Below are 72,089 nucleotides of genomic sequence, written 5' to 3' on the forward strand. Positions count from 1 at the left end.
TAAATATCCCAGAAGTATCTTCTAGAATAGAGACTATAAATTAGGAAGGAAATTACCTCATTTTAATTCTAAATAGATAATGTTATTGCCTAATTTAATATTTGGTAACCTGATTAGAGAATCATGACCATTCTAAAAATCATAAAAGGAACCTTTTTAACAAACCAGAAAAGAAATGAAGTCAAATAACATATAATGTAGTAGCTTGAACACTGGAGGAATGGGAGAATAACAGTTCCTTGCTATAGTCAGTCACCAGGTTCTTTTTTTCAGATGAGATCCTAAAATGGTATGTTCTTAAAGTTATCTTCTCATTCTATTCTAGGAATCAGATATCATTCAGATAAAACTTTTTCCCTTAACAAGAGCCATATTTAGTTATCATATAACAGGCTAATCTGCTGTTAAAAAAATTCCTTTGAGTCAATGTATTAGAGCCACAATTTCAATTCTTGTATGATCTCAAACCTATTTCTTGAACTCACCTGGAAATAACAGTGAAAAAACTCATCAGCCTGTATTTACACCTAACTACATCATTTTTATACCCAACCAGACAGTATATTTTACAACTAACTTTATCGTAAAATTTTTTTAAAAGGAAAAAAATGAGAAAAATGTGAAAGAAAGCAAGACTTTAAAAAATATTTGCTTATTTAAACATCCTATTTTATTTTTACTAATTTTAGAACTAAGATAATATGTGAAAGGAAATCATGTTTGTAAATGTTAATTCTTAAACAAAACTATACTGTTTATTAAAGCTGCCATTGTATGTGTATGTGTTTTCACATAAAAGATGCGCAATGTGAAAAATGGAAAGTATTTCACAGTGTTGCTAGCAAGATGGATGCGTTAATAATCCGGGTCAGTACACATGCCCCCATTCGGCAGCTCTGGGTGTACTGTGATGTTTAGGAATGCTATTTTGAAAGCTAGAGCAAGAGGTCCGCCCTTACATACACAAAAGTACAGTCCTAAGCAACTAGATGATAATTATCTATTCCATTACCATACTTTATAAAAGAATAAGCTATTAGTTATAGAAAAATTATATACAAGCATAAAGCGAACTGAAAAAAATGACCACAGACTATAAATCTTACTAAGTACTCAGACTACCCTAGTGTCATAAAATTATAGATAAATACAGTGAAAGCTTAACATCTGAAATCAGCTCTGCCCATATAAGGCACATAATAGTTTTTATTATGTATTTATATCTTATTACCTACATATTAGGTATGAGCTGAAGTCCACAGATTCTAAGTGATTTGAGAGGGGGTCAGTATGGAGAGCAGGACCAGTAACATTCTATGGTAGAGCTCACGCCCGTACCTTCCTGGCATCCTTATTCTTTTCTCTGACAAGTTATTCATGTCCTCATGTCCCCTTGTTTCCTATTTCTTTTCTTTCCCTATCCTGGTTCTGAATCTCAGACAGAAACTGACGTTTGTTATCTGGGAAATTAAAATATTTAAGGGACTCTGAATAAATATGTGTATAATTTTAAAAATGCATTAATGAATTAAGTTTTACCCTTGTGAAATGTTTGTTTTAAAAAATAAATTTGGAATAAATAAACTTGGGGGAAGAAAAAGGGGGTTTCAAGCTGTTTAGATGTTCTAAAAAGACTCTCTAAGCTCAATATTGACAACGCAGTGCACACTGTCATTATTTTCTTTTATCTTACTCTATCATGTTAAGGGGGCACATTTTTCTTTTCTTCTTTTAAAGACGTTTGAAAGCAGTGTTCCAGTTTCACAGCTAGTATCCTCACACCATTCAAAAGACATACAGTCAAAGATAACCCCAAACAGGAAGGAGAAGGTTAGTTTTCACTTAAGTAAAGTTTAGTGAAAAGCCAACAGATCAGTGTGATTATAGCTAGATCAATGATGCAGAGTTCTGAAAGGTTTTACACAAGCAGCAGTCTTAGGATGTAGCTCTATGGAGCAGGTAGGTCAGAAAAACATAAATGCAATGCCCAGCATATGTACCTCCCTTTGGGTCCATAAAGAATCTAACCAGATTGTCTAAAGGGAAGCCATTCTTGCCACAGGGGCAGGGCTGAAGTGTTTCCATTTCTGCAGACTGCACTTTAGCCTCAAGTATGTCAGCTAAGGTTTTCTGCTGGTCAAAGTCACAAAAATTCTGGTCGATGTCTTTTATGAGGAATGACAAATATAAAAAGATAAACCCTACTGTATCGGATAAACTATATGTGCTTTTACTAGATCCCAAGCAAAGTTTTAACAATGTGTAGTCAATTTCAAAGTCTTCTGCTAATTCAAGAAAACAAAAGACTCTTACTAAAAAGATTTCTACACCAAGCTGGAGACTGTTACATTCAAGCTATGGAAGCCTTTAGAGCTGCCTTCTTTAGATGTGAACTGTTATAAAGAACTTTTAAAAAGAAGTTTTTGTGACTTATCAGATAAATGAGAACGACATCAAAACATTCCTCAGTAAAAGTTGATTTTGCATAATCTACCTGTGGCAGAAAACTTTTAGAGCTTGCACAATCTCACCTTTTCAAAAACCCCACAAGGACTTTTATTTGTAATATAGAAACAATATTGCTAAATGGGTAAACATCCCATGCCTCTACTCTAAACTGTAGACAGATTAGTTCTTCACTTTACCTAGGTGTGTTCTATACTACCTCTGTATAATCTCTAAAAACAGGGACAGGGGAATTTAATCTAACAAAAATTTGAATTAGAACCTACTTACGTTTTTGAGCATTAGAAAAAATTACAAACTCCTTATCCTTGTTAGCATAAACATTATTTTCGCTTATGTCTCAAGCAAGAATCTTACTTGTTTTTTCATTTGAAATCTGTAGGGCTGAGCCAAGAGTGCTTTCATCTTTTTCTTTTCTTCTCCTTCCTCTTCCTCTCTTGCAGTTCCTTCTCCTCCCAAATATGAATATGGAATTCCAATATTTCTGTTACAATAAAATCATAAATAATTATAATTTATTATATCTCACCAACCACGTTTTAAAATAATTTCCATTAGAAAGTCACAGACAGACACCAAATAGATTAGGAAAGGGTCTGTAGTATGTGCTGCATGAACTGTAATCATAGCACATGTGACCTTGTAACCTTGACACAGCCACTTTCTATCCAGTATAATCATGTCTAAAATATCTCATTCACCAGCATGCACAGAATTAAAAACATGCATTCAGTACCACCAAGCAACAAATTCTAGTTAAACATTTTCGTTAACTGTAACATTAAAAATATTAGTATTTGCAAACAATTATTTTTATCCTGTTTTGCATACACAAAGGAAATTGGTACTGTATTATATCAGCTAAAAAAAAATTGTCCACAGTTATCCCCAAGTGCCAAAGTAAATTCCAAGGTTCTCATGTACATACAATACACCTGCGAAATAAAAGTGACCTCCATACAAATGTCCTTAGTAAAAAAGGGAATATATGATACATAACCAAAATCATTTTTAAATAGAATGTTTTTCATAGTTTTCCAAGCTTCTGTAGCTTTCAAAGAAAGATTTCAGGGGCTACATATCCTATAGAAAGCATCAAATCAGAAGGATTGACCATTAAGTTTAGCAGCATGATTCATTTTATCAACATCTTTCAGTCTTCTAAGACTCCTTTTCAAAAATTGTGCAAACTGTGTGATACTGTGCATGTATTAAATTACACCATTATATCCTTAGAGGAAATATTTTCTGTTACTCAGACAAGGAATGATCTTTGCTCAACCATAACAGATTCACAGCTAGCTGATCTAGAATTCTTGGTGTTGAACATAGGCAGTCAAAACCTTTAATGAGGGAAACAATTATTTATAAAGAATTTTACTGGTGCAATATCTTTGATCCAAAACACTATGAAACCTGAGGGAGAGAAAAAAGACCTTGTAGTTACTTACATTGCTTCCTAAAATAAAATAATTCCAGTTATGTAAGCACAGAAACTATTTAAATTTAAAATTAAATATTACTTTCTCATTTATGGCTAAAATGTTTAAATTTAATTCCAGTTCCATGAATTGAATTGATTTATCTGTCGATAATACATGTTCTCCTTCTAAAGTAGATCTACAAAGCAGCTGTCAAACCATTGTCAATAGTGTGGGCACATGCAATGGATCAGAAGATAATTAGCTTAAGATGTCTTATAAAATATCTTATTCTTCTCTTTGTGTTCATATGTATTACTACACTCTCTCCCTAAGCTTTTGCTTTCTTCTAACTTGAGAAATTTATTTAACTATAATTTCTCTTTTTCCCAAAAAGTATGTCATAAATTCTAAAATGTCCTTTTATTATGACTCCTAATAATGTAGAAAATGTAACATCTGTAAATCAGTGATCAAACCAAAGAATTTTAGATAAATCATGTATTGTCCTAATGTAGACAAATCAATTGCAGAACAATCATTGTTGCTCTTTCAAAAAGATTTTGAGATCAGGAAAAAATTCGTGTTTAGAACTGATATATTAGTCACAGCACTGCGATCTCTTATCTTAAATGATAAAATATAGAATCAGAATCGACAGTACATACTCATATCTGATCATGGCTACTAGTTATTGATCAAAGGATAAAAAAAGTACTTTGCAGGGGAAAAAAAAAAAAAAAAAACATTGCTCTGAATTACAAACATCCATTCTTCGGAGACTCAGCAACTCTCTGCATGTCTCCCTTTGCAACTGGAAGCAAGAAGTGAGTTCAGCCAGTATTTAATATCAAGTGAATGTGGTGTTTAATCAATAGTCTTCTGCTTTGTTCCTCAATGTGGAAAGCAGTGTCTATTCATCAGCAAAGGTTAATGCCAAGGGTCAAGTGATTTCACACTCTCGATAGGATCCACAACATTGTAGTAGTTCAGATGCCTTAGACAATGATGACCCAGTTGGACTGATTTATTGCCACTTGAAGGCTCTGCTTAATACTAAAGTGCTCTCTTATGATAATACCTCAGAAAATAGCACTGATAAAAGAGGAGGCAATAATTACCTACATTTTGAGGTAATGTCTTCATTTCTAACATCCTATAAAGATGTAAGGTTCATTTTAAATGATCTGCTGCATGTATTAGCAAGCCATTTAAACAAGATATTAGCAACTTCTCTCAAGAAATGTACCACAGAAGAATTCAGTAAACCTCTGATACATGTCTCCCTAAGTAATAAATGATTTAACATGTTTTAGATAATACTTTTTTAATATTTACTTATTGTAATATTTTTCATATTGTGTAAACAAAAGAAAAATATTTGCAGATAGAAAAAAATATGATAATATAGCCAACTCTATTAAACAAGGAGGACGGTTTGCAATTTGATTTCTTTCTTTTTGAGCAATTCTAGCACAAGACAGGAAGGCCGAAAAGACATGCCTGTATATTCTTTCTAAATGTGGTTCACTTAAAGCAGCAAAGTCAAGGTCATTGTTTTAAACCAGAACACATTTGACTATGTCAAGGGTCTAATCTTTAATGTGTTAGCATCTATGATTATTATTCTGCAATGCCTCATTCCAGATGTGTTTTATATAATGAAAGAAGTTCAAATGTCACCAGGAAAACAGTGTGAGAAGAATTAATTGGAAAGCTTATCATAGGGAAGTCATTTAGAATCCAGCTTTCACTAATATATCTATGGATGATGAATACACCAATCAATTAGTAAAATAAAATAAATTCTGCAAATTTATCTAAAGACATACGATCATCACAAGCAGACATATTTGAAACAGTTTATTTTATTCCATTCTGGATGATTAGTATGTCAAGCATGCTAATATAAATTTTCTGCCCTCTATTCCCTTTTTACAGGAGATATAGTATTTAAGATCCTGAATCCAAACTATTTAAAATAATAATTCAGAAATTTTATTTCAAATTACTTTAAACGATTACTTAAAAGTATATGTAAAATGTTATAGATGAGTTAAAAATAATTTTTTGTATTTGTATAATTCAAGAAAAATTATTTTTAATCCTAATGATAGAGTTTGCCTTAAAAACAAACAAAATTCATAACAAATTCAGTAATTTTGATATGAACAATAATTTTGTTGTGCAGCAATTACCTGTATGATGTCCAGAGACCTGAATTTACCTTTTAATCAAACTTATCTCCAATGGAAATTAATAGGCCAAATATTTCATGATCTATAACAGAAAAAGAGGAAGATAATTAACAACCAAGATTTTGAAAAAAAAGAAGAGCAACTAAACAAACTAAATACATTAGCTTATTCTTAGCAAAAATAACAGTGGCCTAAACACCTTAAAGAAAAGATTGAGAGTAGACAAGATTAGATGTTTCAAGAATCTTTGAAAAGTATATTTTCACAGTAACTTTCCTATACTCTGTCCTTCAGGATAAAGATATTTACTGAAAAATGCAATTCAATTAATTCAGACATGAATAAAATAAGCAACCTAGAAAGAAAGTATGTATATGTCTGATTTTGCATTTCAAATACTAATAAATTAATTACAAATAATGTGGCCATTTTGAATGACTAATAAAATATTTGTATACTCTGACTTTTGAAATTGAATTTAACACAGATATACATGATAGACAAAATAACAAAAACAAATTGTTATTTTGTCTAGTCACAAGTATGCAATATAAACAATTGTTCATGATTTAGTATGACTGAGAAAAAACATTTTCAAGAGTTCATTTGTATTCCAATATTAATTATTACTTTAAATTCCGCCAAATTATATAAAAAAAAAACCAATATGTGTAGTCATTGTATTTTCTACTCTTCTCTTGTGTGTTCATATGTGTTAAAAAGTGAAGATATGTAAGAATCTCTGTTAATGCAGTTCTTAGAAATTTAAACACTATTTAGAACTTAAAAAAAGATCTCTTTTCAGCCTTGCACATCCATCAGCTGTAATTCAAACTCTTTAATGTATATTTCAGTGATTTATGTGGGAATTATCTCGAGTACTACATTTTTCTCAATAAAAACTTCACTCATTTAGGATAGCAAGCTTATGGGCTGATTTTTTAAATAATTGCTATAGAATATGTCTGCAGCTAACTCCCTCCAACATACCATTTTCAAATTACCTAAATAGGAAAAAGGGAAAATAAACATTTCCTTCACATTTTCAAAAACATTAGTCAAAGTTTTTGCGAAAACTTTATTCCAAGGGTCAAATTATTATTGCAATAAAGTTGCAAAATATTCCAATTAAATATTTTTTTCTACAATAATGTTCACTAACAGGTTACAAAGCGATAATAAAGTATATTGTCTTTTACTCATCACAAAGATGACACATTCATTTTAAAAAATTAATTTGGTACAGTACTCTGACTATAGTAAGTAATGTTGTAGTATATATTTGAAAGTTGCTAAAGAGAATAGATCTTAAATGTTTCACCACAAAAAAAGTGGTAAGTATGTGAAGTGACAGAAGTGTTAATTAATATGTTATATAAGTGTTAATTATTATAAGTTTATTTAATTATCACATTGTACATCTAAAACTTACAAAATGTTATTTCTATTACATCTCATTAAAGCAGAAAGAATATTTTTAATTTTGAAAAAATTCAAATAAGCCAAAAATAAAATTTAAAAGAACTTTTGATCTTATCTCCTATTAATCCATGTATCCAGCCTTTTGTATATGATACAAATATAGACATATACATACTACATGTAAGTAGATATTTAAAAAAATCTAACATATAATGTGTTCATACTAGAGTCAGAGTAGTACATACCATTTTTTAACATTTTTTTTTACCTAGAAATATAATGAGTGCCTTCGCCTATCATATCTTATGTATTCTGTACCATATTAACGATTATATCATTTCACTTTATTGTTCTACTATAGTAATCTAGCTAGCCATTTTCCTCATCTTAAGTATTAAAATTGTTGCTCTTTTTATTACTATTATTGATGAGGCTGTAATAAACATATTTCAACAAAATTTATTTAGAAAAAATAGATCAGAAAAAGCAGAGGCTCAAAAAATACAAAAAGTCATAAAACTTTGAGAGAATGAAGAGGGAATCAAAAGACTGCTAAGGAAAAGGATTGAATCAGTGATTTAGAGGATGAGGTAGCAGAGGACATCCAGTCCGAATAGCAACACACACACACACACACACACACACACACACACACACACACACACACACACACAACAAAAAAATGTCCATAGTTTAAGGGGCCTCTGAGACAACATCAGAAGTAACAACATTTGGATCATAGGAGTACCAGTAGGAGAAGAGAGCAAGAAACAGAAAACTTCCCTAACCTGAAGAAAGAACTAGACATACAACCCCAGAAAGCTCAGAGAGTCCCAAACAAGATGAATCCAAAGAGGCCCACACAAAGACACATCATAATCAAAATGTCAAAGGTTAAAGACAAAGAATCTTAAAAGCATGCCAACTGTGTTAAAAGATATTTTTTCCTTCTTAAAGAAATCTCTCCAACATTTCTAACAATACAGGCTTGGGTGTGATGATGAGCTGCTTTAGCTTTTTCTTGTCTGAGATGCTCTTTATCTGTCCTTCAATTCTAAATGGTAGCTTTGCTTGGTAGAGCAATCTTGTTTATAGGTCCTTGATTTTCATCACTTAGACTATTATGTGTCAAGCCCTTCTGTTCTGCAGAGTTTCTGTTGAGAAATTAGCTGACAATCTTATGGGAGCTGCCTTGTAGACAGCCAATTGTTTTTCTCTTGCTGTTTTTAAGATTCTTTGTCTTTAACCTTTGATGTTTTGATTATGATGTGTCTTGGTGTGGACCTCTTTGGGTTCATCTTGTTTGGGACTGTCTGAACTTTCTGGGGTTGTACGTCTAGTTTCTTCTTCAGGTTTGGGAACTTTTCTGTCATTATTTCTTTAATAGGTTTTCAATTTCTTGCTCTCTCTCTTCTTCTGGTACCCCTATGATATGAATGTTGTTGTACTTGATGTTGTTCCAGAGGCCCCTTAAAATATGGTCATTTTGTTGGTATCTTTTTCTTGTAGCTGTTCTGATTGAGCATCAGCCACAACCCCATCCTTTAAATCGCTGATTCTATCCTCCACCTTATCCAATCTGTTGATTCCCTCTAATGTACTCTTGATCTCAAATATTGTATTCTGCATTTCTTTCTGTTTCCCTTTAAAATTTTTCATCTTCATTTTTATATTTTTTACCTCTTTGTTAAAGTTCTCACTGAGTTACATACATTAAAACTTTCTTTATTAAATATATACACACATAACACACATAATTAACTTCTTTGATATTTAACAAGGACAAATTTCACTAATTTAAATGTGACTGACACTGGCAAATAAAATATTTTATCCACATGGCAAATGACCCTCATCAACTGTTAAAACAAATTATCCCACTCTTGAAGTAATTTCGCATTTAGATTTTTGGTTTTCCTATCTGTATTAACCTAAAAAAAAAAGCATTTAATGTTTTCATTTCTGTATGTGAAATGTAATGATATTTATTCTAAAGAACATATTTGTTAATCACCTCATAAGTACCAATAACCAGTTCACAAAACAGTGTGAACCATCCTTAATCATGTTTTAGAAAAAAACATTAGTTTAGGGGGTATTTAAAACATCAATACTTTGCATCATTCTTAGACCACGGGTAAGACAGTGTGCCCTTCCAGATATCTTGGCAGGGCAGTTGAAATCTTATCCCGTATATTTTATGAGGCTCCTTCCAACTTTACAATTCCATGATACTATACTAAATACCACAAAGATGAAGTTGTTCTCTGGCTTTGGCAATTACAAGAAGGAATTATATGAAATAGAAAGTAAAGAAAAAATGCTGCAAACATAATGCAATATTTAATATTAGGGGAGGGGGACTAGTTGAACTTTAAAACATATAAAGATATATATGAAAATCTATTTCTGAGGCCGTTCTGAAACTATCAGTTTAAATCCATATGCATGTTTGAATCAGGATCAAATTCAGAATGAAGTTATTATTGATTCTATGGAACATGACTTCAAATCTGAGCAAATACTGAACTAACTATGAGGCTCTCTTAAACTCTGGACATATGTACCCAGACATCTCAATTTAAAAACCAGACATACATTAAACAGCATTAATAGCCAGGCACTTAATGGATCAATTCCCACTGTTTGTGTAATGTAGAAATAAAAAAGGCTTATTAAATGACAAGCTTTCCCTAGTTTGTGCTAATTAATTATACACCGTATCTGACTGCTAATTTAGTGGGAAAATGCAGCCCCAACCCACGGTTTCAGCTTGAACTTTGCCTCTGCATCACCCAGTTCAGCACAGTGCCACTGCAGCTTGCCTCTGAACGACACCAGTATTAAATTAAGAGCACAAGGCCATCAATTTAATAAGTGCTGGAGCAGGTAATTTGAATAAGGACATATTAGTATTCTACCAGTGCACAACTAAAAGCAGCTGACCTTTCAGACCAAAGAAGATCCTTGAACACATGCAGCTGAGAACACATGAATCTGAGAACACAGTAATACTCCAACAGTGGTAAGACTGCTAAAAGGGACGTTTACAGTCCTGGACCCATTACTACACATCAGGCTATCTACAGTAATATGCGAATAGTTTATATACCTCTGTCTCTCAATTTGCTCTCACCTCCAGGCAGGAAAGAAAAGAAATAGTAATAAAGCTTTTTAAATCATATTTTCAATGACATGTTTTGAAACTCTTATTATTGAATTTATGGTACAGAGGACACAAAACTAATCAATTCACATGTAACTTAGATCTGAGAATCCATATAAGAAATCATCAATTTCATAAATTTTAAGGCAAATTTAACATTAACAAAAATAATCTTGCATCTAGCAGAGCAACGACTACCATGAAACAATTAGGAAACATAACACATTATAGTGGATAAGAGGTTGGACCCAGGAGTAGGAATAGAATTGGGCTTGAATTCCTGCTCTGTCACATGTACACCATGAAACTCGCAGGAACCAAATTCACTGAATTTAGTTTAATAGACATTTATCGAGTTCCATCACATACAGTGCTGTAAGCCCTAAGGTTACAAAGATGAAAAAGATTTGATCCCTGCTTTCAAGGAGATCAAAATCTAACAATGGTGACAGAAACATATACTATTAATCACAATACAGAGTGAGAAGCACTTTCAAGCACAGGGAACGGTGATTAATTTTGCCTGGTGGTTTCCAGGAAAGGTTCTCAGACATGGCAATACTTGTTCTGGGTGTTGTGCACATGTCAACAGCAGAGAGTATGGAATGCTATCTGATGGGAAGTATTAATCAAATGGAAAAATTATTGTACCGGAAGAGGAGGATACACTGGGTTTGTTAATAAATTCAGTAGATGTATTTGGTTGAGAGGTATGTGAAGTTATAATTATGTGATATTGTATGCTTGACAATTGTTTCTGTATAAGTAGAAATAGAACGTATTATTGGTTTTAAGAACAAGATGTCTTAGTAAAATTAGGACCCTGGATTTGAAGGAAGAGGCTAGTATATTTATTTTCTTGGCCCCACGAGAAGGATGTAAGCCAAAAATACACCTGTAGTTCTACCCAATGGAGGGGAATGTGCAACTAACTAAGCCTAAATAAAGCACACTTTGGTTATGAGGGTCCCCTCCCTAGGCTGACTACTATGCCATCCTCTATTCTTAGGTAGCATATTGAGTGTGAGAGAATAGGAAAGACATTATTAAAGACCTTGAATCCACTTTACTTTTTAAAAAATATCTAAATTTTGACACATTACCTACTATACTTACAAAATACTTATTCCACATCCCACAACTAGCACCGATATTTACACAGCATATACTGGTGCTGCCTTACTGAAAGTTTAAAGCTACATCTGTTCTAATTAGTTGTTGCCCATGTCTTACAAGCTATTGAATATTTTGAGTATCACCTACATTAGTCACAGTCCCAGAAGAAAACAGATGACATACTCAAAGGGAATAATTGAAGAAAAGAACTATTTAGAAAATACAGGTATAAGTGAGAGAAACCATCAGCTATTGTGCAGTGCCTCAGGGCTAGTGATTGTGGGGGGCAACAAGCCTTAAGACAAAAGGGGCAAGGATAGGGACCATAGGAGACAGACATAGCCAATGCTTTGGTAGCAATGTGGTAGGACAAAATCTAGGGAATAAATACCCTGATGGCACTGAGCAATCGCCCTTTGATCTTTTACCAGTGTCTCTCAGTGGCCATGACCAACCAGAAGCAAAAATCTGAGAAAATCCACTGATGTAGAACTAAAGGTTTTTTGCACCTACAGGGCACACAAAGCAGAGAAAAAAAGAATGGAGAATAGCTCTGTAATGACAAAGGAAAAATATCTAGCACTTTATGCCTACTCATATTGACTGTTATATCGGCATATTGAAATTCACACTGGAGGACTTTCTCCCAAGTCCAAGTCAGTCTCCTAGGTTTCTATGGTCCCAAACAGTTTATGCCCCAGGAAACCTATTTCTAATCTTTTCTTGCCTAGAATTTGTCCCTTGCCATCAGTTTTCTGACAATCTGAGTTGCCTATTAAAAACATACTATCCATCTAGGCTACTCTCTTTGTAAAGCTAAAGCTAAAAGTGGTTTTGTATCAATAGCTGCTGATAAATTCATGTGAGCTCTTTTCAGTTAACTTTTAAAAATTGCCTTCTTAGTGATGCAAAGATGAACCAAAAGAAATTTCAGTAATGAGAATCTTTTTTAAAGCTACAAAATCATATAGCAGCCTTCTATTGCAGCCAATAAAAGTAAAATGAGAAGCAATAAAGACCTGGATTAGGGTAGTGAGTGGTATGGAGAGGTGATGAGGAAAAGATGATGTACTCACAAGATTGGACCTCAGGACAATTGAATTTAGAGGATAAGGTAGGAGTCATGAATAAAGGGTTTGAGTGACTGACTCACTATATAAAAATTCAATTAATCAAAATGAAGAATAAAGGGAAGTGTGTAGGTTTCAGAAATTTCACGAACCATTCAAGAGAAATTCTAGATTTTACCACCTTATTTTTTTCCTTACTTACTGAAATGCAACAATAAGAGAACAATTAAATTTTCAAAAATTACATTTTAGCAGAATTATAAGAAGTAAGCAAGTGATATTTGGGCACCCCTCAAGAAAACTCTACATCAAAACTTTTGAGCAGTGTAAGAGCAGAATAAATCTATACCAAAAAATGTGAACAAATCCCCCTTACAACATTCTGAATGAGGTATCATGACACATATTTTGTATATTTAAGATATACAAAATCGGTATATCTTAAATACTGCCATTATCATCCTTAGTGATAAGCTACAAGGTGAGGAAAGAAAACACCTCACTAGAGCATTAATTTTCAGTAATACATAAGGAAATGAAAGATGAAACATTAACTACATATCAATCAACAGGCCCTTCAAATAAAAAAGAGTTAAATGTTCCAATTAAATGATACGGTGGCGGAATGGATAAGAAAACAAGACCCTTACATATGCTGCCTATAAGAGACTCACTTCAGGTTAAAAGACATACACAGACTAAAGGAATTCATCACCACCAAACCAATATTGCAGGAAATGTTGGAGTCATTTAAGAAGAAAAAAATATGTATCAAAAACACGAATAATAAAATGGCAATAACTACATATCTATCGATAAGTACCTCAAATAAAAAAGAATTAAATGCTCCAGTCAAAAGATAGGGTGGCTGAATGGATAAGAAAACAAGACCCTTACATATGCTTGCCTACAAAAGACTTACTTCAGATTAAAAGACACACAGAGAAAGAAAGTAAAGGGACAGAAAAAGTATTTCAGGATGGACCTAGAGGGTATTGCGCTGAGTAGAGTAAGTCAGAGAAAGACAAATACAATATGATTTCACATACGTGTGGAATCTAAAGAACAAAATAAACAAACAAAAAAAGAAAACAAACAAATTTATAGACACAGAGAACATTTTGAAGGTTACCACATGGCAGGGATGGTTGGGAGGCTGATGAAAAAGGGGGATGGGATTAAGAAGTATAAATTAGTAGTTACGAAAGAGTCATGGAGATATAAAGTATGGCATAAAGGATATAGTCAGTAACAGTAATAACTATGTGGTGTCCGAGGGGTACTAGATGTTGAGGTGATCACTTTGTGAATTATATAGATATCTAATCACTATGTTGTATATCTGAAACTAATATAATATCATATGCCAACTATAATTTTAAAAACATATATTAAAAAATTAAACCTAACAATAAGAAAACAAAAAATAGGCATAAGACCTAAATAGACACTTCACCAAGGAAGACATACAGATAGCAAATAAGTATATAAAAAGACACTCTACATCATATGTCATTAGAGAAGTAGAAATTAAAACAATGGATACCACTGCACACCTATGAGAATTGCCAAAATCCGAAACACTGACAACAACAAATGCTAGCAAGTATGTGGAGCAACAAAAACTCTCATTTATTGCTAAGTGGTTTGCAAAAGGGGACAGCCACTTTGGAAGACAATTTGTCGGTTTCTTACAAAACTAAACATACTCTTCCCATATGATCAAACAATTATGCTCCTTGATATTTACCAAAAGGAGTTGAAAACTTCTGTCCACACAATAATATCCACACAGATGTTTATAGTAGCTCTACTCATAACTACCAAGACTTGGAACCAACCAAAATATGCTTCAGTAGGTAAACAGATAAACTATAGTACATCAAGACAATAAAATCTTATTCGGCATTAAAAAGAAAGGAGCCACCAAATCATGAAATGCCATGGATAAAACTTAAATACATTTAACTATGTGAAAGAAGCCAATCCGAAAAGGCTACCTACTGTATGATTCCAATTATATGATATTCTGAAAAAGGCAAAACTATAGAGATGGTGAGGAGATCAGTTGTTGTCAGGGGTTGGGAGGAAGGAAGGCATAAATGAGTAGAGAAAAGGGTTTTTTAGAGCAGCAAAACTATTCTATAAGATACTGTAATGGTAGCTACATGTCTTTGTACATTTGTCAAAACACATAAACTGTATGGCATCAGGAGTGACCTCTGGTATAAACTATGGTCTTTAGTGATAATGATGTGTCAATGTAATCAACTGTAATTAATGTACCACTTGGTGTGGGAGGTTGATGGTGGGGGAAACTGAGGTATGGGATGGGGGGCTATGGGAACAATTCTTGTACTTTTGCTCAATTTTGCTGTGAACCTAAAACTGCTCTAAAAAAATAATAATCTACTTTAAAAATTAGAAAGACAATAGCTTTAAATATAATCATATAAGTAATCCTATTAAATGCAAATGGTCTAAAAGTCTAAAATAAAAGGCAGAGTTGTCAAATGACATTTTAAAAAAGCAAAATCCAACTATATACTACATACAAGAAATCCACTGTATGCATACACAAATAGGATGAAGAGATGAAAGATGGATCATAAAAAAGCTAGGGTGGCTATATTAGAGTCAAGGTCATTTTCAGAACAAGGGATATTACCAAATTAAAGAAGAATATTTTGTAATGACAAAAAGGTTAATTCACCAAGAGGACATGATAATCCTAAACACGTATTATCTAATAGCGCTTCAAAGTATATGCAGGAAAAACTGATAGAACTGAAAAGAGAAACAGAAAATGCTACATTTTAGCTAAAAATTTCGATGCTTCTCTCTCGATAATTAATAAATGAAAAATATAATCTACTTGACTTAATCAATACATTGATACTCTACCTCAAGATAGCAGAAAACGTGTTATTTTCAAATATACATGGAGGGAGTGTATTTCACAAGATTTACCATATTCCTGACTACATAAAAAATCTCAAAAAAAAGACTAAAATTTTTTGAGTCTGGCAGATAGAAAAATAGACGCCCAAAGATGTTCATGTCCTAATCCCTTGAGCCTGCTAATATATTGTTATGTGAGAAATAGGAATTAAGGTCACCAATGGAATTAAGGTTGCTAATTAATTGGATTTTCCAGGTTGATCCAATGTTATCGACAAGGTCCTTAAAAGCGGAAGGAGGCAGAAGAGAAAGAACCAGAAAGATAGTAGCATAAGAAGGACTCCACTAAGCATTGTCGACTCTGAAGATAGGAGAAGAGGCCCATGAGCCAAGCATTAAGGGCAGCCTCTAGAATGTGGAAAGAGCAAGGAAATGGATTCTGCCCTAGTGCCTCCAGAAAGAAATACAGCTCTGCCGTCATCTTGATTTTAGCCTGGTGAGACCCACTTTGGGATTCTGAACTACTAAACTGAAAGACAATAAACGTCTGCTGTTTTAAGCCATTAAGTTTGTTGTTATTTGTTATAGCAGCCATAGAAAATGAATACAGCGATATGGCAAAAACTAAAAATCGATAACAGAAAGTTATCTAAAATTGTCACTAAACATGGAAATTAAACAACATACTTCTAAATAATGCAAGATCAAAGAAGAAAATTCTAGAAATTTTGGAAAATATTTTCAACAGAATATAACAAAAAAAATGGCATATTAAAATTTAGAGAAACAGATTTTAACCAGAAATTCTACTCCTCATTATTTACCCAAGATAAATGAAAATAAATGCTCACAGAAGAAAGCCACGAGAATGATTATGATGCCTCTAGTCAAAAACTGGAAATGAACCATCGACAAGAGAATGGTTAAATGGATCATAGCATATTTACACAATTAAATACCACTCAGCAACAGCAAGAAATGAACTACAGATATTCAAAGCATCCTGGAAAAATCTCAAAGTAAAAGAACCCAGACAAAATATGTACTTTACGATTCCATTTATATGAAGTCCATGACCAGGTAAAACTAATTTATGGTAGTAAAAATGAGAAATTGTTTTTCTTTAGTGGGAAGATAAGGTTTATTGACTGGAAAGAAACAGAGGATGATGTAAATATTCTATACTTTTGGGGGATTGTGGCCCACAGGTATGTATAATTACCAAAACTGATCAAACTAATCACTTTAGATGTGTGCAATTTAATGGGTACAAATTATATCTCAATTTTAGGTACCCATAGAATTTTGCAAGGGCTGCAGAACTAAGTCAAAAACTTTATAGTCAAGAACAATGCTCACCACTTCCATTTCACACATGTCACAGCTTAAACCCTCATTGGGCTATGAATGCAGACACTGGAGAAAGCATGAAGGCTGTAGAGACACATCTGTAATCATCTTCTCCTGAGTAGGTTCTACAATGTCTGTCCTTCATCCCTTCATCAGCTTTCTGCCAAAAATTCTGGTGAGGGATTTGATTGGCAGCACCTACATCCTATATCCACAGAGGGAAGTCTCAGGAAGCAAATATCAGACATTTTCAGAAAGCAAGCTCTAGCTCTTTTAAAGACTCTTTCATACATAGGAGGTGCCTTTGGACACCGAAAGGTCAAAACAAAGACTAACAAATATCCTCCAAACTTTCTTTTAACTGTGTAATATACCATGGTAAAGATACTATCTAAATTTAAAAAAAAGTTTTTAAATAATAATTGTTTTAGACACCCAGTGGTAAATGTGAACAACACTATTGCTGAGAGTTTCTGCATGGAACTTGCCTACAGCCCTGACTCCTGCTATTGTGCAGTTAAAGCTCTTTGATAGTGAAGAATACGGCTAAACTATTTTCCCTTTGTGCACTTTCTTCACATTCCATTCAAACCTACTTCAGGCTGTCAAACTATTCCAGCTCAGAGGCTGAATTCCTTGGTATGTCTTCTTTTTCATACTCTTTTAATAGCTCTTACCTCATTTCTAGAACCTCAAATATATTTAGTCCTGCCCAGTCCCTGTGATTAATTCTGAGGTGAAAATGTAAAAATTTACCTTGCCTGCTCTCTGATATTCAGCAATGGATCATGATTTCTGCTATGGACTTTTTTGAACCACACATCCCATATCTGCTACCTGCACTGAAGCCTTTTTAATGAAACTAAAGGCACTCTACCTCAAATGTAGTTCTGATAACTCAATCTCTTTTCTAGAGACTCGAGTTCAGCTTTTTCTTTGGACTGTTTGCTAAAACCCTTCTTCTGTTGACTATAACCATAAAATATCTATAGCTGTTGAGGTATTTATTGGTAACACATTGATGAGGATGAGGTGAGGGTGCTACTATCATTTAGAGACTGGATAAGATATCTTACCAGTCCTACAAAGCTCAACAAAGTTAAACAATGAACTGTCCTACCCCAAATGCCACGAATCACTGCAAAAGGTAAGGATATGGCATTTTTAATGAGAAAAATCTCAACTCAAGTCCAGCTTCCATCAAATTGAATTTTGGGAAGGATATTAAATCTCTCTCTCTCTCTCTCTCTCTCTCTCTCTCTCTCTCTCTCTCTCTCTCTCTCTCTTTCTCTTTCGGTCTTAGTTACTTTTTAACTCTGCTTAAGAATAAAATAATAGTATTTAACTTACAGGTTTGGGGAGAAAATTGAGCACCTATAAGTAAGTTACTTAGTGGAATGTTCACCATGTAGAAAATAGTAAATATTGGTCATCATTAATAGTGGTACTAGCAATAATGGTGGAAGACAGAGTGTTAAGCTTAAAGGGCAAATATGAAGTGTATCAAAAGAATATTACATCTAAGCTTCAGTTTAGAAAGACAGAAGGGATTCTGGATGTCAAACACCAAATGCATGTTGCTCCAATTTGAGAAAAATATAGTTGCTTTTTGAATCCAGAGTAAAGAAGATTGTAATCTGACTGCTATCCTTTAGCTTCAAAAGAATATTCTTTATTCAAATTACTAGTTATATTAATTAAGAAGAATTACCATCAGATCTTCTTTTGTCTTTCACAACATGTTCAAAATCATTAAGATCATCTCTGGAAAAGAAGAGCTGTAGCTTCCATTACACTCATCACCTTGCCTATCCAGATAAGAAAGCTATCACAATGATTCAAATACACAGGTGAACATCAGAATTCTGTTACATGCACCTGGGGATCTAAGAAAATGCTATATTGACTTAAAAAAAAAAAAGTTTACACTTTTTCCTCAACAAGGCAGCCAAGCGGCTTCCCCAGCAGAGAGATGTAAATTTCTGTGAATACTCTGACTGGCAAAGCCATCTCACTAAAGATTAAGCCCACCGACACCACAGAGAATGCCAAAGCTAAAATCCAAGACAAAGAGGGCATCCCACCTAACCAGTAGCATCTAATTTTTGTGGGTAAACAGCTGGAGGATGGCCACACTCTCTCAGACTATAATATCCAGAAAGAGTCCACACTGCACTTGGTTCTTCAGCTGCGGGACAGTGTCATCAAGTCCTCTCTCCACCGGCTGGCCCAGAAGTACAACTGAGACAAGATGATATGCCGCAAGTGTTATGCCTGCCTGCATCCCCATGCTGCCAACTAGAGCAAACAATAGTGTGGCCACACTGACAAACTACACCTCAAAAAAAGGTCAATTAAGGCCTTCCACCACCTCCTCGGCAAACAGGGCAGCCTCCTGCTAAAACCCCTTGGCCTTGGGGCCTCAGTACAAGTTTTCTTTTTATTGAAAAAAAAAATGAGTGTAAACTACAGTCTTTAGGTGCTCATGATGTGTCAGTGTAGGTTCATCAATGGTAGGTTCACTCTGGTGGGGGATGTTGATAAAGGGGAAGTCTACGCACATATAGAATCCAAGGATATAGGGAAATTTATAGAGATTTCTGTACTTTCCTCTCAATTTTCCTGTGAACTTGAAACTGCTCTAAATAATAAAGTCTATTTTAAAAAAACAAAGCAGTTATCGTAAAACAAATTGAATGTTGCTTTCATGGCATGGGAAAGAGCTTGAAAAAAAAATGTCATTATACTGATATATACACCACCTAGTTTTGGAGCATGACCTTTCCATATTGTATGTTCTTAAAAGAAAGAGGCACATTACTTGATCTTTCTATAAAACTGGCATGCATTACATGAAAAAGAAACATGAACAGGGCATGACTTATTCACGAATGGCACCCTTTGCCTGATATGGGGCAGCAAGCATGCTGTCACAGGTATAACTTATTGCTAGAAATGAATAAAATTTCCTTTGTTCCAATTACTAAAATATCTTCTCTCCATTCCAAGCAAAGTTGATTCCAAAAAGTTTCCCAAATTTCAGCATCAAATATTTTGTATTAAATATTAAGTATATTTCCCAAAAGAGAGCGAGTATATGTATAATCCATTTTATTTTTTAAAGGCACACAATTTCAGAAAGTACTATTACTTATGATATAAATACCTGGTTTAAAATACAGTATTACATAATGCTATATCTTCCAATTCTGAATGAATAAAGACAGAGAGAGTAGGAATGAAATGCATGATACCAATTAAAGCAAAAAATACATATATATCAAACTCAAATATGTAAAATATCAATCTGAAGTTACAGAATAAAACTAGATTAATATTTTCATATAAAATATGATTTCTATCTAAAATAAACAGCACACAGAATATTTAAAGATCATTATATAGAATGCATTTAAATAATCGATTCTTTCCTACCTTCAGTTTTTCCAAGTAAAAAAGAGCTTCCTAGTACATATTTATATTCATAAATTGGTAATTTTCTATGATTTTCCCTTTTCCTTTACAAATTACTTTCTCTTGACACTTAAATCTTTCAATACTACTCACTTGTTCTTGATAAGTGTGTAAAAATTTATTATTATTGAGAATAAGTTGACTCATCATTACAAAGTATAAAAATGTATATATAAAATGTGCAAATATTTGTCATTTGCTTTATAGGAGGAAGCAGATTTGAAATTTCCTCTACCAGAATTTCATTGCCTTGTAGATACTTGTAATTCACCATTAGTCTTATACTCCCCATAGCACAACAAGGGCCTGACAATATTTAATGTGACCTAAAGGAATCAGAGCTAAAACTTTGATTCCAAAACTTCAAAAATCAGTAATAAAAATAGAAAGGTAATAATATACTATGAATACTTAGAATATTAAGATATCCGATGGATCTCCTTGGCAAAGTACAAGCAGTAAAATTTTTTCATGCAAAACATTTGGATAGCAGGCTCAAAAAGTTTCCTTTCCACTTCTTTTAATACTCATTCCATTAAATCATTATTTGCCAACAATTATTACATATGTGTCTGAACAAGCTGCTCAGAAGAGATTTATTATATTAATATGAACAACAATATGAAGAAACTAATGCAAGAAATTAAGTTGATCTAGTGAGAAATTCCTAAGAATTGAAAACATGTTGCTATTGCTACAAACTAAGCCACTCTACTGTGTATTTATTTTTATATTACTAAAGGAAAAAAAAAAAAACGATATACGCTGATGCGGGAAATTATTTCTAGTTTCACTATTACCTTTGTTACTTGGATGGAAATACAACAATGCATTATAGTCAATTTTAACATGCAGCATTTGGAAGAAAAGAAGAAAAATTGAAGGGAAAAAAAGGAAAGGGAAGGAAAAGAGACAACGAAGAGAAGAAAGGCTGGAAGGAACTGAGCATTCCGCAGACATTACCCCCATTGATTCACAGAAGAATCCTTTAAGGGAAGAGCTATTACTGTCCATACTTTATATATGAAAAAAACCTGGCTTGGAAATATTATCTTTCTCAAGGTAAATGTATAACAGAACTGGTACTTAAATTCAGGTCTTTGCCAAATCCAAAGTCCATGCTCTTTCCTCATCCCGAAGATACCTTTTTCTGACGCCTACTTTTTAATTTAGAAATAATATCAACACATGCTTAAAACCAAGTTTTATCCACTGGAAAGTTTCAGCTTCTTCCGATAAATCCTGCATTAGGCGGCCAGCTGACTACTGGATATGTGCCTAACCATTCGACAAATATCTTTTCCTTCTATGACCACAGTAAATGACAGGGAGATTTCTCACTTTCTAGTTAGCATCCATTAGCAAGCAACACTTTGGAAGCCTAGTCCTCAAAAAACCACAATGCAACAAATGTGCTGAAGATAATGCATGGCAAAACTATAGAATGCCTCACCTCCTGCTTTTTTCTCCCTCTGGGTTTGTCACCCATTGTTATTTATTATTTATAATAGTCTCATAAATGTGAAACTCTATTGATGGGGATAAAGCCTGTGCCAGAAAGGTCATAGATTTAGTTCACTTCCTTTGCCTTAAACAGTTCTTTTATTCATTAGCTTTTTAAAAAATTAATCAGTAAGTCTTTTTGAGTGCCTAAGTGAGAGGAAAGCCCATCAACCTTTAAGGAACTGTTGGAATATTTTCATACATATAAGAAATATACAAATCTAATTAATATCTGGCTAAGGTGTTTTTTAAAGGACTTTTGCCCATGTAAGAGTTATCTATTGAAAGATAAGGCAAAGTTTTATTGCGTGTCACAGATCTCGATAGCAAAGACAAAATTAAATTACTTGTTCAACTTTTGAGTTTGGTGTAGGTGAAACAACACACCTTAGTATGAAATAACACTATTCCTAACCCTAACATTGGACTGATAACCGAGGGTGAAACTGCCCCCCTAACAGACATACTAAAATGTGAACAGAAGTGGTTGCTGTAACATTCAGGGGTGAAGGTTTGATGCTATACACAATTAGTTGCAGGGGGCTGAGGATCAAACAATGATAATCATCTTTAAATGTATAGGACAGTCCTTTACAAGGAGGAACTGATCACCCAAAATGTCAATAGTGTCATGTTAAAAATATCATATGGTCCCATTAATACAAAAGATAGAACATTTTTAGCCCAGTCTATATTTTATTTTGTTTTCATAGTGTTGTAAAATAAATTTTGATGGAGCATGTGCACATAATTCAGGATGACAAACACCCATTGGACTATTTTCTTAAACTATCTTTGTGACTCATTTGCCTGTCAGTCCCCTAGAGACACTTATATTTGACAGCCTCTACATCCTAATCGTTGCACAACCATGTAAATGGGTGACTCCGTCCAGGTTGGGCAAATGATACATTCACTACACTCTTTTTGTTCTGGACAGGTATATCAACAAAGGTCTTTTTCCAAGTTAGAACTCAGGAAGGGGAACAGAAAGGCAACATACGCCTAAATAATAGGTAGATTTAAGAAAGTTATTTTAAAATGGTTCTTTTTATGAATAATTTTGTGGTAGTTCAATACCCGAAGCCCATAGACAAGAGATCTACAATTGTACTTGAATATTTGATGTTGGTGGATTTCTCTTTGTGAGATCTTAATATGAACACTGTCAGGACAGATCAGAGGGCAGTATAGCCCCTTAGGCTCCCGCACAGAGAAAATTAAGATGTATTCATTTTTTTCTGTGCCAATTCAAGTTTTATATTTACAAATATAAAACTATTGGGTTTTCTATTTGAACTTCTAATATACTTTGTGGGAAAAAGTAGGTTTCCAGTCAAGATGGCTGAGCTTGCCTCCTCTCACAACCACATCAAAATCACAACTAAACTGAAGAACCACCATATTGAGAATCAGCTAAAGTCTAGATGAACAGAAGTCCTATAACTAAGGACACACAGGAGAAAGCACATGAAAACTGAGAGGAGAGACAGAGGTACATAACAGGCTGGCTCCACACTTACATGTGGCAGTTAAAAATCAGGAGGAATATCTCATCTGCAGAGCCCTCCACCCCATGAGGAGCAAGGGGTTCCAGCCCCATACCAGGATGCTTATCCTAGGGATCCAGTGCCAGAAAGAAAAGTCCCTACAACTTCTGGCTGTGAAAACCAGCAAAGATTGTGGCTATGTGAAACAGGGGCTGCTAGAGTCCAAAAGGTCCTCTTAAAGGGCCTGCATATAAACTTAGTCACTTACGGACTCACTAGCACTGATCTCCAGTGCTAGGACAGCAGCTCAAAAGGTGCCAGGAACATATAGGGAGAAGTGAATTGTCTAGCTTCAGGAAGAGGGAAGAAGAAGTAGTTTTATCCCAAACAGAAATGTTGCCAGAAGTCATTGCCCTTTGTTGAGTCCTCTTCCCCATCTACTTGCACATATAGGCGGGAGCCAGATCTGAGTCTCCATCAACCTGACTAACAGTTTACCCTACACTGATGATTCCCCAAGAACCTGCCCATTCAAACCTACCTACCCAAGCTGCTTCCAGTGGCTTTTCATACACACCACTTCTCTTGGCTCATGCTACAGACTATTCCTAAAATCTGTCACATGTTCACAAACCCCAAACAAGCAGTATCTGGGCTCCACGTGCCTCATAACTCTTGGTAAACAGCTACAAGTTAGTACTAGCTGCAGCCAGCTTCATTTTTCACCTTAGCCTCTCCAAGGCATCTCTAAACCTAGCCCAAGGGCCAACCATATGCAGATCACTCTGTAGCTCATATCAAGTGGTTCGAGGTAGTGGCTCACTTTGGCCTGCAACAGGTTCCCTCCCTAGTGGCCCCAGAATCACCATACATGGTAGTCAGTGTCTGACCACACCAGAACACCACCCAACCACCTGCAAAAATAAAACAACCAAATGACAAACTCTACAGGCTCCAGACCCCTGCTAAAGCAAATCCTGTTCCATAGGGTCAGCCCCTGCACAACAGCTCCTCCACTGCAGCCACAGACAGTCCTCATAACCAATCAGCCTGAGGGTCAATCACTCTCATGATATGCAAACGACAACCAAGGCTCAACTACAACAGGATACACACCGCTCAGACAAGGGACGCAAACCTGGAGCATCTAGCTCAGGTAACCAGGGAGACTGGGCCCCACAGGACACCTACTACATAAAGCCATTCTACCAAGACTGGGAAACATAGTAGCTTGACCTAATACATAGAAACAAACACAAGGAGGAGGCCAAAATAGAAAGACAAATGTCCCAAATGAAAGGACAGAACAAAGCTCCAAAAAAAAAAAAAAAAAGAACTCAACAAAATGGAGATAAGCAATCTACCCGATGTGAAGTTCAAAACACTGGTAGTTTTAAGGATGCTCAATGATCTCAATGAGAACATCAACGGAGAGAGAGGAAAAATAAAAAAGGACATAAGAACCAAAAAAAAAAAAAAAAAAACAGTCAGAAATAAAGAATGCAATAACATAAATGAAGAATACATTAGAGGGAATCAACAAATTACATGCAGCAGAGGATCAGATCACCAATATAGAAGATAAGGTAGCTGAAGACACTCAATCATAGCAGCAGAAAGAAAAAAATTTAAATGAGGTAGTTTAACTCAGAATCTCTACGACAACATCAAGCAGAATAACATTTGCATCAGAGGGGTGCCAGAAAAAGAAGAGAGAGCACAAAGAATTGAAAACCAATTTGAAAAAATAAGAATGAAAAATTTCCTAACTTGGTGAAGCAAGGAAACATACAGTCCCAGGAAGCACAGAGAATTCCAGACAAGATGAACTCAAAGAGGCCTATACCAAGACACATCATAATTGAAATGCCAAAGGCTGAAGACAAAGAGAGAATCTTAAAAGCAGTAATATAAAGATAGCTAGTTACTTACAAGGAAGCTTCCATAAGACTGTCAGCTGATTTCTCAACAGAAACTTTGTAAACCAGAAGGGCTTGGCACAAAATATTCAAAGTGATGAAAAGCAAGGACCTACAACCAAGATTACTCTACCCAAGCAAAGCTATAATTTAGAATCAAAGGACAGATAAAGAGCTTCCCAGGCAAGAATAAGGTAAAAGAGTTCATCAACATCCAACCAGGATCACAGAAAATGTTACAGGGACTTCTTTAAGAAGAAGAAAATAAATAAAAAATACTACTAATAAAATGGCAATAATTATATATCTATCAACAATTACTTCAAATATAGAGATTAAATGCTCCAATCCAAAAGACATAGGGGGGCCGAGTGGATAAAACAAATAAGATCCTTATACACGCTGCCTACAAGATACTCACTTTAGATTGAAAGACATATACATAAACCAAAAAAGTAAAGGGAAAATATATATTTATATATAAAATATTCATGAAAATGGAAATTTAAAAAAATCTGGAGTAACAACCATTATACTAAACAAAATAGCCTAAAACAAAGGCTAGACAAGAGACAAAGAAAGACCCAGTAACTCTACTTATGGGTATTTATGTGAAGAAACCCAAAACGCTACTTCAAAGAGACATGTACATCCACACATTCATTGCAGCATTTTTTACAATAGCCAAGATATGGAGGCAACTTGGTTGTCCATCAGTGGATGAATGGATAAAGAAGAAGTGTACATATACACAGTGGAATATTACTTAGCCATAAAAAAAAAATGAAATCTTGCTATTTGCAACAACACAGATTGGAGTATATTATGCTGATTGGAGTAAATCGCACAGAGAAAGACAAATGCCATATGATTTCATTTATATGTGAAATTTAATAACAAAATAAATTAACAAACAAAACAGAAATGAACTCACAGAGAACATTTTGGTGGTTGCCACATAAGAGGGAGGTTGGGGGAAAAGATGAAAAGGGGGAAGAAATTAAGAAGTACAAATTGGTAGTTACAGAATAGCCATGGGGATGTAAACTATAGCATAGGGAATATAGCCAATAATATTATAATAATTACGTGTGGTGTCAGATTACGTGTGGGTACTAGATTTATTAGGATGATCACTTCATAAGGTATATAAATGTCTAACCACAATGTTATATACCTGAAAGTAATAAAATATTATGTCAACTATAATTAAAAAATAAAAAAATATTTTAAAATATAAAGAATCATGTTGTTGGTATCCAATTTTATTGTAAATTCTCAATTACATGATGCAATTCCTTTACCCAGATTATAAAATAATTTCTCAAATCTGTGATAATTGCTAAATTCTTTGGCTTAATCATATTTTATTTCTTTAAATAAATTTCAAATTTCAACTCTAATACATGCTCTTTGGAAGTAAGCAAATTGATAAAATACAAAAATGTTTAACAACAAAGCTAAAGAACATCCCCTCTCAACGCCTATGTCATCCACTAATTCCCTCATTCCCTCTTATAATGAGTGACTAGCCTTAATAGCTCAGTGTGGTAACTTTCATACATTTCTCCTTGTTCACAGACATACATAAATACATACGTACACATACAAGCATACATATGATCCCAGGAGTTTTGATTTTGGGTTTCACTGTTTATACTGAAATACACATTGCTCCAAACAAGTATGTTTTCACTCATCTGTACCTTGCACATCTCTGTAAGTCAGTAAATATAGATCTCTTAATATATTTAATTGAACTGAATGGGAAGGAGATAGGAAGAAAAGGAGAAACATTGTCGGATTTCCTGTATTTTACAGGACAGAATCATAGAGCTCTTTGACTACAAATATACACTACACTGCAAGACAAAGGATGACCCTGAAGGCGATTCCAAGATCAGAGCTGCCCATCAGTTTCAAAACAGGAGACCATGACTTTACTTTCAACAAGACAGATGACCTCTTCCCAAAGCTGTGGGGACAGAGACACCCAAAGTCATGGGGCAGGGCCAACCAGCAGAGGTCTAGGGACCGCTACTTGGCAGAGCTGCTTAGTAAGAACTTACATCCCAGGGGGTCCAAAAGGTAGAACAGCCACCCTAGTGTGTCTGGATGGCAAAGCATCCAGCGAAAGGAGATTATTCTTGAAACAACATTTCTTAGAGCTTGCCTTGCTAGTTTTTGGACTTGCTCAGCACCCATCACCCCTTCCTTCCTTATTTCTCCTTTCTGGAATAGAATGGTTTATCCTGTGCCTGTGCCACCATTTTGGAAATGCATAGTGTGTTTGATTTCATAGGTTCACGGCTGAAGAACAATTTGCCTCAGGATGAATTATACCTCAAATCTCATTCAAATTGATTTGGATGATATTTAACTGAGACTTTGGATTTAGGCTTTAGAATTGATGCTGAAATGAGTTAAAACTTTTGGAGCTGTTGGGATGAAATAAATGCATTAGGCATTGAGAAGGACATGAATGAGGAATGGGGGAGTAGGACAGGATGCAATGAGCTGAATGTTGATGTCCCCCTAAAATTCATGTTGAAACCATAATCCCAATGCAATGGTATCTGGATGTGGGGCCTTTAGGATGTAATTATGTCATGAGAGTAAAGCCCTTATAAATGGGATTAGTGCCCTTATAACTAGAGGTCAGAGAGTAGAAATTTTGCTTGCTGCATTGTAAGGACACAACAAGCTGGCTGTTTGTAAACCAGAAAGAGGGTCTTCATCAAGAATCCTAACCTGCTGGCACCCTATCTCAGAATTCCAACTTCCAGAACTTTGAGAAATAAATGTTGCTTAAACAACCCAGTTTATATTTGGTTATAGTACCTCAAGTAGACTAAGAAACACTAAGTCATGCTTTCCAATCCTGCTTTCCCCCTATAGCTCCTCTAAATTTGTTCTTATCTAGGTTACCAATGACCTCTCCACGATTACATCAGTAATCAATTCTCTGTCTCATCTTAACCTATCCGCGGCTTTTAATCCTGTTTATCAATTACTTCTCCTTGATATCTTCACTTTTTTTCCCAAGTTGTCTTTCTTCATCACTTGGTTTGGTTTTCCTGCCTATCTCATTGGCTGCTCCTACTATTGTCTCCTTTGCTGGCACCTACACTTCTCCTAAAATTCTTAATATATGAGTATTCCAGGATGTAGTCCTAGGACTCAGTTCTCCAGATCTTCTCTATTGGTGGTGACATCACTCAGTCTCATGGGTGGTGTCATTTGCTACTATAATGCTTGATATATCGTCTACTCTTCTCCTAGTTCATAGCACTTCCATGCACAAAAACATCAAAGATGTTTCTTCATCAGGGCATTTGCTCTACTTGATCTGTCTGGAATATTCTTCTGATAATTTCTTTCTATTCTTTGCTCAAATGTCATCATGACATGCTATTTAAAATGTCAATCTGCATCACCATCACCTCATCTGATCATACTATATACATATTTATATCATACTATGATTTATTTATTATGTTGGTTAATTTTTCTCTCATGCTATAATGTAAACTCCATCTTCAACTGTTTTGTCCATTAATGTATTTCAAGTATCTAAAGCGTTCTTGACACACTTAATGAATATTTGTTGGATTAACTAATTCATTTAACCATTTCCCTATGAAAAGCGTTCAACTTGTTACTAAATTTTTGTGACTATTAATGCTACAAAAAATAGCTAGCTAATAGATCCCTACATACTGAAGCTTTCATTTTTATGGGCTAGATCACTATAAATAGGGATTACTATATTAAAGGTATGTGTATTTTTACTTTTAATAGCTGTCAGATTACTTTCAAGACATCTGTAACAATATAAATTTCCATCAGTATGATACCTGACTATATATATATCCTCATATTCCATTCAGCAACAGATTATCTTGTACTTTTAAATAATGCCCTCTATTATGGCTATAAAGTATCATCTTATAGTGAAAGAGGTTTGCATGTCTATGACTACTAACTGGTTTGAACATTGGCAAGAAAATCAGATCAATTAGGTTGACTTAAATTCCCTGCTCTCAATTTTCTCACCTATAAAATTAGTATTTCAAATTAGATGACCTCCCCTGTAAATCTAAAAGTATACGAGCCAATAAAAGCAAAATCTACTTTAGAATTTAACACACAACCAGAAATGGTACTTGGAAGCCTCTTAGTATCTTCACATGAGCTAATTTATCAACTCAGTTAATTTCAGAGAGAAGGTTTCTAAGGAAGTGAAACCACAGGTAAGCTTTAATTGGGGATATGTGTTCAAAACATAAAAGACAAGTATGGCTTATATACACAGTAGGTAGTTAGGACATTAGACTCTAAATCCCTAGAAAAGTGTAGGGGAGGGGTGTGGAATTTAACTAATTATGACCCATTTCTCAATATTTCTAGGATTAGCCCTGGTCCCTGGTATTTATTCTAATAACTCAAATATTATGTGAGAGAAGGAATAAGGACAAAAATTATCTTAGTCATAAGTCTTCTTGATTTCTGTAAGCTTTATTTACAAATACTCTCTGTCAAATCAAATCAATTAGTAAAAAATTTACTATCAATTTCATTGATTCCTCTTAATTGAAATTTTCCCCACATTTTACCACTGACTGCCTTTATAATCACAGTTATTTCATGCCTTCCTCATAGCAAAGACTGAGTTTAACACAACTTCAATACAAAACCCCTACTAGCATAATATTTTTAGCAGATACAACACTTTGAATGCAACAGTAAATGAATATATGCTGTACAATCAGAATAATGTAAAAATAACCATCCCTAATGAATTCCTGTGGAAAAATTTTATGTCAACCAATCTGAATCTTAAATTAGTTTATATGGCTCCTTTAAAATTTTTTATTACCACTAAATCATTTGTGCTAATAATTCTGGTAAATTGAAATAAGAGATTTATCAAAGCCCATTCTGAGTACATACTGTATTTGAGGAAAGATTTTTATTTATTATAAATATATTAAACCATTCATGTTTACAGTATAGTTGAGTAAACTGTCTTCCAAATGTGACATTGCAATCAGAAATATATACCTTGTCATTGTTTACTCTCTCTTTATCTTTTATAGTCTACCATGAAGAGCATTATTCACAACAATCTTAAATTATAGATCAACCTGACTCCTGTCTTAAGTGGTTTAGTCAGGTTGTTGTTGCTGTTGTTGTTGTTGCTATTGTTGTTTCTGCAGGGGTAGGTGACTGTAATTTTTTATTAAGTTATAACTACATCTCTACTGTTCCTCATGGAATCAGAGGATCTAAGAATTGGAAGGAACATTATATGTCATAGAGTTCAGCAACTAATTAAATTATAATTCCTTCCACAACACTGTTTACTGCTAGTAATCTAAATAATATCTTAGTATTTCCAGCAGTGAGGTACTTATCGCCACACTGAAATTATTCTTTACACTGATGTTTCTAATTTTGAAAAAAAAACATTCTCATATTGGATCAAAATTTTTCTATTTAATACTTTCACCCTGAAGGCTCTCTGCCCTCCCTTCCCAGCACCTGTGGGGCTCAGCCGCTACTCAGCCTAATGGTAGTAGCAACTGTGCTACATACAGTGTGGCTCCTCTTCCTGTACCTGTACCGCTTCCCCTTTCTGTCCCCCACCCCTCACATTTGTTTGGGGTGGCTCTGGGGAGCTTGGAAGGAGGTGCTTCACTGGGGTGGGGACATTTCTTCGCCTGGATTGTGTCTCTTTTTAATTACGTGGAGTGACCAAGAGTGAGAAACAGATCTCTCCTCTTGAAAAAACAATCCCCAGATCTCTCCTCTTGAAAAAACAATAAGCTGAACATCTAAAACTCAACAATAAACACGCAAACGGCACACCAGCATTTCTGAGTGTGGGATCTGTGCATAAAAACAACCACAGGTCAGAACTCTGGGTGTCAGGTGGTAGACTGGGAGAAATAAAGAAGCTGCATCTTGCAGCTGCCAGAGCTCCATACAGGGGGAGAAGGAGGAGAAAAGGTGAGGTGACTTCCCTGAACAGCCCTACTTATGGGATTTTGTGAGTTCCATGAAGCCAGTGGCAGGGCCCAGACATCAGAGCAGCAAGCAGAGAAGCAGGACAAGACAGCAGAGAAACAGCAATTGATTTTTACCAGCCACGGTTGCAAAACCGAGGCTGAGCCACAGCCCCTAGTCCCAACCCATACCCACTGATACTTATCACTGCAGAGCCCCAGAGAAACGTGAGCAAACACTACCAAAACGGTTGCTACTGACAGGGACTGAAACTGAGGGTAGCAAGCATGATTAAATATCTACAAGAAAATAAAGGCATTATATAAGGGCATTATTAAGGCTTTATATAAAGCAGGGATCCAAGAGGCTTAGACAAAACCTACTGGAAACCAAAAGAAAAGTGCCTTCTTTACAGCAGGCTAAAGAGAGACCTTCATATAATAAATCTTGTTTCTGGAAAAACAGCAGAATATATTTCCATTAATGTCCAGGCAGATAAATAGTCCATTAAACACCATGGACAACCAAGATGACAAGGCATCTCAGAAAGAAAGAAAAATCTCCAGAAAATAAGCTTACAGACATAGAAATATGCAACTTAAATGACAGAGTATTTGGGATGGTACCTTTGAAAAAACTCAATGAGTTCTAAAATGAGTCATATCAACAATTTCAGGAACTGAAAAAACAACCAGATGAGCAGAGCAAGGAGATGCAAACCCTCAAAAAGAAACAAATAGAACTGGAGATATAAAAAATAAATAAAAATAAATAAAAAAAACGAAAGAGTTGAATTAAAGAAATAGCAAGCTTAGGAAATAGAGTCGACCAAATGGAGGAAAGAATCAGTGATATCAAAGACAGAAATCTAGAAATAAATCATAAATAATAAGAAAGAAACTGAAAAAGGAAAAATAATGAAAGAAATACAAGAACTAACTAATACCATCAGGAGAGAAAACATAAGAATCATGGGCATTATTGAAGGCAAGGAAAAGGAGCAGAGACTAGAAAGCATTTTCAGACAAATAGTTGACAAGAATTTCCCAAATCTAAGGAACAAGGTAGAGCTTGGAATTCAAGAGATCAACAGAACACTAAATTATCTCAACCCCAAAAGGCCTTCACCGAAACACACTGTATTAAAATTATCAAAAATCAATGACAAAGACAGAATTCTCAAGGCAGCCAGGGAGAAAATAAATGGTAACTTATACAAGAAAACCCACTAGATTATCGTCAGACTTCTCAGCACAGACCTTACAAGTCACAAAGAAATGGAATCAAATAACTAAACTATTAAATGAAAGGAACTATCAGCCTAGAATAATGTATCCAGCTAAGCTCTCCTTTAGATATGAAGGAGAAATTAAGACCTTTCCAAATATACAAAAATTAAGGGAATTCTCCACTATGAGGCCTGCACTACAGAAAATACTGAAAGGGGTCAGCTCACCTAAAACAAAAATGACAAAATATATATATATTTAGGAGTAAAGTGACTATCAGGCAAATAGAAGCAGAAGAGTGCAACTCTTCCTAAGAACAGGATATTGTAAGCTTAAATAATAAAAAAGAGAATTGATATACCAAGATAGTAATGATCATTCGGCATACATAGGAACAAACTGAGATAAAAATGACTGAAAAGGGGAAGATTCAAAGATCCAGATTCGCTAAGGGAAATGGAGGTAAGGGGCACACAGGAGAAAATAAATGACTATATATATGACTATCCTTTACATATTCATAATGGTAGCCACATTACCAAAGATTCAGAACTCTGGGGTATATAACATAAAACAAGAATAACCAGAGGAAAAACTCTTGAAAACCAACCAAAATAAAACAAACAAACAAACAAACAAACAAACAAAAACAGAAACACAAGGACAAGGAAGCAATGGAAAAACTGAGCTACCAGAAATATAAGAAAACCTCATATTTCAATAATCACTCTAAATGTAAATGGACTTAACTCACCAGTAAAAAGACAGAGTTGCAGAATGGATCAAAAAACAAAACCTAACCATATGCTGCCTCCAGGAGACACATCTCAGCTCCAAAATTCAGAGTGAAAGGGTAGAAAATGATATTTCAAGCAAATAGCATTCAGAGAAAAGCAGGAGTAGCAGTACTAATATCAGGTGAAATAGGCTTCAAAATAGAAAATGTAAAGAAAGAAACTGAGCGACATTTCATGATGATACAGGGAATCATGCACCAAGAAGACATAACACTTATTATCTATGCTCCCAATCTGGGAGCTCAGAATTATGTAAAGCAATTACTAACAGAACTAAAGGGAGAAATAGACCAAAACACTATCGTAGTAGGGGACCTAAGTATCCCACTGTCAGATATGGACAGATCATCTAAACAGAAAATCAATAAGGAAATCGCCGCCTTAAATAACACATTAAATCAACTGGACATCAAAATTAGAGCAGAAATAAATGAAATTGAAAACAAATGAAAAAAAAAACATTAAAAAAATAAATGCAACAAAGAGCTGGTTGTTTGAGAAAGTTAATAAAATTACCAATCCCCTGGCTAGACTCATTAAAGAAAAAAGAGAAAGGACACAAATAAACAAAATCAGGGATGAAAGAGGGGAAATTATAACTGACATCACAGAAATACAAAGGATCATACAAGAATACTATGAAAAAGTATATAATACCAAATTTAATAACCTAAAAGAAATGGACCAGTACTTAAAATACAACCTTCCTAGACTGAATCAAGAAGGACTGGAAAATCTAAATTGACTGATCAACAGTATAGAAATTGAAACAATCATCAAAAACCTACAAAAAAGTAAAAGTCCAGGACCAGATGGCTTCACCAATGAATTCTACCAAACATTCAAAGAAGATTTAATACCTATTCTCCTCAAACTCTTTCAAAAAATTGAAGAGGAGGCAATACTTCCCAACTCATTTTATGAGGCCAATATTACTCTGATACCAAAACCTGGTAAAGATAATGCAAAAAAAAAAAAAAAAAAAAAAGGAAACTACAGACCAGTATCTCTCATGAACACAAGCAAAAATCCTAAATAAAATACTAGCAACCAAATATAGCAACATATTAAAAAGATTATACAGCACGATCAAGTGGGCTTCATCCTAGAGGCATAGAGACGGTTCAGTTTACCCAAATCGATTAATGTAATACACTATCTACACAATTTTTTTAAAAAAAATATGATCATATCAATAGATGCACAAAAAGCTTTCAACAAGATACAGCATCCATTTATAATTAAAACACTTAAGAAAATAGGTATAGAAGGAAAGTACTTAACATAATAAAGGCCATATAGGAGAAACCCTCAGCCAACATTATAATTAATGGTGAAAAACTCAAAAGTTCAGGAACAAGGCAAGGCTATCTACTATCACCACTCTTATTCAACATAACATTGGAGGTCCTAGTGGAGTACAATCAGACAGGAGAAAGATATAAGAGGCATCCAAATAGAAAACAAAGATGTCAAACTGTCACTATTTGCAGATGACATGATTCTCTATATAGAAAATCCTAAAGACTCCACAAGAACACTATTAGAAACAATCAGCAAATACAGTAAAGTTTCTGGATACAAAATCAACGTTCAAAAATATATAGCGTTCCTAAACTCTAATACTGAAGTGTCAGAAAAAGAAGTGGAAAAATAATTCCTTTTGCAATTGCAACAAGAGTAATAAAATACCTAGGAATAAATTTAACAAAACGTGTGAAGGATCTATACAATGAAAACTATAAGACAAGATCCTATTAAAAGAAATTGAAGCAGATACAAAGAAATGGAAAGATATTCCATGTTCTTGGATTGGAAGAATCAACATAGTTAAATGACCTTATTACCTAAAGCATTATACAGATTTAAAGCAATCCCCATCAAAATCCCAATGGCATTTTTTAAAGGAATAAAACAAAAAATCATCGGATTCGTATGGAAGCACAAAATACCCCAAACTGCCAAAGCCATCCTGAGGAAAAAGAATGAGGCTGGAGGCAATACTCTGCCCAACTTCAAATTATACTACAAAGTGACAGTAATCAAAACAGCATGGTATTGGCACCAAAACAGACACACGGACCAGTGGAACAGAATCAAAAGTCCAGAAGTAAACCCATATTTATATGGGCAAATAATTTTTGACAAAGAAGCCAAAAATGTACAGTTGAGAAAGGAAAAACTCTTCAATAAATGGTGCTGGGAAAAACTGGAAGGCTATGTGCAAAAGAATGAAACTAGACTGTTGTCTATCACCATACACCAAAATTAACTCAAAATGGATTAAGGACCTGAATATAAGACCTGAAACAATAAAATGCATAGAACACATAGAAATGAAACTCAAAGACCTTGAACTTAAAGAGGATTTTATAAACATGACCTCAAAGTCAAGGGAAGTAAAAAGCTAAAATAAATGAATAGGACTACATCAAGCTACCATTTGTGACAACATAGATGGACCTCAACAAAATCAAGCTAAGCGAAATAAGCCAGACAGAAAAAGTTGAAAATCACATGATATCACTTATATTTAAGATACAAACCTAAAAGCAACATAGGAACAGGACAAACAGAGATTTATAAACATGGAAAATAGGCTAGTCGTTACCAGAGGGTAGGGAACGGGTGAATAAGGGGATGATACATGAGATAAAGAGGGTCAAATATAGGGGGTAAGAGGAGGGTGAAGTGGGTAAAGGGGATCAAATATATGGTAGCTGAAGGAACCTGGACATCAAATTATAATGTACACCTGAAAATTATATAATTGTATTAACCAATATTACCCCAGTAAACAACAACAACAAAAAAAAACCCACAAGATATTTTAAACTAAGAAAAAAAAATATATATATATACACATATACATATATGTGCATGTGTGTATGTATATATATCCTGAAAAAATAAAATGATATACTTAAAAGGGTATCATTTTCAATACTTGTGGAATCTTTAAATCAACTTTACATAAACTATATTTAACTTTACATAAAAATCACATTAGGTCTATAAAGCAGTGGCACTGTAGCACTGGATTGTTATAAACTTAGTTTTACAGTCATACAATTACCTAAGTTCCAAATTTATAGCTTACTTCATTATTAAATCTAAATAATCATCAGCAATGGTTGGTAGCCTACCTATTTAGAAAGACTGACTTGTTTCTGGAAAGAAAGAATATGTTCTGAGATACTTATAAGACTACAGGCACTCTGGCAATTAACTGATGTTAAACATATATAGAAACTACACTAATCACAAATAAAAACATCAATATCGCCAGCGCCTACCTATCAAGAAACAAAATATTACCAGCACCCAGATGGTCCCCTTGTGCTCTTTATATTCACAATCCACCACCAAAGATAACTACTATCCCTGCTTCTAACAGGCACAAATAAATTCTGCTTGTTTTGAATTTATAAAAGGGACTAACACACCACATATTAATTTGAATCTAGATTCTTTTGATCCATACTATATTGAGATTTATCCAAATTGCCAAGAAATTTAATTTTAATAAATTCCAAGCACTCCCATGACCACCCGTATTATGATTATTTGAGGATTCTTTACTATGTTTTCAAGAGACAGGATCCTGGACCCCACACTAGACATAGAGAATTTGAAACTCTGGAAAAAGCGAGAAGAATAAGCCCAAATCTTTAATTTTTTAACTCATATGATAATAATTTTGCCTACCAAAGCTTGAGACTATATACTAAAAACTTAATGCTTCTTTTTACTTACTTAATTCTTTTAATTTTATTTTATTATTAGTTTCAAGTACACAGTACATTGGTTAGACATATAGTTTATGAAACATTTCCCTGATTGCTTTCTCTCCTCTGGCTCTGCACTTAGCCATTACATTAATGCTGACTGCATTCCCTATGCCATGCTCCCCATCCCCGTGACCATCTATCAACTACTAATTTGTACTTTTTTAACCCTTCACCCTATTCTTCTAGCCCCCCCAAACCCCTCCCCTCGGGCCATCACCAGACTATCCTTTATATTTGTGAGTCTGTTTTTGATTAGTTCATTCTTTTTGTTCCTTAGATTCCACATATCATTTACTCAAACCTTAATTCTTACCAAAAGGACTTTTTAGAAGAGGCAAGCTTTTTCTGGCATTATACCAATTTTAGCAGTACTTCAGACTCTGAAACTGATTGCATTTTTAATAGTTTTAATAATTTGAAAAATCCTTTAAAATCATTTCAAATTCATTATCTTAGCATTATATATTTCGCAAGAGTATCATTCTGTAGCCTTAAAAACTAAAATACAGTAGTCTTCCTTTTATACACAGGAGATATGTTCCAAGACTCCCCAGTGGATGCATGAAACTACAGATAGTACTGAACCCTATATATACTAGGTTTTTTCCTATAAATACATACTTCTGATAAAATTTAATTCATAAATTAGGCACAATAAGAAACTGACAATAACTCATAATAAAATAGAACAATTATAACAATATACTATAATAGAAGTTATGTGAATGTGGTTTCTCTCTAAAATTATCTTATTGTACTATACTTGTGATGATGTGAGATGATAAAATACCTACATAAGATGAAGTGAGGTGAATGACAGAGGCATTGTGATGTAGCCTTAAGCTACTACTGATCTGACAATACATCAGAAAGAATATCATCTGCTTTGGGTGATTCTGAGTCATTGAGCAATGACAATGTCGATGGTTGGATGTCAGGAGCAGACAATTTCAATGGTCATAGAAATGTAATATTTTTTGGATTGGGGTTGACAGCGAGTAACTAAAGTGAAACCATGGATGAGAGGGTGGGGTTACTCTATTAGTTTTTGCTGTGTTTTTAATTTTTTCGAAAATTTCCCTTACCTTTCATTATGCCATCACTGTTTGGAATCTAATAGAGCCAAATTAATTTTGATGGTTGTCTTAAACCTATACATAATATAATTATAGTTTTACTATTTAAGGATAATTGTAAAATTAGGATAAAAAATGGTGGGGAGTAAACCTAAAGGTTATTATGCTAAACGAAAAAAGTAAGACAAAGAAAGACAAATACCATGTGATTTCACTTATATATGGAATCTAAAAAAAAACAAACAAAACAGAAATAGATTCATAGATACAGGAAACAAACTGGTGGTTGCCAGAGGGGAAAGGTGTAGGGTTATGGGCAAAAAAGATGAAGGGGATTAGGAAATAAAACTTCCATTTAGAAAATAAATAAGTCACAGGGATGGAATGTACACTATAGGGAATATAGTCAAGTCAATAGTTTTGTAATCACTTGGTAGGATGACAGATGGTTACTAGACTTATTGTGATTGTGAGGATCATTTTTATAAGGCATATAAATATTGAATCACTATGTTGTATACCTGAAACCAATATAATATTATATGTCAACTATAATTTTTTAAAAATTTTTTTTAAAACAGGGAAATATGCAAGGAACCAGCAATGAACCTTATCTTTATCTAGGGTTAATTGGTGTGGAATGTATTGTCTTCTTCCTAAAAGGAGGAGGAATAGCAAGAAAAACTATATTTCAAATGTCCTTTGATGATTCAAAAGATATAAGAACTTGCTGATATGTCATGGTCACTCACTTATGGCTAAGATTAGACAAGTTAAATCACAATGAGGTTTAACATATTTAATCAGGCTAGAGAAGTTTCTAGGAGCCTTCAATAAAGACTCTCTCTCAGCATGATCTTGTATAATTACAGAGAGATTTGTACCACAATCACGTGGAGTATCAGTAAATTCGGAAGCTCATAGGTGCTTCTTCGAGTAAACTAATACTTGCTGAATGATACACATTTTCAAAGATGCCCTTAATCTGTTTCTTTTCAGAGATGTTGTATTTTTTTTCCTTAGGGAGACTATTCAACATATCTGAATTTAAATATGATCCTTTAAAAATATAAATATCAGTACTAGTTATGGGTAAAACAGATTCTAATTTACACTTAAAGGCCAATGGTTCATGATTGGATGAGTTTGAGAGTTTTTAAATATAAATGCTCAAACAGTTTCTAAAGTTCAAAGAAAATTTTTAAAAATTTAAAAATTTCAGGTTATTCAGACAGTACATTTCCCCCTCACTTCCCCCACCCCAACCTGGAAGCCAGTTAAAATAGCAAAGATAATAAGCAATTACAATATTTATATTACACTTGTAAATCTCAACACGATATTGTGTAATCATAGCATCACTGGGCAGAAACAATTCTCAAGGGATTCCCTAGCTCACTCCTTTGCCTTCAGCCGGTGTGAGGACTTTCCTATTTTCAAGGTCTTCAGCGAGAAAGAACCTAAGACTACCAATTATAATAATAATTTTTGAAGTTATTCCTTTCCCTCAATATTTATATCTAAAGACATGCCACACTGTATTCCATTTTTCTAGAAATGGAAGTTAAGTTCTAAATTCTATAATTAGAATCATTTGTATAAAGGAAGAACTCCTCTCTCCCCTTATGTCTTGACCTTGGATGACAGAAGAGAATTACAGCTGAGTCTTCCATTCTCTTCAAGGAGGAAGCATCTGTACTTCTCTCCACCCTGTTATAGACTGAATGTTTGTATCTCCTTTGACCTATCTATCCCAAAATGTATATGCTAACTTTAAAAACCAGTGTGATAGTAGGAGGTGGGACCTTTAGGAAGTACTTTGGTTATTAAAATGGAGCCCTCGTGTATGGGATTAGTGCTCATACAAAAGGACTCCAGAGAATGCCCTTGTCCCTTCCACTATGTCCAGTAAGGACACAGGGAGAACACATATCCATGAACCAGGAAGCAGATCCTCACCTGACATTCAATCTGCCAATTTCCTAATTTTGGACTTCTCAGCCTCCAAAACTATGAGAAATAAATTTCTGTCGTTTATCAGCCACCCAATTTGTGGTATTTTGTTAAAACAGCCAAACAGATTGACACACCCCTTACTCTTTTCACCAATGAAAAAATAGTTATAAAGGCTAGAACTCCTGTTAAGTATGTCTCATGAATTAGAGATGAGGTTACTTTGTCTTAAGAGTGGTTAACAAGTTCCATTGTTTTCCCCTTGCTCTACTTGGCAATTTCACTCAGTCTCCATGATAAGGAGGCCATGAAGGAAATGACCTTGCAGAACCAGCCAAAGCTCTGTCCTTGCTCTTGCAATGTCTTCATCTGTCATTAGGTATATAAATCACTTTAATCCTTTGCTGAAGGGTTCATTATCTTCACAGTAGCTGGAAATCTTAAGAATGTTGACTTCAAGTACTGGACTTCTCAACTATAAATATGGAGATAATTTCTCAGATAAGTTGTAAAGAATAAATGAGATGAGATTAAGTGTATATAAATAATAAAGAACTTTATGAATACATGACCCCGAAAAATAATTTCTCTCATCTATAAGATAATGGGGCTGGACAAAATTATTTCTAAGGATACATTAAATTCTAGTATTATTTCCAACCTAGATCTGCCTTTTGAATCGCAGGCTCTTAATCCAACTCCTAATTATGAACACATATTAGGTAAGTATATAAATATTTTTAGAAGTCATTTGGCTATTTCAGAGGTCCAAATTCAATATGTCCAAAAATAAACTTATTGTCTTTGCAATAACCTTCATAAATAAAAAATACATAATATTATCTTTTTAAGGCTATGTATGATTTGAGGGGTTAGAAATGACATACCGAAAAGTTAAAAAGGATTATCAAGAAATTCTTAGTTTGTAGTTTTATTATTTAAAGTAATACTAGCTACAGTAACAAATTCAAAAATGTATTACGGCTCGAAGACAGTAGAAATTTCTTTCTTGCTCATTTAAAGTCCAACTTACTATTTTTTTTTTTTTTTGAGAAGCACGGGATTTTCATCTAAGTAGTAAGTCAGAGAGTCATAGTCCTTCCATTCTGTAACTCCATATCTCTAACATGTGGTTTCCAAGGCCACTGGGCCCAGCTGTGCCAAGTTGGTAGAAGAAGAGGTTGGAGCATTGTCTGTCAGAACTGGACAAACCAAACATGGAAATGGAGCTTGTCACTTTTATTCACATGACAAGAGATAGTTTTCCAACATGTGGCTACACCTGAGTGCAAGGGAAACAAGGAAATGTGCTTTAATTGTGTGGTTAAGAAGAGGAATTATGGTTTGGTGAAAAGTTAATCAGTCCCTACCATACCACTACCTCTCCAGTAAGATTTCTTATTGGTCTACTTTCTATCCATTTCCCTTAGCTATTTTTCCTTAAAGCTCACTCTTAAAAGTTGACAATTCTGACCAATAACAGAATATTTAAAGTATAATAGCATAATTATTATGTACTACATGTAATCTCAATATTACAATTCTTATATAATAATTTTCTCCTTAACAATAACTTCATGCAAATGAATGCACATCTTTCTCATTGTTAATTTTCTACTTATAATTCTTCCTTTCTAAAAAATAGGAAAGAGGAATAATCTTCATAAGCATATTTATAAAGTAGTATAAAAACAAAGTTAGTAAGAGAATGACTTTAGTGTAGGAACTATTCATTTTATAACAACTGTATAAAGAAATCTGAACAACACAACTTAATTTATGCACATGATAAATCTGAATAATAAAACCAGTACAATCAATGAAAAACAAATTCAGTGAATGTTAGCTCAACTTATCTGTATAGTAATATTCATTTACATTAATTGAGAATCAATTGCTATTATTGATGTAAGAAAAATGTGGAACAAAAAAAAAGCGAAGGTAAAAAATCTAATAAGTCTGTCAGAGTGGCTATAAAGAGGAAAACATGGATATTCAAGAAAGGCTTGCTGTATCCATCTCACTTTCAAGCCAACTCTTCGATTGCTCCAGAACACTGAAACTTGCTTCAAGAAAACTGCTAAATCAGTGTTCTTGACCCTCTTCGATCTCTTTTTTTCATATGGCCTACTCAAATTCCAGAAAGATTTCCAAGGACCTGAAATATTTGGAGGCACTGTAAAATGTGATGTCTTATGACAGTGCATGAAAGCAATGATAAAGTGTCTCCCTGTACAAGAATTAGATAATGATCTAAATAAAGATAAACTATCAGTGGTTTTAATTTCTTTTTGATGAGAGTAACAATTGATAGGTAAATCAGGTCATTTTAGTACCCAATGGTTCTGCGATTTTCCTGTCTTTCCAACTGACTGTCATTGCACCCTACAACAACCCCACAATTCAAACTTCAGAAGACTGGCCAAGAAAATGGAACCAAGAGTGGCTTAGCAGAGAACTATAAATTTACAAAAAATATAATGGTCATTCTATCTCTGATCTCCTAACTATAGAGAAGTAGAAAATTTTGTAGAATACAAGGCAAAACTAATATTCGGTTTTACCATCACTTTAGATTCAAATAAAAAGAAAAATGCTAAACTATGACACATTATTGATTACATGATGCACCCTCATTTCAGAGAGTTAAAAGATGAACAAAAAATGTACAACTTAGAATTAATTAACTACATGATTGGATTTTATTGTCCCTTACTGAGCTCCAGTCTCACTATGGTTGACATCAAATCCAAGGCAGCACTTCTTAAATAGATGTGGTACAGAGAGAGATTATGAACAGACCAAAATGAGTCTTAAAAAGCTAGCTCAATGTCCAGCCTGGTGCTTTTGATCTAGCTGCTACAACTTACATAAACATCCACAAACTGACTGACATTTTTGGCGAGAATTATTTAATTTCTCTAGAATTTCCTTCTAAAGCTTTATTTAAATCCACCTATCTATATGATAAAACTTTTGAGGAGGACAGATATGTTCACTCTCTCATTGTGGCGATTGTTCAATGGCTGTATATATATGTCAAAACTTATCAGATTGCACACTTTATATGCATTTTACTATATGTTAATTACACTGCAATCTGTTTTTCAAAAATAATGTTCAGGTCTAGGAAAAAAGAAACAACCCATCTGGTCCAGTGAACTTCCTTAAGAGCTGATAGTCAAGTGGAGAAGACAATCACATAAATAAATAATTATATAGTAATAAGAGATTTGAAAGAACACTGGGGAGCCATCCACTAGCTATGGGGTAATTATCTAGAATTGGAGTTTAAAAACATCTTCCTGGAAGAAATGATGCCTCTGGTATGTCATGAAGTGAGATGACCATAGAGGTAAACCCGGTAGAAAAGGGGAAGGATGAGCCCTCTAAAATTAGCTTTTGTTGGTTGTTTAGATTCACAGCATTATTTTTTTTAAAAAATTTAATCATATCTGCTCCACTACATGTGTTCAATGACACATATTCTTTTCAAATGTTTATTCCCTTGCTCTGGTTTGCAGTAAGTATATTTGCTCTATGAATAAAGTACACATGATAATAAATAATGCAAAAAAAACCATAAAATTTTTAGTACCTAGAAGTGAACTTGGCTGACAAATTGAGATATTTTGGCATATTTTGAGAAGGTACCTCACTCTACCTTTATAGGTTACCTGATAACTATATATTTGTTAGAGATCCTTGGGAAAATTATTTTGAGCCCCCATCCCCTTATAAGATTCTCGGCTCAACGCACCGGGGGACCAACTTCAGATCACAAAACAGCACCATCCAACAAGCTCAACAAACAACACGACCACAGGAAAGACTCCGCTGGTACCAGAACTTTGCTGAAGCAACTTCTGCTCTGTGGGGTCAGCCCACATACAACAGCTCCTACACCGTAGTCATGAGCAGCCCTCACAACCAGTCAACTTGAGGTTCAACTCACTCACTGATATGCCAACATCATTGTGACTCACCTACAACAAGAGAACAGACACAACCCACACAGGGGACATCCCTAGAACACCCATCTCATATGACCCAGAAGACAGTACCACTGGGCCTCGCCTTCTCCATAATGCCACAGTGTTAAGAGGAGAAGACATGGGAGATCTATCTAACACATAGAAACAAAGACAGGGAGCCAGCCATAATGAGGTGACAAAGAAACATGTCCCAAATAAAGAACAAGACAAAAATCCAAAAAAAGAACTAAACAAAATGAAGACATGCAATCTACCAGATACAGATTTCAAAACACAGGCTATAAGGATACTCAATGAACTTAGGAGAAAAGTAGATAAACTGAGTGAGAACTTCAACAAAGAGGTAGAAAACATTTTAAAAAGGAATATAGAAAACATAACAAGAACCAGTCAGAAATGAAGAATACAATAAATGAAGTGAAAAATACAATAAATGAAATGAAAAATACACTAGATGAAGCAGAGAATCAAATAACCAATCTGGAGTACAAAGAGGTAGAAAACGTTCAGTATGAACAGCAACAAGAAAAAAGAATGTTAAAAATGAGGATAGTTGAGATAACCTCTAGGACAATATCACATATAACAACATTCACATCATAGGGGTACCAGAAGAAGAGATAAAGAAGTTGAAAACCTTTCTGAAGAAATAATGACTGCAAATTTCCCTAACCTGGAGAAGGAAATAGACATGCAAGTCCAAGAAGTGCAGAGTCCCAAACAAGTTAAATCCAAATGAGCTCACAGCAAGACACATCATAATTAATACAACAATGGATTAAAATAGGAGAAAATCTTCAAAGTAACAAGAGAAAAGCAATTTATTACATACAAGTGAGCTCCCATAAGACTATCAACTAATTTCTCATGGATATGTTGTAGGTAAGAAGGGAATGGTATAAAGTATTCACAGTGATAAAATGAAAAGATCAACAACTAAGAGTATTCTACCTACCAATGCTGCAATTAGGAATCAAAGGAGAGAAAAGGGGTTTCCCAGAAAAAGAAAAACCTAAAGGAGTTTATCACCACAAAACTGGTATTACAGGAAATGTTAAAGGGACTTATTTACACAGAAAAGATCAAAAATATGAATAAGAAAATATAGGATAGGAAAAATTTTCACTGTCAAAGGCAAATACATAGTAAAAGCAGTGAACTGACCAACTATAAAGCTTGTACAAAAGTTAAAAGACAAAAGCAAGAGCATGTGTAATTACGACAAGGGATATACACAAATACACATACGAAAAAACATAAAAAATCATAACAAAAACATAAACATGGAGGGTGTGAGTAAAAACTGTAGTGGTTTTATAATTTGTTCAGACTTAAGTGAGCATCAACTTAAAATAGACTGCTATAAACATAGCCTAGCATATATGAAGCACATGGTAATCACAAACCAAAAATCTGCAAGAGATACAGAAGGAAAAGAGAAAGAAATCCAAACATAACACTATAGAAAGTGATCAACATAGAAAAGAAGAGAGTAAGAGAATAAGGAACAGAGAAGAACTACAAAAATAATCAGAAAACAATTAATAAAATAACTACATACCTACCAATAATTACTTTATATCTCAATGGACTAAGTGCCCCAATCAAGAGACACAGGATGGCTAAATAGATAAAATAAACAAGATGCTATTTATATGTTCATACATATGCTGCTTCTAAGAGACCACTTCAGATCAAACAACACACACAGACTAAAAGTAAAGAGATGGAAAAGATATTTCATGCAAATGAAAACAAAAATAGCCAGAGTAGCAATATTTATATCAGAAAAAAATAGACTCTGAAACAAAGGCTATAATAAGAGACAAAGAAGTATTTCATAATGATAAAGGGATCAATCCAACATCTATCCACCCAATGCAGAAGCGCCTAAATAAATAAAATAAAGGGAGAGATTGACAGTAATATAGTCACGGTATGTAAATTTGTCACCTCACTGATATCAATGGATATAGATCAGCTAGACAGAAAAGCAACAAAAAAACTAGCTTTAAAAGACAACTTAGGCCAATTAGACTTAATTGATATTTTTAGGACATTTTACCCAAAAGCAACAGAATATACATTATTGTCAAGTACACATGGAACATTTTCCAGTATAGACCACATGTTAGGCCACAAAACAAGACTCAATAAATCCTATCAAGTGTCTTCTCACATCACAATGGTATGAAACTAGAAATTAAAGAAGAAAAATGAAAAACACACAAACATATGAAGGCTAAATAACATGCTACTAAACAGTGAATGGATTAACAATGAAATCAAGGAAGAAATCAAAAGATATCTTGAGACAAATGATAATGAAAACACAAGAATTCAGAAACTATAAAACAAAGCCAAAATAGTTCTAAGAGGGAAATTCATAGCAATATAGGTCTACTTCAAAAACAACAACAAAATCTCAAATAAACAAGCTAACTTTACACTTAAAGGAATTAGAAAAACAACAGCCTAAACAAAGCCTGAAGTGAGTAAATAGAAAAAAACAACAATAAAGATCAGTAAAATTTTAAAAAGAGTCTAAAAAACAATACAAAAAAATCAATGAAACCAAGAGCTAGTTAACTAAAAACATAAATAAAGTTGATAAACCTTTAGTACGACTCATCAAGAAAAAAATAAAAGAGAGGGCACAAGTAAATAAAATCAGAAATGAAAGATGAGAATGACAATCAACACCACAGAAATACAAAAAATTATAAGAAAATACTATGAACAATTATATGCCAAAAATTGGACAAACTGGAAGAAATAGATGTATTCCTAGAAACATATAATCTTCCTATACTGAATCAGAAAGAAACAAAATCTGAACAGACCGATAACTACTAACAAAATGAAATCATTAATAAAAACTTCCCATCAAACAAAAGTCCTGGACCAGAAGGCTTTCCAGATGAATTTACAAAGCATTCAAAGAAGAATTAATATCTAGTGTTCTCAAACTACTCCAAAAAATTGAGGATTGAAGTCTCCTAAACTCATTTTTGAAGATAGCATTATGCTGATACCATAACCAGACAAAGACTCTATTAAAATATATATATATATATATATATATTAGCAAACCGAATTCAGCAATACAATAAAAAGATAATGCACCATGATCAAGTTGGATTTATCCCTGAGATGTTCAATATCTGCAAATCAATTAACATGATACACTACATAAACAAAATGAAAGATAAAAATTATATGATCACATCAACAGATGCAGAAAAAGCATTTGACACAATTCAACATTCATTTGTAATAAAAACTCTCAGCAAAGTAGAAATAGAAGAAACATAATAAAGACCACATATGACAAATCCACAGTTAACATCATACTCAAAGGTGAAAAGCTGATGGCTTTTCCTTAAGATCAGGGCCAAAACAAGGATATCCACTTTCGCCACTTTTATTCATCATAGATTAGAAGTCCTAGCCACAGCACTTGGACAGAAAAAAAAAAAAAAAAAAAAAAAAAAAAAGGAATCTAAATTGCAAACAAAGAAATAAAACAGACATTATTGGCAAATAAAGATTCTACCAAATAAAGATTCTACCATAAAACTGTTAGAACTGATAAATAAATTCACTAATGTATCAGGATACAAAATTAGTATCAGTCACGGAGAAGGGAAAAAATGGTGTAGATGATAGAGGCTGTGTTCATCTCTCTGGCAACCAAATCAAAAGTTGTGACAGAAACAAGCAGCTGCAAGGAAAATCGCCTGGGAGCTAGATGAACAAGCCATACAACTAGAGAGAAATCTAGCATCACCCTGCAATGGCAGAAGGCAGGACAGGCTGAGGACGTGAGGCTGCCCGTTCGTGAGCATACAGCTGAGTGGGACGGAGGCTGCAGCAGTGGCAGCGGCAGCTGCACATGCCTCTGAAAGGGGCCTCGTCCATAAGCAGATATCCAGCGACAGACAAGCTCCCTCTGAGCACCAGTGCCGGTTCAGCTGCATAGGGACTTACAGGGTGACACTGAGTTGTTGGAGTGAGGGCTGCAGGAAGGCTCTCTCCCAGGCAGAAGTGCTGGCGGTATCCATTGTTCCTCTGTTGAACCCTACCCTGTCACAGCGCACAGACTCAGCACTGCCGTAGGGGAGACTTCATTAAACTGAGTAATAGAGGTCGCTCTGCCCAGAGGATTCCCTGAAATTCTGCCTCCTCCAACTGAGGGGCCCACCCAAGTCACATCCAAGTGTATCCTCAGTGAATCAGGTACTCCTTGCTGAGCAGTGCCAAGACTCACACTGGAGGCAGCTAGCCTCAGTTTCTGGTGTGGCCTTATGAGGCAACTATAAGCATGGCATCTGTAGATTGCTTGCTAAATCATAACAGGTGACCCCAGAGGAGCACAGGCTTTGGCTAAATTCAGCTTGCAGCTGAATCCCTCTCAGGACTGTGCCACTGGACATCTACTACAAAAAGCCATACTAATAAGACTGGGAGACTTAGAGGCTTTGCTTAGTTCATAGAAACAAACACAGAAAGGCAGCAAAAATGGGAAGACAAAGAAGTAGAAACTATATGAGGGAACAGAACAGAGATCCAGAAACAATGGAGTCAAGTAATCTAACAAATGCAGAATTCAAAACACTGGTTATAAAGATGCTCAATGAACGTAGGGGATAAAAAACATAAAAATGGAAATGGAAATTATAAAAGGGGACCAGTCAGAAATGAAGAACACATTATCTGAGATAAGAAGTATATTAAATGAAATAAACAAAGAAATAAACAGCGTGAATAAAGAGGAAGATCAAATGACCTTATAGAGAGGGTGGGAAAGCCAAGGACATTCATCAGAATGGCAAGAAAAAGGAAGCCAAGACTATAATAATAATCTAAGGAACTTATGGGACACTACTCTACTAAAGGTAAAAATATCTGTGTTATCAGGGTACCTGAGGGAAAACAAGATGTCGAACAGATATTTGAAGAAATAATGATGGAAAACTTCCCTAAGCTTATGAAGTAAGTAGATATAAAATCCAAGAATGCTCAGAGAGTCCCAAGAACCAGGAATCCAAAGAGGCCCACGCCAAGATACATCATAATTAAAATGCCAAAGATTAAATACAAAGAGGGAATCTTAAAAGCAGCAAGAGATAAGCAGATAGTTACCTACAAGGAAGCAGTCATATGACTGGCAGCTGATTTTTCAAAAGAAACTATGCAGGACAGAAGGGATTGGCACAAAATATTCAACATGATAAAGACCCAGAACCTACAACCAAGAATATTTTATCCAGCAAAGCTATCATTTAGAGTTGAATGACAGATAAAGAGCTTCCCAGACAAAAATAAGCTAAAGGAATTTTCACCACTAAGCCAGTATTACAGAAAATGTTGGAGGGACTTCTTTAAGAATAAAAAACATGTATCAAAAATAGGAACAAAGAATGGTAACAACTATATTCCTATCAATAAGTACCTTAAATGGAAAAGAATTAAGTGCTCCAACCAAAAGATAGAGTGGCTGAATGGATAAGAAAACAAGACCCCTACATATGCTGCCTACAAGAGACTCACTTCAGATTAAAAGGCATTCAGACTAAAAGGAAGGGGAAGGAAAAAGATATTGCCTTGGTAGGTCTAGAGGGTACTGTGTTGAATAAAAAAGGTCAGATAGTGAAGGACAAATATTGCATGATTTCATATTCAGGTAGAATATAAAGAACAAAATCAACAACAAGAACAACAAAAGCAGAAACAAACTCATAGATACAGAGAATATTTTGAGTGATACTAGATGGGAAGGGGGTTGGGAAGGAAAAAGAGGGCAAAGGGATTGAGAAGCACAGGTGGATGGCTGCAAAGTAGAAATGTGGATGTAGATTATAGCATGGGAAAGATGGTTAATAATGTAGGAATGAATTTGTGGGAGCAGGAGGAGTGCTAGATTTGGTGGGGTGAGCACTTTGTAAGTTGTGTGGATCTCTGATCAATATGCTATACAGCTGAGGCTAGTGTGTTGTATGCCGACTATAACTGAAAAAAAAAACTCATTGAAATGTACAATAAAGACCAAAAAAAAAAAAAAAAAAGGAAAAGAAAAAGAAATCAGTTGCAATTTTATACACCAATATTGAACTATCAGAAAAACAAATTAAGAAAACAATCCCTCTTCCCGTAAGCGGCCTGAGGTGACCTCCAAAAATGGTTCTCTATTCACTTGACCCAGAAAACCCCACAAAATCATGTAAATCAAGAGGGTCAAATCTTTGTGTTCACTTAAAGAACACTCGTGAAACTGTCCAGGCCATCAAGGGAATGCATATCTGAAAAGCCGCCAAGTATCTGAAGGATGTCACTTTACAAAAGCAATGTGTGCCATTCCATCATTATAATGGTGGAGTTGGTAGATGTGCTCGGGCCGAACAATGGGGCTGGACAAAAGGTCGATGGCCTAAAAAGAGTGCTGAATTTTTGATGCACATGCTTAAAATTGCAGAGATTAATGCTAAACTTCAGAGTTTAGATGTAGATTCTTTGGTCATTGAGCACATCCAGGTGAATAAAGCTTCCAAGATGTGGTGCAGAACTTATAGAGGCCATGGGAAGATTAACCCCTACATGAGCTCTGCTTGCCACATTGAGATGATTCTTACTGAAGAAAGGCAGATTGTTCCTAAACCAGAAGAGAAGATTGCACAGAAGAAAATATCCTAGAAGAAACTGAAGAAATAAAAACTTATGGCCTGGGAGTAAATTTAGCTTTGAATAAATGCTACTACAAGTAAAAGAAAGAAAAGAAAGGAAAAGAAAGGAAAGGAAAAGAAAGGAAAAGAAAAGAAAAGAAAAGAAAAGAAAAGAAAAGAAAAGAAAAGAAAAGAGAAAAGAAAAGAAAAGAAAAGAAAAGAAAAGGAAAGAAAGGCAATAATCCAAAAATATATGAAAAGATACTCAACATCACTAGCTATTAGGGCTATGCAAATCAAACCCACAATGAGATACCATCTCATGCCTGTTAGAATAGCTATAATCAACAGGACAGACAATAACAAATGTTAGAGAGGATGCGGAGAAAAAGGAACCCTCATACACTGCTGGTGGGACTGCAAATTGGTACAGCACTATGGAAAACAGTATGGAGGGTCCTCAAAAACCTAAGAATTCATCTACCCTATGATCCAACAATCCCTCTACTGGGTATTTACCTCAAAGACTTGAAAACCCATATCCGAAAAGATATTTGCACACTGATGTTCATAGCAGCATTATTCACAGTGGCCAGGACATGGAAGCAACTGAAGCATCCCACAATAGATGATGGGCTAAAGAAGCTGTGGTATATATATACAATGGAATACTACTCAGCCATAAGAAGAGATGAAATACTGCCTTTTGCAACAACATGGATGGAACTCAAGATAATCATGCTAAGTGAAATAATCTAGACAGAAGAAGTTGAAAATCAAATGGCATCACTTATATGTGGGATGTAAACCTAAAAGCAACAAAGGAATACAACAAACAGAGACTCATGGACATGGACTACAGACTAGTGGTTACCAGAAGGTAGGCGGTGGGGGAGGAGGGATGAGGTCAAATATAGGAGGGTAAGAGGAGGGTGAAGTGGGTAAAGAGGATCAAATATATGGTAGCTGAAGGAAACTGGACCTTTGGGTGGTAAACCCGCAACTGAATATACAGATGTTAAATTAAAATGTATATCCGAATGTTATATAATTGTATTAACCAATGTTATCCTAATAAACTTAATTTAAAAAAAAAAGCTGTGGTACATGTATACAATGGAATATTGCTCATCCATAAGAAGAGATGGGTATGGATGGACCTTGGATGGACCTTGAAATAATCATACTAAGCAAAAAAAGCCAGACAGAAAAAGTTGAAAATCACGATATCACTTATATGTGGGATATAAATTTAAAAGCAACAAATGAACAGGACAAACAAACAGACTAATGGACATGGACAATGGACTAGAGGGGAGGGGAAAGGCGGGAGGAAAAAGGTAGATGGGGGGAAATAAATTTAAATAATTTCTTCGATTAAAAAATTAAACCTATATCTAATGATAAATTTTTTTAAAAAGGAAAAAAGAAAACTATCCCATTTACAATTGTATCCAAAAAAAAAAAGATACCTAGGAATAAACTTAACTAAGGAGGTAAAAGACCTATACTCAGAAAATTAAAAAACATTGAAGAAAGAAATTGAGGAAGATATAAATGGAATGAAGAATTAACATTGTTAAAATGTCCAAACTACCCAAAGCAATCTACAGATTCAATGCAATATCTATCAAAATATCAAAGGCATTTTTCACAGAAATTGAACAAATAACCTTAAATTTATATGGAACCATAAAACAATCCAAGTAGCCAAAGCAATCTTGTGAAACAAAAAAAAACAAAGTTGGAGGTATCACGCTACCTAATATCAAACTATACTACAAGGCTACAGCAATCAAAACAGCATGCTATAGACATAAAAATAGATACATAGATCAATGGAACAGAATAGAGAACCCAGAAATAAACCTACACCTATACGGTCATTTAATCTATGACAAAGGAGACAAGAATGGGGTAAAAACAGTCTCTCCTATAATGTTAAGAAAACTGGATAGATACATGAAAAAAATGAAACTAGATCATATTTTATAATATATACAAAAATAAACTCAAAATGGATTGAAGATTCAAATGTAAAACCTGAAACCATAAAATTCCTAGAAGATAGGCAATAAACTCTTTGACAACACACTTAGCAATATTTTTGGAGGACAGATCTCCTTGAGCAAGGAAGACAAAGTAAAAATGAACAAATCAAAGTAAAAAGCTTGTGCACAACAAAGGAAACCATCAATGAAATGAAAAGACAACCTACGGAATGAGGGAAGATATTCGCCAATGATATATCCTGCTAATATCCAAAAAACATAAAGAATCATATAACTTAACCCCTCCTCCAAAGAAAACAAAATAAAACAAATGAATTGAAAATTGGGCAGAAAAACTGAATAGGTATTTCTCTAAAGAGGACATAGAGATGGCCAATAGACATATGAAAAGATGCTCAATGTCACTAATCAGGCAAATGCAAATTAAAATCATAATGAGATATTTCCTCACAACTGTCAGAATGACTATTATCAATAAGTCAACAAACAAGTGTTGGTGAGGATGTAGCAAAAAGGAAACCCTAGAGCACTGTTGATGGGATTACAAATCGGTGCAGCAGCTACAGAAAACAGTATGGAAGTTCCTCGAAAAATTAAAGATAGGACTGCCATATGACATAGCGATTTCATTTCTAGATATTTATTAAAGAAATCCAAAACACAAATTTGAAAAGATATGTGCATCCCTATGTTCATTACAGAATTATTTACAATACTCAAGATTTGGAAGCAACCTAAGTTTCCATCAATAAATGAATGGATAAAGAAGTGGTACATGTGTATAATGAAATATTACTTAGCCATAAAAAAGAAAGAAATCTTACCAATTTTGATAACACAGATTGACCTAGAGGATATAATGTTAAGTGAAATAAGTCAGACAGGGAAAGACAAATACCATATGATTTCACTTATACATGGAATCTAAACAACAAAACAAACAAATAAAACAAAAACAAACTCATAGAGAGAACAAATTGGTGGTCACTAGATAGGAGGGGTTTGGGGTGATAGGTGAAAAAGATGAAAAGGATTAACAAGTACAAATTGCTAGTTATTAAAAAAGCTATGAGAATGTAACGTACAGCATAGAGAATGTAGTCAATAACATTGTAATAACTATACATGATGTCAGATGAGTACTAGACTCATTGGGGGTGACCATTTAGTAAGGTATATAAGTCTAAGCACTATGTTGTACAGCTGAAATTAATATGTCAACTGTAATTAAAATTTAAAATTTAAAAAATAATGATAATAATGTTTTGAAAATTCAAAAATTATTCAATAAATATCCTTGAAATTAATGTGAAGCTTCTGCTAGCTTTTTATAAACTAGGTGTCTGCTGAGTCCTAATAGTTCATACTAACATTCAAGTGTTTACATTTTGTCTTCCTGCATGTACACATGCACAATTCCCTTCTCTAAAGGTCTCTCAGCTATTTTCTGAGAATTAGGTATGCTTTTAAATATCTAAGCCGTTATGACTCTCAGAATCACTGCCGCACCTGTTCCTACCACATATTACCATCTCAGAGCTCTTGCATTTACTGTTGCCTCTCCCTGTAATGCTCTTTCCAAAAATATTTCTAAGACTTGCAGCCTCACTTCAAACTTCTGTTCAACTGTCAATCTCCTCCTTTCTTGACCATTCCTTTGAAAATAGAGCTCCCATTATACTCTGTCCCCTATAAGTTTCATTATATTTTCCTGACCCTTATCTAACAGACTTAGAACACATACCTACATACATATATACATAACATAAATGCATACCTACTTTTATTCTTTTACTTATTGTAAGTGATAGAGGGCAAAGTCTTGGTCCTTATTCTCAGCATCTAGAACTATGCCTAGCATATAATAGGTGCTCAAAAGATATTCGTTGAATGAATGACTGAGTCTTAACACAATCTTGAAAATTATTCTTATCACCCATCCAATAATATATTTGTTAATAATTCTACAGACTTCCTTATCCCTCTGAAAAAGCAAAAAACTAGTAATTCGTTTTAGTCTTCAAATATTTCAACCCCCAGAACTCCATTTCTTTAAATGAAGTGTTTTGGGTTTTGCCTCTCTAAACAATTCCTGGATTTCTAATATCATAATGTTTCCTAAGTATATTTACTGAAAAAGCTCCAAACATAAGTGCAAAGCTAATAACCCCGGGCAGTATATATCTTTGGAGAAAAAGCCACTTTCAGTAGTCTTTTCAAACATGTGTGAAAGAGTAATAAAGCAAACAACTGTTTGACTAGCCACACAACAATATTCCTAAAAGTGCATCTCTAGAAAAGAGGAGATATGCTTTTACAATAGAAGCATGATTGTTTTATACTGTTATTTTGAACATGGATCTCTGTGTAAGATGAATTCCCAGTTTATTAAGGAATTGCATGCAAACTCATACATTATGGGAAGCAGAGTAAAATGCACTGCTGTATATATTTCCAGTTAGGACAGAAGAGTCTCTTATCTCTCAGCAGGAAATGTATAAGATGAATTTCTCACTTAGCCAATTAATTTACACTTTAGTCACCAGTGCTGGAAGGTAGCTTGGCCGAATTAGTGGTCTAAGGCTAGAATGAGTAATAATAATTCACATTTATAAAAGGCTGAGGAATATTAATTATTTAATCCACACTATATTGCTGCATGATAATTCAGAATTACTGCATGTGCTTTTTAGGCTAGAAAAACTGATTTAAATCAATTAAAATCCATGCTAAAAGCAGAGTTCCTGGCCTTCAAGTTGGTGCTCAGTCCATTTTGCCTTGCCTCTCCGGCCCTTGGACTCTGTGATGGGTTAATTAACCTCTCTTGCTTTGAATTTGTCCATAAAATAGTGATAATAAAACTAACCTTACAGTAGTATATTGTGTAAATTAATTGATTTTTGGAAAGCACTTTCAGATCTATGAAAAGAACGTATTAGCTATAAATACCTCAATTGATTTTAAATGATAAATGATCATTTTTCATACCATTTATCAACAGCAATAGTGACAGAAATATCGAATAATATATAAAATGATGAAAAATTCTTTCCATCACTCAAAGAAAAAAAGCTTGAAACTCCCACCTTCATTCAGTCAGCCATGACTCATTCATTGGAAAAGAGGCTATGATTCATTCTCAACTACCCAGGCTAATGTGCATTTCCCAGTAAAATGAGAATATTGGCGATTCCTGGCAATGTGGTTTCTCATTTATAGTTTTATTTTTAGTATGTGTACAATATCCCAACTTGCAGCATAACCCTGTGCAGTTTGGAGTGTAAGTTGTCTGAGAAAAGGACACAATTTATTTGATTGATATGTTACAGTGTCCTGACAAGAGCTATAAAACATTTGCTTTAGCACTAATATCTTATTAAGTGTTATTATAAACTAGTTTACTTGTAAATAAATAGTGTATGATTTCAATGAAAATGTTATTAACATTATAGATCTCAAAGAAGAATGATTTCATTTGTACCTACTTTCTTAAATGAGTTTTTCTACATAATAGTTCTATAAAACATGCTGGCTTGATCCTGAAAAAAAAAAAATACAACTAAGTTATTTCATCTTAAAACTACAAATAAATAATTTAAGTACTTTTATTTCAGACATGAACCCAAAGTTGAAGCTCCAAAGCCACATAAACCTAGAATTATATGGTGATAAAATGTTGCTTAGTACAAGAATGAAATACTAAACCTTAAAATGTGTCTGACACATGGTTTGTAGCCATCTTCAATCAAAACTCAATACTCATTGATATTTTTTCCCCAAAACAGGAGGCCCAGTTTCCCTCTGAGTGGCCTTTCTAATGTAGAACTCTTTCCCCAACACTCAATCTCCACATTTCCCCCAGTCAGAAGTATAGACTTACACAGCACAATCTTTAAAAAGGCACGAATTCCATTGAAATCAAGGGGCAGATTTAGTTCCTGGCTTGAAAAGGAAATAGCTATAATTAGAATATAGCTATACCTCTCTGTTAGCCCGGCCCCAGAATTCCAGTGCATCCTCAGTAAAGACAAATCGTAAAATTCAAGTCAACTAGGTTATCCAAGTTTTGATACCTAGCAGAATCCCATTTAATCTATCCATATCTCCACAGCAATAACCTCCTGATAATAGAGATTTGTGTATGTGTGTATGTGTGTGTATATGTGTGTGTGTGTGTGTGTGTGTGTGTGTGTCTGTTTCCTATTTCAAACTACTTAACAAATACACAACATCCTACCTCAACAACAGAAATGTCCTGGACTAAAAGCCACATTGTTTTCTCTCTTCCATGCAGCCATGAATTTTATCACTGCCTTTATTTTATACACTAAGATAAAGCTACTTTTCCTATTTAGGTTTTCACAGAGGGTTAAACATCATTTACATATTTTTTTTGACATCATCTTTAAGTAAAGGAACTTTCCTATTCAGAGTCAAGGAGATTAACCAAATGAATAAAAATAATGGAATGATTCAAATTAAGATCACTCTAAATTAACAAACTTTGTGATAATTTGCCTAAAATTAGTAAATAAAAACTTTTCCTGATTACTTGAAGTATCTATTTAACTTAAAAATCTCAAGGGTAGCACCCATTAGGATGGTTATTATTAAAAATGAGAAATATCATGGGTTGGAAAGCATGTGGAAAAATTGGAACCCTTACCATGCATTGCTGATAAAAACATAAAATAGTACAACCACTGTGAAAAACAAGGAAAGCAGGGAATCAAATAGATAAGTGTTCATAACGATGTTCAGGGCAACATTGCTCCCAATACACAAAAGGTCCCAATGTCCACACTACTATCCATCGACAGATAAACAGACAAACAAAATGTGGCATGTACATACAATGAAATATTATTCAGCCATAAAATGGAATGAAATTCTGATACAAGCATAAACTCTGAAAATATTAAGCTAAGTAAAATAGTTATGCTAAATGAAATAATCCATACACAAAAGAACAAAAATTGTATGGTTCCACTTATATGAATTTCCTAGAATAGGAATGTTCACAGAGACAGAAAGCAGAATAGAAGTTTCTAGGGACTGGGCTAAGGGGAAATTGGCAGTTATTTAATGGGTATAAGCTTTCTGCTTAGACAGATGAAGCGGTTCAGGAAATGAATAGTGATGATGGGTGCATAATATTGTGAGTAGACTACTGAGTTGTACATTTAAAAATATTTAAAATAATAAATCTTATGTTATGTACATTTTACCACAAGAAAAAGACTCAGGGCTAACAGGAATCATTTTAGTATATTTGTTCTGAATTATTTGTTGCCACTTGACCAATTATGTTTTTCACAGCAACTAGAGGTCATAATTTATACCCATTACATATAATACAAACATATGTGTGTCTGTCTATACGAAGTCCAATTTCAGAAAATGAAAAAAGGTGTACACAGCATTCTAATTTATTAGATGAGGGAGTAAACACGAAATTTACCTCCTCTTGAGGTTTATTAAACTCTAATCATTTTCTTGAAAGATTAGCAGCAATTATCATTAAGGTTTAAGCATTTAACTGTGACTACTGCAATAAATCTTATTAAAATAACTGAAACATACTTTTTTCGCATGTGGCAACCTGTCTCTGAATCACAACCATCTGTAAGTGGTGATTGCCTGGTGCACACAGATGGGAGTAAAACAACGATCAGGCTATACCATTCTTTCATCATCACTTGGTATGAAACAAACTGAAATCTGAGTCAGACTATTTGCATTTGAAAGATTATATGATCACTGTAATTAACAAATACTTGTTGGCTTTCTGATATAAAATGTGTCATGGCTACCTGACTGAAAATAACACTTGAACTGTGCACCCCCTTTCTAAACTCTGAGAGCCTATAAAAAAATCAGATGTTAACAATGGAGGAGCAGGTTTCAAGTTTTTATAGCACACAATTCCTTTACAGATTTAAAATGACAGAGAAAGGGGAACGAATAATTTATGCTTTCTGGCTTGCGGCACAGAATCATGAAGGCTCTTGGTCCATAACTTCAGGGCTACACTAAACTTCTGTCAGCCTAAATCAGTTACAAAGGTGAGCAACTGCCCCACCTTGCTTTTCCTTCAAGGCAGGAAAAAACAGATCCCTGCTTTCACAAAGCCCAAACCATTAAATAAGAAAAAAGGGAGCCAAAAAATCACGGAGATTAATGTCTTTCTAGATATCACCACATTTTCACTAATAAGACCTACCTCTATTGTATCAATAATAAGAGAAGAGAAAGTGATTCGAGTACTGCATGATGACACAGCATTGAGTTGGGAGTTGAACAAGCCCTGTTTTCAAATATGTGCTATTTATAGGACACGTTATCTAAGGCAAATTACTTAACCTTTTGGATCCTCAGTTCTCTCATCTATAAATTAGAATAAAATTCACACACACACACACACACACACACACACACACACGGTTCCTATGAGGTCTCAGTAAGGTAATTTAAGAAGGTGCTTAGCACAGTGTCACATAAGAAACACTCAATGCTTTTTTGTTAGATAAATGACTACTAAGGGGTAATAATAAGCTGCCCTAAAATCGAAGAGAGTAATTTTGTCTATGAGGTTCTTCTCAATCTTGATTAACTTCAGAGTCTCTCTTATTTTGCCAAGAGTCCATTTAGTACTTAAAAGAGTGGGCTAGATAGAGTCAGACTGCAGAGGCTTAAATTCTGCTTCCTCTACCTACTAGCTGTGTGACTTTGACAAGTTACTTAATTTCTCTGTGCTTCTTTTTATTTACCTAAAAAATGAGGATAGTAGTAATCTATTCAAAGTTTTGTTGTGAGATATAAATGGGTAAATATATTGAAGCAGTTTAAAACAGAGCCAGGCATCTATCACTCAATATAAAGCAATTAGTTGCTATTCGTTCATACATGAACAAGTCCCTGGGTATATATAGCGGAGGGGACAGACATAGTTCTTGAACTCATGGAGCTTACAGACTGGTGGGAAGACAGATATTAAAAATACATACAAAAACTATATAATTGAGAATTGAAAGGAAGGAAATAAGAGTGGATCTGAGTATGATTAAGGCAGATCCCCTGATAGTTAAGTTAATTATTTCATGTTAGGTTCTTTATCTGAAAGATCTCAAAAATGTTGTCTATATGATAGCTATTGTAGTAAATACAAAAGCCCCTGGTAAAAGAAAGACCTTGGTGCATGTTAGTCTCCTTCCTCCCTTTTCACCATAGTATCTGATCATTTAGATGAGTATTTGGCCTTTTTCACAGTCTGAAGATGATAAGGAAGAGGAGGAAGAGGAAGAGGGGAAGGAGGATAATAACAGGGAAAAGTTTCTCAACCTCAAATGACCTCATTCTTTGAGATGCCAGATGCTGAAGAATATTAAAATTATGTTTAAGACAGTGTTACATTCAAATTAAGATGTATTTTCTGCTAGATTACATTTTTAAAAGACAGTCATCACATATTATATACACTTAGATATCAAATGACTGCATTTACATTTGAACCAAAATAAAAGATGAAAGTGGTTAATGAAGTTCTAATTCATTGCCTTGAATGTTTTAGCCTACTACATCCAAATTATTTTTTTTAAAATAACTACCACTAGAAAGGCTAATGCAGTGCAGATGACTCCCCAAATATTTGCAATAGGTCACGTGAACACTGCTGCAGCATCTCAACAATTGACTATAATAGATTTAAGGGGGAATGATAGGCTGCCTTGACATTTAAATAGATAATGTTTTCTATTAAATCTTTTTAAAAAAAAACCTTGATTAACACCAGAAATATTTCTCACTTTACCAAAAGAAACCCTCATTAAAGAAATTTTCACTGAGTTACATACAATATGCTCATCTGTGCACCATGAACTTGTTTTTACTCTACATTCAAAGCTGTATGTTTATTTCTCTGTTCTAGTTCAGTTCTAAAAGCCAAAAATATGAAACAGATGTGGTGACTTTCCTTGTACTGTGAAGCACAATTATGCTTCTTTGAATTGCTTAGGCTAAACAGTTGCCCTCCCTAGAGCATATCAAAACTGTTTGAGATTCTTTAAAGCCAAGAAGCCAGCTTACTACCTGTCAGAAACTGGAATTGGCAGGCCACAGCTGGTTGATTGCAGTGGATGCTCCCTTACGGTCCAACCGAAATCTGTGAAACAAAAAGTATATGGGGAAAACTTCAGCTAAATGGGTATGCTATCTCATCCTTGAGAAGAGATTGAGCTGTTTGAGAGCACATTTCAAGGACCACTCTATGTGAACCTATTTAACAGCACTCTATTTAACAGCACTCAAAAAATAGTTCAGTCTGTCCTGCTTCTGAATTCAAAGACAGTGTGGACAACAGACAAGAGCAAGTAGAGGAACATCTTCCAAATTACTTGCCAAAGCCATTATACCTTTAAACCTGTCTACCAGATTAGCCTGTGCATCAAAAATGCAAATGTTGATTTTTCTTTTGCTGAGAATAGTTTAAAAACATGTGGAAATTGCTATAATTGAAGGAAAGCTTGAAACAAATGGTAATTTTGTTCTCAAAAAGGAAACTTTCTTCAGGCTGTGGGAGGTGAGGAAAGGAAGTTTCCTTTTCTTCTAAATTGAGTGAATGCTGAAAATAATGGCATTCATAGAATCCTGCATTAGTCTTGTCAGTTTACAACTTCAAAAAGGTTTTAAAACAAAAATTAGCAAGGGACATGTTTATATAGGAACATTTACAGAGTGCCACATTCATGGAGGTCATATTTTGATATAAATAAGCAGACATGCAGTCTCATAAAATGTATGTTTTTCATCCAAGGGAACCACGCATCACCAATCATTCATCCAGCATTCATTTATATAATGGAGACCTGGGCATTATGCTAGATGCTGAGATACTGAAATGAAAAGACTAGGTATATGCTGCAAGATGTTCATATGGAAAGTGGAAACGATATTTAAAATACATGTAACAAACAAATACAATATTTTTGCTGCTAATAAGGACTCACTTCCCCCTGTAGTCAAGCTTCCAGTTCTTAAAATAATAGAAGTGAAAATATGGAAGGCAGAGACATTTGGCCTGCATAATATTAGATTTTATTATCATCCAGGAGTCAGGCCACATTTCAGATCAATTCTCAAATCACAATGACTTCTCTAGTCTCCTCTTACCAATTTCACCATTCTCTCAGTACACCACTCACCCAAAGCCAAGAGAATGAGAGGGAATATAATCAGGAATGCTTTCAACCTTTGCTCTTTATCCTGAGAGATGTCAGACGCTCTCTAGTCATTTTAAGTTTTATAGACATAGGATCATTTTCTTCCATTTAGAAACACTGAGAGGAAAAAAATACTGCTGTTTTGTCCCTCAACTTTTTTGCTATGATCCAACACTGTGCAGGCTATGAACCCTTTATCCCAGACCCATCCTCCATTCTTGATGCTTTCTTGTGTCCTAGGTTATTAAAGAGAGTCACTTATCTATGTGGATTGAGTCAAACAGGGTCAAGTATCCTTGTAGCGTAGGAAACAATAAAGCACCATGCTTTATTCTTGTATCATATAGGTGAGTAGCTGAATCCCATGGCCAATCACCTACATGAATGAGGACAGCTGTCATAATTCCTGGGAACAGATTTTATATGGTTGTAACTCAAGCAGAGAATGGATTCATTTGAGTATTGGCTCTGCTGACTCAGCTCTCAGCTTTGGAGGGGCCTTGTACTTCAGGGTAGAGCCCAAAAAGACCTATTCTAAAGCCTCTTTCCATTTCACATAGAATTTTTTTGTCTCATGCCTAAACCAAGGCCCAGAACTTAGATACGGGTAATTTAATGCATTTGTCCTATGGTTCCATATCAAGGAATAAAGCGGAATAGTCTATGAATATTCCTTTGAATACATATAAATGAATTATGAAGGGGTCGATAGACACAAATCAATAAAAGCATAAAACTGTATTTGTTTAAAGGGAGTTCTGTCAGAGTTCTAGACTTGGAATATGATTATTACACAAAGTATTCTATTTCTACCAGTTGTGAAGAAAAAACAATGACTCCTTAATCAAAGCTACTTAAGAGTCAGCAAAGAAAGGGTAGATAAAATTTTGTTTTTTCAGAGAAAGAGATTTATTTATCAGGCCAGCCAAACAAGGAGACCAGAGATAAGTATCAGATTAATCTCCAGGAAAAAAGGCTTGGGATCAGTTTTAAGAGGTGAGGGTAAGGAGAGGTTATACATATTTATTCTCATTCAGGGAGTCTGGTGGTGTGGTCTTGGAACGAAGCCACCTAAGGTTAGGGATGCAGAAGGGGTGAGAGAGAACAAAGAAGTTCCAATCTGACAGAGTTTGATCAGTCCTATGTATTTCTGAATTTGGTTCCTACACCAGATCTTCATTATTGAAGGACTCTTGCTTCTCAATGGGCTCCGAGAAGTGAAAGTAGCATCTCTGCTACTTGAGTTCCATGAAATTTGGTTCCATTGTGCTCTCATGGTCATTTTACGGTTATTTAGCTGCTAACTGTGCCTGCTCAGACCTCCAGGACCAGTCTGATGTGGCTTGGTCTGATGGTCTCTGGAATGCTTTGAGGAGGCCTGTTGTTATCTCCTGAAAGACATTTAAAATTGTGTTCTGTACTACACCAGCACTGGCCCTGTGACACTGCAGAAGATTCCCCAGGCTTCCCCAGTTCTTAGTCTACCATATTAATATTATATCTCAACAGCTATGAATACTCTAACTGCTCTGATAATACACTGTGTAAAAAGTACACCAGGATCAAAGAGAAAACGATTACTTAGAGCAGTCAATAAAGGTTTTATCTAAGGCTACATTTAAACTGAGATTTGAGTCTGCCAGGGACAAAAACAGACAGAGAGCACTGCAGATTGAAGCAACAGCCTGTGCAAAAGCCCAGCAGTCTGAAACCACATGAGAGTCTGGGACATAGTAGGATTGATTAAGCAAATGCAAGTGGGAAGGCATGTCAGCATATATGGGTGCTGGAACTTATCTTTCAAACTATGGAGTGCCATTTCATAATTTTAAGTGGTGGTGTAATGTGATCAGATAGTAAACAGAGGTCAGAAGCATCATTTTCATACACAAGCACCACCACAAATACTGCACTATGTGTATAAATATAAAATCCTGTATGTGCATAATTTGTATCACAAGCTGTTAAGTATATTTCTCTCAGAGAAGTTTGGAAACAGTAACTCATCAATTGAACAGACAAGGTAGAGAGACCATGGAAATATGCTGAATAGTTTCCACAGAAATCTCCAATTACAATGAACTTTAATTATTCAAAAATAAAATGTTATTTAAATTGCATGGACCTGAACTGTAGTACATTCAGTGTCGCTACTACGTAAGCTATAAGGGTAGTGTTTTTAAAACAGAAAAGGAAAAAAGTCTTTCAAATTGTAAAAATGATAATTATTTAACATAATGTTTCCTACCCCCATAATAGTTTCTCCTAAAGTGTGTGGAATAATTTATATATAAATATGTAGATGTATACAAACTGAAATGCCAAACATTGAAAAGAAACTCAAATGAGTGAGTATTTACATATGGAATAGAGCTCATAAGAAACCATGTTTTTGTGATAATGAGATGTTTTCCAAGCTCTCCTTCATTCTGGGAATTTACTCAGAGACAAGCCAATATATTCATAAAACAACAAAGAAATTCAAAAGGCATCCCTAGAAATCCAAAATGACAAGATCTGACTTAATAGGTATTATGCCATCTCAAGTTCAGTGATGGGTCAAAGACTGGAATGAAGATTCCCACGACACAGACACAGAAAATCCTTCAGCTCTTTCTTTAACTGATTTAAGGTCATACACTACACCAAGCCCAGTGAAAGTTTAAATGGATTTAATCAAGTTTCCACTGCTTAGATACATTCTGAAGGGACCATTACTATGTATGTTTAATCACAGAAAATAGAGAAAACTGTTTTTCTCCATAATGTTTAAGAAATAGAGTCCATGTAGAAAACAAGGTAATTAATTTGCCTTCAAATTCATTGAAGAACTATTGTGTTTAAAAAATTCAACATGTAATCGACTGTCTTATGAGCAAGGTAGTATCTTCTCAGAGGAACTTCATATTATCTAAAGAAAACAAGAAAAAAAATGGCTTTAAAGCCTTACATTATTTCCAACAAGAAAAGTAAGCATATCAATTACAAAACTATTAAACTTCTCATCTAAAAGCTATATTCAAATTACCGACTTAATTAGTCAGGCATCTTTTAATTACAAAGGACAAAAAAATCAAACCAGCTTAAAACAAAAAAGCAATTTATTGCCTCACACAACTAAATCGTATGCTGAATCCATTGCTCCAATAAATTAGAATACTGTCTTTGTCTATGTATTTATTTTCCTCTCTCAGCTTCTTCATGACTTCTTCATGCAATGTGTAAGGATGGCCACTAGTAGTTCTAGGAGGACTTTCTATCAGTTTAGTAACCCAAATAAAAAGGGAATGTCTTTTCCCTAGTAGTCCCTGATAAAATCTCAAAACTAACTTGGATTCCACTTGAATAACATACCTACCTCTGAAGAATTTGTTCTGTACAAGGGAACATGATAACCGATAGACAAGGTTTGAATTACATGGCTCCCTGGAACCACGCTGAGTGCAGTCCATCTGTGTTACGCTGACCAAGAATGAAGAATACATGTTTTTCACTACATTGATAAAATATCATAATGTATTTCTAAGTTGTTTAACACATTCACTTTTAATAACACAACATTTCATAGTTTAAATAAATTACACTATCTGTAGGGACAGGCAATATATTGTGTTTATGATTTGGCCAATCCTCTAACAAAAATATGGTGACTCTTGAATCGCTGGCAAAAATTATCAAAGTGTTTCTTGGTCCCTCACCCATTCCACATACTTTCTTAGATGCAATCAAGGTAGTATCTCATTGTGGTTTCTGTTACTGCGGGGGGTGATCTAAGTCCATTGTGGACTGAATGGACCTTGGTTCTTTCCTCAACACAGTAAATCATTAAAGATCAGTGAAGATTAGGATCAGATTTATTAAAGTAAGTTTCAGTAGAGAAATGGGCTAGACCAGAGAACAGGCAGCCTTGTAGAGGTGGGGTGGTCTGTCTTATATCTGGGCCATGATGGGTGGTTATGAGGGTGGTACTGATTGATGTGTGATTTGATTTATGTTTGGCTATTATATACCCTATTGTCAACTCTGCATGCACCTTCCCAGAATTCAGTATGTTATAATTAAATTCATGAACTTCTAGGCATATGTATAACATTATAATGATGGTATAATGAAGCTGAGGTGAAAAAAGGTCAGAGTACTCCTTACTGCTCAAGCGTTTGTAGCTGGCCTAAACTGGTTGCTATGCTATGGTCATTTATTTCCTTGTACTCCAGGATGTGGGGGTATCATTATTTAAAAATGAGTGTTTTTCTGGTCGGTCTTAGGGGTGGCCTTTTGGGCTGGCCCATCAGTGTTGTCATTCCTATGGCAACACTGGGCCTTTGCTCCTATTGCTCATGGCTACCTAACAATCTTAACAGTTTTGATTTGCATTTCCCTAAGAGCTAGTAAAGTTGAGCATCTTTTCATAGGTCTCTTGGCTGTTTGCATGTCTTCTTGGGAGGAGTGTCTGTTCAAGTCCCTGCCAATTTTTTTTAACTGAATTGTTTGTTTATGTTGTGAAGTCGTATGAGTTCTTTGCAATTTTTGGATATTAGCCCCTTATCAAAGGTGTTGTTTGCAAATATCTTTTCCATGTAGTTGGCTGCCTGTTTGTATTGTTGATGGTTTCTTTTGCTGTGCAGAAGCTTTTTCGTTTCACTCCAACAAATTTTTTTTAAAAAACTTTCAAGACAGTCAACTGCAGAGGAGTGAAGAGAAAAGTTATTACATATAAGTAACTATATTAGGTTACAACAGATATCCTGAAATTTCACATAATAGCAGGAACAGTCACAAGAGGCCAGGAATAAAGCACAGTAAGCAAGAAAATAGATAACATCAATAGAAAAGTCTCCGGAAGTCAAGAAAGTCAGGAAGGTAGGACCAGAAAGGCGGGTTCCAAAATCTGGGAATTCAGAGGTTTAAATAAGGACTAGTGTAGAAAGCAGGAAATTGTGGTTTTAAGAAAGAGAATCTTCTCTGCAGTCTTCTAAAATTGCTGCTGAATGCTGAATATTGAAAGACAAGGTCTCACCAACTGGAAGTATATTTTCATTCAGAGGTATCAATAGGTTTCCACATATGCCTTTTCATGCTATTTGAAGAAAAGGAAAAGAGCCAAGGCTTGGCAAGGATTAAATAGATGAGACTAGGTGGCCTAAAAAAGTCAATACTAATTATGAACAATCATGAGATCATTGTCTCAAATATAAAAAAAGGAAAAAAACTCTCCTTTTAGCACATTCCTATTTCTGGCACATAGAAAGTTTTGGCTAAAGACCACATTAATTGATACTACTCTAAATCATAGGGAATGTAGCACGGCCAGTGTTACTGGTAAATCCTCAATTGACACAACTGTGGGTCTTCTCAATGATCACCTTCTCTAGAAGATCATAAGATTTGGGAGTGAGTCACAGTTCAACTCTTTAGCACTAAATATATTTGATTCATATATCAGAAATTAAGTAGGGGAAATGAGTAAAGTGATAGTATTGAAAACTGAGAATTTTATTTAATCCTCTGGCCATCTGATAGCCTTGGGACAACTGTACAAAAACTACCAATGATGAGTTCATGACAATGTAGCATATCCTCAAATAATATTATTTTGTCCGACATTGTTTTGTTACAATGTTGACAAAATGCCCTATAAACTTAACTCTTGTTTATATCAATTAACCTGTGGTAAAATTGTTTTTCTTACACATTTCTTTATCATACATCCAAGAATTTATCAATGATGCTAAGTGAGGATTTACTGTACCAATTTAAAGTGACTTATTAATTCTGTAAATATTTACTGAGTATTTATGTTTCGGGTACTGTGCCAAATGTTAACATGAAACACATACATGCAAACAAATAAATTGCCAAATAATATGATCAATGTTATTCACAGATAAGTGAAAAATGTGACAGTGGTTGCAAAGGAACATAAGAAAATCGATGCTAACATTTGAACTAGGTATAAGAATGAGTAGGCATTTGTCCACTTGGAAAAGGACATTCCTGGCAAAAGAAACAGCATTTATAAAGACATGAAGGGCACAAAATATTTGGTTAATAAATGGAGTTCAACGTTAATAGAGCAAAAGCAAGGGATGACAGATGAGTCGTAGATGCTGAGAAGGGTCAGACTGCAAGGTGCAATGTATACCAAACTAATTTTGTTTGAATTTTACGGTTAGTGAGTCATGAGATCTTTTCCTAAAATCAATGAAGTAAGCTTTTCTCTTCATATTTAATTTTTGAGTAATCTAACTGTGTAAGTAGGACCAGAATGAATGGGAGGTAGTAGGTGGCAAGTGGAAACACGAGAAATAGTGAGATAGCCATGGAATAGAAAGAAATTAAAGGGTAGAAAAGTCCAGTCTCGAAGACAGAGTAGGTAAATGCTGTGCTTGCCTCCTCCCATGACTTCACTAAAATTACGACTAAATTATAGAACAATCAACCTGGAGAATCATCTGAAAGCTAGCTGATCATAATTCCTATAACTAAGGATATAAAGAAAAGGCCACAGAGAGACTGGAAGGAGAGGCAGAGACATGAAATAGGCTGATCCCACATCCATGTGTAGCATGTGTTGAGCATTGGGAGGGATATCGGCTACGGAGGTCCTCCTGGAGAAGAGAGGGATCCCAGCCCCACACTGGACTCCCCAGCACAGGATTCTAGTGCCAAGAAGAGGATTCCTTACGAAATTTGGCTGTAAAAATCAGTGGAAATTCTGACAGTGTAGGTGAGATAAAAGGCAGCTGAAAACCCAGACATCCTCTTAAAGGGCCCATGGACAGACTCACTCAGGTACAGTAGCTGAGGAGGTACCAAAGACATACAGGAACAGATTGAGTTGTATGGCTTCAGAATGAGGACTGGAGGCTTTTCCCTTTATTGAGCCCTCCTCCTGTGCAGCCTACAGGTGGGTGCCACCTTTGTCTGTGTTGAACTCTCCCCCTAGAGGAACAAGTCTAAATCTACACTGTCCTAGTAAACTCCACTCCTTCCACCCTGTTGACTCACTGGGACCCAAACTCATGAATTGCCAGAGGCAGATTCATAGCTAGGCAACAAGATCTACCCCCATCCTGTAGGCAGGAGATTCATTCAACTACAATTAACAAGTCTCCTATAGTAAGCACCAACCCTGGCCAGAGCTGCAGAATTTCTTAAATGATTCTCATAGGTCTTCAGGCCTGAGAAGGGCAGCAGCTAGCCTCTGTGTCATCTGAGACTTTTGAGAGTGACCACAGCACAGCACTAGCACGAAATCTAAGTCAGCACTAACCTGGGGAACATCACTCACCCCAACCTGGTGGCTTTGTGGGAACCCACCTCACCAAACTCACATACTGCCCGAGGCTCTCTCAACTACTGAGCTTTACAGGTGGCTTGCAAGCAGCTTCAGGGCCAGGGGTGCCCTGAGCCTTTAGCTAAGCTGTCCCAGACTCAGAAATAATGGCAGCCGGCCTTGATTCACAGCCTGGCCTCTCCCATGAGCCTCCAAGTCCAGCACAGGCAAAGACAATCAACCACAATCACTTTGTAGCTCCTACTAGGTAGCCCCAGGCAGCTCACAGGCAGAGGCTGACCTTGGCCTCCACAGGAGCCCTTCCCAAAGGACCAAAGAACCAACACACCCAGAGACTAGCCTAGAACCATAACAGAGCACCACTGATTAGCACCACAAGTGGCACACACAATGAGTGGTTTCAATAAGCACTCCAGCCCACTGGGTTAAATCCTACTCCATGGGGCCAATCCTCACACAGAAATTCATACTCTGTGGATATGGTCAATCATCACTGCCCATCAGCCTAAGAGTCAATCTCACCCATGGCCATGCCAAAAGCAATCAAGGCTTAACTAGAACTGAAGAGTGTACACAAACCACTCAAGGGACACTACTAGAGCATCTGGTGCAGGTGATCAGGAAGACTATGTCCCTGGGCTACACAGGACACCTAATAAATAAGGCTACTCAGCCAAGACTGAGAGATAGCAAATCTACCTGATACATAAAAACAAACATAGAGAAGTAGATAAAATAAGAAAAAAAAAAGAAACATGTCTCAAATGAAAAAACAGGAGAAAACTCCAGAAAAAGAAATAAATGAAATGAAGGCAAAGCAACCTACCAGAAAGAAGTCAAAACACTAGTTATAAGGATGCTCAATGAACTCAGAGGAAAAGCAAATGATCTCAAAGCAAATGAGAACTTCAAGAAAGAGATAGCAAGCATTTAAAAGAACATAGACACAGGCCCGCCGCTGCGTACCCCCTGTGCACCCGCACTACAGTTGAGAGGTTTTACTTCCCAAGGGAAGAAAGCTTCTACTGGGAGACACAACATGATTCTACTTGAACTGAAAGATTTTTTTTGGATGTGGGCAGTTTCTTAACCTTCCTGGGCCTCCTCATCTATAAAATTCAGAAGGAGAGGAAAAAAATGGCATAGACGATAGAGGCTCTGTTCATCTTCCGGCAGCCAAATTAAAGTTATACGGAAACAGGGAGCAGCAGCAAGGAAAAATCGCCTGGGATCTAGATGAAGAAGCCATACAACTACAGAGAAATTAAAGAAAGCACTCTGCAATGGTAGAAGGGAGGACAGGATGAGGATGCAGGGCTGCCCAGTCTCAAGTCACTGAGTGAGACGAAGGCTGTGGCAGCAGAGAAGCCTCTTAAAGGGGCCACGACCACAAGCAGATTTTCACAGTGGCAGACCTGCTCGCTCTGAGCACCAGTGCTGATTCAGCTACTCACAAGGGCACCAGGGACTTAGAAGTGCCAGCAGTAACCATTGTTCCCTGTTGAGCACTCCCTGCTACCAGTGCACAGGACACAATACCACCATAACTGTGACATCATCAAAGCAGAAAACAGAGGTCGCTCCACCCAGAGGATTCCCTGAAACCTCGCCTACTTCAACTTGGGCCCCACTCAAGCCACTTCCAGGTGCATCCTCAGCAAGTCAGGTGCTCCTTGTTGAGACTCACACTGGTGGAGGCAGCTGGCCTTGGCTTCTGGCGTGGTTTCTTGAGGCAACTATATGCACAGCATCTGTGGATTGCTTGCTGAATCTTAATAGGTGGCCCCAGATGGGTAGAGGCTTGGGCTAAGTTTGGCCTGCAGCTGAACCCCTCTCAGGACTGTGCCACTGGACATCTACTTCACAGATCACACCGATAAGACTGAGAGACTTAGCAGCTTTGCTTAGTACATAGAAACATACATGGAAAGGCAGCCAAAATGGGAAGGCAAAGAAGCAGAAACTATATGAAAGAACAGAACAGAGATCCAGATATAATGGAGTCAAGCAATCTAACAGATGTAGAGTTCAAAACACCAGTTATAAAGATGCTCAATGAACTTTTGGGAAGTGCAGAGAACTCCAACAAATAGATAAAAATGAAAATGGAAATTATAAAAGGGAACCAGTCTGAAATGGAGAACACGTTATCTGAGATGAGAAGTATATTAAATGGAATAAACGAAGGAATAAACAAAGTGAGGATCAAATGCCCTATCTAGAGGACAGGAAAGCCAATCTACAACCAAGAATATTTTATCCAGCAAAGCTATCATTTAGAGTTGAAAGACAGATAAAAAACTTCCCAGACTAAAATAAACTAAAGGAATTTATCATCACTAAGCCAGTATTACAAGAAATGTTGGAGGGAATTCTTTAAGAAGAAAAAACATGTATCAAAAATAGGAACAAAGAATAGTAACAACTACATTCCTATCAAAAAATACCTTAAATGGAAAAGAATTAAGTGCTCCAATCAAAATATAGAGTGGCTAAAAGGATAAGAAAACAAGACCCCTACATATGAAAAGGAGGAGGATGGAAAAAGATATTG

General features: G+C 35.0%; 2 pseudogenes; both read left to right on the top strand.

Annotated features, from left to right (window-relative positions):
* The first annotated feature begins 19,082 nt into the window (after positions 1–19,082).
* Positions 19,083–44,294, top strand: LOC107510978 (annotated as a pseudogene).
* A 6,232-nt stretch (positions 44,295–50,526) lies between these two features.
* Positions 50,527–51,078, top strand: LOC107510980 (annotated as a pseudogene).
* Positions 51,079–72,089: the final 21,011 nt, after the last annotated feature.

Source organism: Rousettus aegyptiacus, unplaced genomic scaffold (genome assembly GCF_014176215.1).
Source record: "Rousettus aegyptiacus isolate mRouAeg1 unplaced genomic scaffold, mRouAeg1.p scaffold_m13_p_8, whole genome shotgun sequence".
Taxonomy (NCBI): domain Eukaryota; kingdom Metazoa; phylum Chordata; class Mammalia; order Chiroptera; family Pteropodidae; genus Rousettus; species Rousettus aegyptiacus.